At 42.0% G+C, this 69,454-nt stretch overlaps 1 protein-coding gene across 1 annotated transcript; it reads right to left on the reverse strand.

Annotated features, from left to right (window-relative positions):
• Positions 1-2,138: 2,138 nt before the first annotated feature.
• Positions 2,139-58,245, reverse strand: SI (sucrase-isomaltase). Its single transcript, XM_067302170.1, has 47 exons — positions 58,122-58,245; positions 56,536-56,609; positions 52,064-52,184; positions 51,867-51,976; positions 50,479-50,630; positions 47,024-47,195; positions 44,754-44,853; positions 44,284-44,396; positions 43,577-43,702; positions 42,713-42,844; positions 42,422-42,541; positions 40,799-40,912; positions 38,714-38,798; positions 37,227-37,344; positions 36,056-36,227; positions 35,062-35,178; positions 34,353-34,507; positions 33,675-33,759; positions 32,503-32,559; positions 31,757-31,881; positions 31,267-31,355; positions 27,443-27,492; positions 26,215-26,385; positions 25,160-25,309; positions 23,277-23,486; positions 22,125-22,279; positions 21,663-21,831; positions 20,535-20,631; positions 20,331-20,443; positions 20,113-20,238; positions 19,628-19,756; positions 19,401-19,508; positions 19,054-19,116; positions 18,668-18,802; positions 17,194-17,278; positions 16,115-16,253; positions 12,655-12,788; positions 12,281-12,315; positions 12,068-12,184; positions 10,616-10,764; positions 10,080-10,164; positions 9,919-9,975; positions 9,079-9,203; positions 8,566-8,654; positions 7,045-7,094; positions 3,832-4,002; positions 2,139-2,880 (listed from the first exon to the last, which is right to left on the reverse strand). Exons 1-47 carry the CDS (start codon positions 58,243-58,245, stop codon positions 2,818-2,820), a joined length of 5,436 nt encoding a protein of 1,811 aa, XP_067158271.1. The 3' UTR covers positions 2,139-2,817.
• Between the last annotated feature and the right edge of the window lie 11,209 nt (positions 58,246-69,454).

A 69,454-nucleotide genomic window follows, 5' to 3' on the forward strand; every position in this document is an offset into this window, starting at 1 on the left:
AGACCATGAACCCCTAAGCTGAAAATGTATGGGAAGTGGAAACATTTGAGGAAAGGATCATATGTGCTTGTTCTGTTCTGATAGTCGTGCCTTGGTTGAGACAGAGACAGGACATAGACTTGATAGACCTTTGGTGATCTCTCTGTATTCAGTCTTGAGTATGTAATCATTCGGAAGTCGATAATTTGGGGCTAAGAACATTAATTTTTCCTGGTGAAAAGAAACACGTTTCTGTTTAAACTGCATAAAGAAGTTGGTGACTAGTTTTTAAATCCTACAGTTTAAAAATGGAAGTGATCGCTTTTCACCCCGGTCATGCACATCCACGCGAGGTGGTCCACTCGAGGCATGTGCTTAGAAATGCTCTCTGGCATGGAGAGACGACCTGTTGCAAATTTGTTCAATTTTTGTTCTCATACCAAACCACAACAGCGACCTCAGAAATACTAACTCTACCAACATTATCTGTGCATGGATACAAGTCGTCACAGAAGTTCTGTTTGACAGCGCAGCTTTGGTAAAGCAGCAGTTTGTGCAGCCTTTCAGAGAGAAGTATAAACAAATACAGTGTTGTCTGCATGGCTTATTAGCCCTGCTATAGGGAGGACAAGATAACAAGAAACGCTAAAGACTTCCCCTTGGGAACTTGGAGCCACAAAGCTAGCACAAGGCCACCTTCTCCTTGTCCTGACTCTGAACCCACACTGGTCTCAGCTTGGCCAAACTTAAGAACTCGGACCAAGACATCATGTAACAGGAGTTCTATAGTGTGAAAGAAGAATCTTTGGGTATTGAAAAAAGATGTATTTTTTGCTGTGGATTTGAAATCTGGTCATTTTTTGGGTTATTCTGTGACTGAAATGGAGGAGGGAGAAAATGATGGCATGGAGCAGAGAAACAGCCTTCACCAAGAGCAGAAGTGCTCTTGCATGGTCCAGAGACAGATGTCTTCGATTTGGTTGAAGTAAGACTCTCACAAAATCATATCCTGAACACATGTAGTATGTTTTTTGCTGCTCATTTAATTCTGTTGAAAACTATCTCACTACTCAACAAGGCTCATTGAACTTTAATGGGACTTCCTGCAGAGTGAGATGTTACACAGCACATGTCAGGATCTGACCCAAAGAGAAGAACTGCATAAAGAGATATTACTCAACCTGAGAAAAATGTCAGCGAGTTCAGTATGCAGCTTCCTTTGTCTCCAGTTAAGGACAGTGATGCTCCATAAATATTTAAGGAGGAAGCTGTGGACTCTCTGCTCAACTCCATGTGCTTGTGCAAACTACAGGAAGGGATGCTCCTTTCCTGGGCCCTTTGGAAGAGACACAGAGGGAAGCATCTCCCCAGGGCAGCTGATGCATGCTTGAAGCTGTGATTTCTTACAGCCTGAACAAGTTCTTCATGAATTATTATACTGGGGATTCGGTAAAAACCTTCCTGTGTGGCTGATGCCTGTTGAAATGTGTCTAGTTCAGCTGACACGCTGAGCTTTGTGACAAGACCTCACAAAGCCGAGAAAATGGGATGATGAGGTCCCCCAAATAAAATTACTAATTAAAAAAAAAGATGAAAATAAGCTCTTGGAAGCCTTCGACTGTGCCAAATATTTCATACCTCAGTCAGGTGGGCGCAAAGGGGTAGGACGTAACATAAGGAAGGGTCAAACAGCTCAGTAATCTGCACGTCCCTTCTCTGCAGCAATGTGACACTTGCACTCAGCTCACTTAACACAGTCAGCCATCACTAGCACAAAAGGAAAAAGTGTCTTGTGTTCCTTTGGAGAAAAATATTTGTCAGCATGGTGAATTTTATCCTAAATGATCGATTTTTTCTGGCTTTCCAATTTCCCTACTTTATTGTGAAGTTTTAATAAATTCTACCCTATAATTACAGTGATCCATCTATGAGATGTTGGCTACTTAACTGTTTTACTATAAAATTTTAAAGCAGAGAGGAAGCATTTAAATGGTTTTTAAGCACAGTCACTAGAGATTACTACTACTTCTGACAGGAGTTTATTCCCATCAAATTTAATTGAAAATATGCTTTACCAATCTGTTTGGATCATATGCTGCTCTCTTGGGATACAAAAAATCTTTAACATGAATTACTATTATAGTAAACATACAACAGTATTTTCTTCAGTGAAATTAAAACATTTATTAGTTAACCTTGAACCTTCAAGTTTAATTTTACAACTTCAGATCAAAACATTGGAGAACACAAATGCCTGCCTAAGGTCATACAAAAAACTTCAAGTGACTTTTGCAGGTACCTTAGTGTTGTATAGATCATCAACAACAACAACAACATTTCATGCTAAATCAGTTATCTGAAAATATTTCCATTTGTCTCCCTTAAATACTTCTCAGTAGTAGTAGCAGCTTATATGGCACAATTAAAATTAAGATGGAAGCTAAATACGGGTAGAATTATGGCCCCAAACACATGCAGTTAATGCCAACTGTAACTTTTTTATAAAATTTAGTGAGCATGGAGGCAGCCAGAACTTCTACTTAGGGAAAACACAGCCTTTTACGTTCAGTTTTAAGTTTTGAAAGATGAAGTCATACTGAAGTGTCATAATGTTTAAGGCACAAATTCTGCATCCCATGGAGAGATTGCAGTTAGCCTTGAACCATACTGAAACGTGCCTTTTTTTACACAAAATACCTTAATATAAACTGACTATAGCTAACGTTTTTATAGTACAAAGTACTTTAGGATGTCAAAGAGGCAGTATGAAAATTGAAGGATGGTTTTAAAAACAATGAGAAAATTCAGAGATGTGGCTGGTGTTATTCCGCAGACCTCTTAGCTCCATTGCAGCGTGTAGTCTTTGCCTAATTCAAGTGTAAGATCGGTGATTAACAGGACCTTTGGAAAAAACAAACAAACAAACAAGCAGTGAGTACCTCCGCCCTTTCAGGATACACTGCTTTTCTGCACTCGATATCAAATGTAGTGGATTCTCATTTTAGATCACAAGAATTTATGCCTCTTTCCCTGGTGGTGGTATCTCTATGAACTTAAGTGACATAGATTTGGGATTTCAGATCATGAGGCTCTGGTCCCTTCCCTTCCCTTGCATTCAGAGGCCCTTTTAGAAGTGAGGTTCCTTTTATTCAAAAGAAATAATAATAATAAATTATGGAAAACATTTTAATTCAATTGCGCATTTGGAAAACTGACTTTTGTAGAAGGGGTCATAAGATACCAGAAGTAGGTGAGATGGGGCTGCCTCACTGCCGGAAAGCCGACAGCACTACCTGCCTCAGGACCCACACGTGGCGGAGCGCAGAGCGACGCGCGGGACGAGCACGGACCACGTGGATCGAGATGCTGGCGCCCCGACCTTAGCAGACGCTCTGCCAGTAAGCGCAGAAGACCTCAGATCTGACGGCTACATGTAGGAAGCCCGTGTGGAATTGCCTACAGCCCAAACCTGACACGGCAGGAGGAGGAATGGTGAAATGGTGATCGGCAACTGGGGCTGGGAAGCGAAACAGTTGTCAGACAAGACTGACAACACCAGGGTCATGTAGAGACTCGGAAAACACTTGTAGTGGCTTTTCCTTCCCTCACATCCCACTGGTTGCGAGTGAGCTATTAGGAGGAGTGAAAACCAAACAAGAAGCAAAATCCACCGATTTTTCACAGTCAGGGAAGGTCTGGGTTCCTCCACAGTCATTCCTACGCTGAAGCGCTGGGCTGCGCGTGCTGCACGCTGCTCCTGCCCGTTAAGCAATGTTCGCTAGAAGCGTTAGCTGCCCGTAGCTCACGTGTCTGGCTGCTCGCTGGTGCCCAGGGGCCGTGGAGCCCGCTCACCTGCTGCGTGCCGTTGTAGTTCACGTTGTGCCCGGAGGCAATCGCTTCCCCCTTCTGCATGACCGTCACCTGCTGAACGCTTGTGCTCACTCCCAGGATTTTGACGTCAGTAAACATTAGGTTGTTTGGGTCAGCGTAACCGTGGTGCACGACGCTGATCTCCAAAACGTTCTGAAAGGACAAGAAGAGAAGAGAAGAAAAGAAGTGGTCAGAGATTGTCATTAGGCTGCTACACGGCAGAGTAAGCTTTTTTCAGCCCGTTTGAGCGTTACACTTTTTTCCACTCATTCTAATTTATTTTAATTATCTGTGTGTTGTTATTTATTTGACAAATGCTGAAGGCTTTGATTCCCTTTCCGTTGGTAATCTGGCTGGATCCTGGGCTCTGCCATGTCTTTGCCTGACGCTTGGGTGATGCGTGGCCTCCATCGCTTCCCGGGGGAACAAATATATATACATATATGCATATATATGTGTGTGTGTGTGTATATATATACACGCGCGCACACACACCCTCGTATATCTTGCCTTGCCCTCGCAGGTCCCCTCTCATTTCTGTGCAGACTCCTCTGCTGCGGGCAGGGTGCTGAGTCCCTGCCCACATTTATCTGTTGTGAATTTTGCGGCATAGGAAAGGATTAACAGACAGGTTTCCATAATTCTGCAAACCTCCAGTTTTTCTGAACGGACCCTCATTCTGCATTGCTTCCAGAGCGGCCGGATCCAGGGGACAGATTCCTCTGCTCGTGCTCGAGCCCTGTAGGAGGGTCACTGATTCCTTAGTGGAGAAGTGTCTTCCGGGGTGGTTGGGCCCCGGGAGGGAAGGGGCAGGGAAGGGAAGAGGGCTGTGTGTCAGCAGGCACGAGATAACAGTGCCTTAGGCTTGCATTTCCGAGCTGGTCAGGTGTCTTTTTACTCAATTTTTGTCTAATTGTCTTTTACTGATGCAGAAAAATTTAGGCGGGACTGCAAACCTCTGCCTTTCAGACCTAACCAAATATAAGTGTGAACTGGGAGAAGCATTTCCTGGATGAGTAGTTGTGATTTGGGGTCGAACTGGTTGTACCCAATTCTACTAGGTCTCCAGAAGGACAATGTCATGCCAGGTGCCCCGAGAGGGTGTTTGCTGGTTCAGATCCCATATGGGCTTCTGTGGAAATGTGATACGATGTAATTATGCATATTTAATGCACTAGTAGAGAGGGTATTTATTTTAGTGTGCGCATTTTTCATTATTGGTTGATTCAGGACCTCTTTAATTAGGCTTTTCCTTACCAGCTTTCTGTAAGAGCAGAAAAATGTATATTTATTTTGTAATCTCCTTGCAACTGCTAATAGTGAATATTAGCAAAATATTCCTCAGCAATCCAATTATTTGACAAAGACAAAATTAAAAAAGAAGAAAGGAGATAACACATTATGGCACCCTGGAAAACTAAAGAAACAAAGTGTATTTTCTATTGCCATATAAAAAGCATCTCTTTTAAATTGATAGTCCATATAATTACAGTCTAATTTAATTCTGAATATTCAGCTGGTTCTACTAAAAATTAAAAAGTGATATCTTAGAAATGCCAACACTTGTAATAAACACTGCTGTTCATTGACTTCAATGTACACGTTCTAGACTGCCTGAAGAACAGGAATTCAGGTTTATAACCCGTAATCCTAAACTTAGTTTATAATCGATGCGAGCGTGTGAGTAGGACTCTCCAGGAGCAGGTACAGTTCCCTCCTCCTTGTAGTTTTAGAAAGTGCTTTCTTCTGCGTTTGCCAATGACCACGTATTCTCCTTCCTCCTCCCAAAACTAGTATTTTTGTTTTTAATTGAAAATAAAATAAACAAGCACTGCAGTGAACAGGGGCAAATGAGCTACGAACCCAAGTGCCTCTTATTTTGGCCCCGTGAGCTTTTCTTTTCCGAGCGGTGGCGTGGGGAGAAGAGCACGCTGGAGAGCGGCGAGGAGGACGGGGCCTGGCAGAGCGCCCGCGTGGGTATTTCCGTGCAAAGCTCGGTAGCTGACTAACTACTCTTTGCTTAAGCTTCTGCATTTTAAAAGAAGAATTTTAAGAGCCCCTCCTTGAGAAAAGGGGGGCATCTTTGCCGGATGTTAGCTGCCTGCGGCTGTAAGCCAGGGTCAAAAGCAGTCGTCCTGCACGTTCCCCCGAGCTTCCTCCTCGCTCAGCCGGGGCTGGCTCTCCCGGCGCGGCTCTTCTCGCCTACCTCTGCGCTCCCGGGGCGGGCAGCGCGGCTGCGAAGACAGCTTGCTCGCTTTTCTTTGGGAATTTAAAAGAGCTCTCCTGGATCTAGCTGTGGCGGTAGTCGCAGGCCAGATATATTTAATATATTTTTCTAGTCTGAAGCAGTAAACTTTGTGACATATATATGTGTTTAACTGCATAGCTTTAAAATATGCATGAGCTGATGATCTAGAATGTATTCATTTAAATAGATGCTAGCAAATTATCTGCAAAAGTGACACTGAATATGCAGCTGGCAAAATAATACCCTTAGTCTTATATTTATCTGATTTCTGCATTGATACGTGCTTTCATTTTATAAAAATCATTTCTGAAATAAACTTGTATTTTCAGAATTATATCAGAAATAATACCATAAATATATACCATATTTAACAATAGGCTAAAGTAGATATTTTCGGAATCATTTTTAAATTTGTTCTTAATGCAGTCTTATTAGTTATATTGTATTCAATCTTGAGCACAAAACACTCCTCAGTTTCTTCATATATACCAGAAAAAATTACAAATGTAAATGTCTACGATTCTTATCAGTCGGCCGTTAAGCTATAGACCTACTGTCGTATTAGAGGCCTACACCCACACAGAGAATCTGGACTAACATCTGCCTTGGAGGTTTTGGTCTGGGCCAGCCACTTAATGTGAACATGCATGGTTATGGAAGAACCCCACTGAAGTAAATTAAGTTGCCCTGGTATATACCAATATGAATAATGCAAAATGAGTTTGTTCTTCTAGTATATGCTAATATATGTGATTGCAATCCCAAAGAAATTTTTAAATCAAGTTATAGACCCACAACAGTCTTCACGCGCCTGGATAACTGCCTATTACCAAGAATTAATGTTATGGTGGGATTTCTAAACATTAAAAAATCCAAAATGAAAATACCTGTGGTTAAAAATATAACAATAATCATCCAAAGTCAAAAACGGAGTTAACATTGCATACCTGATTAGCAGTAAATGATGTTAGCAGATATGCACCATCTTCATAGGCATCTGTTAAAAAGAAAGAATAAAGTAAAATGTATTTGCTATCCACGTCAGTTAATATATTTTTAAAATTTCAGTCCATGAGTTGTGTTGATATACTATATACATGCATACAGTATGTCTGTATACAAACAGAGCACAGGTCTGTATTTTCATAAGCCCTGCTTTCAGCCGCGACACGCAGTCCTGTTGGACTGCGCGCTGTTCGTGTGGGAACAAAGGCTCTAAGGAAGGTTTAGAGGCAAGCTACAAAAGAAGGCGAGCAAACAGCATTAGGAAGATCAAGGATGCTAAGACCAGCAGGAGAAAAATGTTTCTCGCTGAAGAAGGCATGGGAGTGATTTCCCCCGTCCAGCTCTATTCATCAGCCAATTACACATTATCATGATAGATGATGATGATGCTTTGAAATCACTGTTGTATATTTTACCAATCCTATTATTCAGTCCTAAATGAACTCCAAGTAGTGCTGATAACCAGCAGCATTGTAGGCTCTTGCCTTTCTGCACTGTAGAAAACAGATCACGGAGATCCTGGTGAAGAGCACCTTGTAATCTATGCTAATTTCATTTATCATTGAACTGCCATAAACATAGCCGTCATTTCTAAATTCCAGTGATAACAGGCCATGATGTATGTGAAGCACCTCAAAATACGCTAATGGCATCCTGGAAGCTTCCCTACACGTCATTATGCTAAATAACACAATTTCATGCATTACTTCTAGTAATCTCAGGTGGCAGTTTATAGTCATTACAAGGATAATACGCTCTGGATATAAAGGATAAGAGACATCTAAGTATGTCTTATCTGAAGACAATTTAAATTTATTAATGCTGAGCAAATTAGTTAAAGCTTAAAGGGGACTTCTGAAGGAGAAGCAACAACCATCACTTGTTTTTCAAAGTGGTGGCTAAGTAATGTGGTTTCTTATAGTCTGGAGTTTCCACATTGACAAATGTGTTATTATAAGAAAGCGCAAAAACTGGAGCAACAGGACAGTTCCTTAATTAGCTATTTAGCATTATTTGTCTTTCATGAACTACTGTAATTTGTCTCATTTCTTACCAGCTCCTAGTCTTATTTTCTTTGTTTTAACCTGAAGGTTTTATAATTGGACTGTTTCTTTTGAGTGTCAATGTATACGTGCCACCACTGACTATAGGATAGCTGCAGGGCTTGGAGAACCCTCACAAGAACAGCAGTTGAATCCAGAAGAAGCAGATTGAAGCTCTTTGGATAAAAACACAGAATCGCAGAATCGCTGGGGTCAGAAGGGGCCTCTGGAGATTGCCTGGTCCAACCCCCCCCATTCAAGCGAGGTCACCTAGAGCAGGGCGCCCCAGACCATGTCCTGGGTGTTGAATATCTCCAAGAATGGACACTCCATGATCTCTCTGGGCAACCTGGACCGGGCTTAGCCACCATCACAGCAAGAAGGTTTTTTATGAAAGCAAGAAACATCCATGATACTTACTAATGCGAACCCCATCATCCCAATAAAGCTGTCCGTGTGCAAGCTGACTGTCGTTCAAAGCAACAGTAAGTCCCATTGGGTTTTTTCGGCTATAAAAAACATTAATTTTTCCTTAACTTCCTCAGGCAATTGCATTTTATCTTGCTCAGATATTACAATTTGTTTTACAAATATTGTTTGCAACTCAATTTATCTCTGACACTAGTCTTCCTGAGTCCATAATATTAAATTTAACGGGGTCCATAAGAAGGAAAACTAAGGTGCTATCATATGCATAGCTTTTCTCACGATTGCTAATTTATATAAAATGGGAGATACTTCTGAGCATGGTGTACGTTAAACCAGAAAATTATATTTTTCACAGGTTGAACCTAGGAATCCAGAACAATGCTGTCACTGTCTAATTAATATGCAGTTTATTCTCCATACCAGGAATTAAAGATCTACCTTAAAAAAAAAGAAAGAAAAAAAAAAAGAAAAACAATTTTAATTTTTCAGTTAATCTTATCATACCTGTAAAAAGTTGTATTAGCAGGCCTTTGCCAAGCGAGGACGTAACCTCCTCGGATATGAAGGTTGATGTGTTCCAAAGGAGCTGATAATGTTCTGAATTCTCCCCTGAAGCCAGTAAGTTCATCCTAATTATGAAAAAATAAAACAACAGATAGTCTTCTATTGAATTGCCCTCATTTTACACTTTTTAGAATGACATGCTCATCAAGTTATAAATATATTCACTATTTTCTGCAAGCCTAATTAATTCTTTTATAAAAAGATGTTATTGCAAATCCTTTTTTTGATTCAGGAGTAACTACCTAATACGTTTAAGATAAAATGTGAAATTCTGCCTCTGTAAAAGAATGACCTGACCCTAGCTGCGAGTGGCTGAACCAAAGGGATCGGCCAGGTGAAATACTAACTAGTGATAAATTAAGTGACTTTTGATGCCTGTTATTCCTTCTTCCAGGTCTTTTCGTAGTTTCTGTGAAAGGCTGATGCAGCTAAAAGTGTTTCATCGTTCTCCACTCCAGCATTCTTAGCAAAGAAATTACGCGTAACATTCGAGGGTGAAAAAAGTCAATGGAAGCACTTGGAATTAAAGGCGTTATTCCACCTTTTAATTTACCATCACTGTGGCCACGTTAAACATTATTACATTAAAAGGAACCGATGACTTTTGTAAGAAAGCAGCTAAGAAGATGCGATTGCTGCATCGCGAGCAGCTCATACTGCGCCTCTTTGTAAAACAGGGAAAGTGGGTTCTCGCTTCGCCACCGCTCCCGGCCCACCCTGCTGGCGTCTAGGCAGCGTTAGGAAGAACGCGTATAGTACATAATTTTTTAGATAACTTACTGTGTGGTAATCATACCAGCGGGCATTGGGAAAGTAAGCATTCACGGTTACAGCATTCTGGAATTAAACATAGACGTTTTAGGTATATTAAAGCAAAAAGTGGTGTTTAGCAAAAGTGACTTCTAATATTTTCATATACACTTAAGCATTTAAAGACTTACTTGCTCCAGTACAGGGCTGATGAGCAGTGCAGGTCCCCAGAGAAACTGTTTATATATTTCCCACGTTGTTCTGTCTTCCACAAACCTGCAAGGTAACAAAAACATTATTAGACGTTGGGTAGTGACCTTTTCCAAACTGGTCCTTACTTGAGACTTTTTGTCAGAAACTAAATCTACTATTTCCTCATTTTTATTTCTGCTACTTTTGCAACATTAGCTTTTTGATTCTGCATATCTCCCGCACCAGATAGCGCTTTGTTGTTGCTTACCTCCAAAGAGGCTAAAGATGAGCTTTAGAATTTATATATTAATCCTAGATAACGAGTGCTCAGTTTGGCATAGTATGAGATGGAGAACTAGTGCTGTGAAAGTGTGGCTTGGTAGTGAAAGCTCATATGCTGAATCATCTCATGCAAATTGGTATAAGTAATGGAAAACTTTATGAATATAATTTTTATAATTTTCCTAATTATGGAAATTTTATGAAGATTTAGTGGAAATTCATGAGGAACGGAGAAGCAAGGAATCACACTTACTCGTGGAGGACAGGGCGGATCACGGTGCTTCCGTGGGCATGGGCTTCATACATGAGTGTGTAGAAGTAGGGTAACAGGGTATATCTGATATTCAGTACATGCCTGGAAACCTGTTCAAATGTTGAGTTCCAGGAAACAGGGTCTTGCCTCTGAAAGAGAGGACACTGTTGTTATTCCAACTGGATTATTTTGTTTTGAAGAGCTGGAAAAAAAGGGTCAAAGAATTTGCTAATATTTATAATAAGTTAGTATCTTTTTTTTTCATTTTGTGTTTCGCTGATAAAATCACATACTCTGTTAGTAGCAGCGATTGTCAAATGTGCATCAAAATCGACATAGCAGAACATTGCTGAGGAAATCTCTGTAGGCTCTTGCAAACTCCACGTCCTCCAAGAGCACCTTTATTTATTGCTTAATTAACAACTGAGTGACAGTGAAAACAGTAGGTGTCACTGTCAGCTCTAAGCAGGGGAACTAGAAAGGAGGAAGGTGAGAAAAACCTAGGGGGAGTATTGTAAAAAATGTTTAATGCAAACTCTCCCGAAGGCGTGACACAGTTGGGTGTACATAATTTATTATCCTTCTTTTCTGCAGGGCAGCACTCAGGACTTGCAGAAAGAGAGCGAAGCACTAATGACTGATGTCAGGGAGCACTTCCAATCTTTATTAAATGTATTGAACAATACCTTGGCAAATTGGGTAAGACTGGAAGCACTATGATAACCCTGAATCTGCATTTTTAAAGGCTTTAAAAGTCCTATCGAAAAGTGTGCTGCTGCAAGATAAAGCACACTGTTTTTTAAAAGGAGACTTTAATCCATTAGATATATGCCATATAAATAGCTCTACTCTGCTAGACCTGAAGCTCTAACTGGAGTATAAGTGCTGTTTCAAATTTTTTTTTTTTCTAGTTATCTTGTTTTACAGCTTTCTATAATATAGTCCTTAGCCAGCACAGCCCTACATTTAGGTAATTATTTTCCTTTATTCTTAAAAGAAATACAATATCTGATGGTGGCAAATGTGCAAAGTGCAGAAGGTTCGGGTACTCACTCAAGAACCTTATTACACTGCCCCGTGTGCTCATTTGCCGTATAATTAGAAGCAATTAGGGATGCGAGCACTAAGGTCAGCCTTGCTCCTTTAAGCGCGCCTTGCCGCGGAAGGGGGCTATTTTAGTCTAGTGGGTGTCATGTGTTTAAGTAAAAACGGCACATAGGGGAAATACGTAGGAGCTTGCATCCATGCAAGCAAACAGAATATGCTTGCTCGAAGTGGTCTGTCACCAAGCAGGCTTGCAGGAGAGCTAGCCTGAAAAGGAAGACAGTTATTTATCCGGCCATAACCAAACGTGTTCGGTTTTGCTTGGACGGTGTGTTTTTGGTGCGGGGTGCTGGCTGCTCCCTACGCGTGCGCCGCGGGGGGCCCGAGCGCTGGCAGACCGCGTCTCACCCGTGTCCCCTTCTCGTTGTGGTTCCTGGAGTAGGGGTAGAACGCCCCCAGCTGCATCCAGCGAAGGCACAGCTCGTACTCCGAGTCCGTGAAGAAGCCGCAGATGTCTGCTCCTGTCTGAAAGTTCAAAAAAAAAAAAATCCAGCTGGAGTACTGTAAATTCCCGTACGCCGTAAGGGTAAGTAAATATAAGGTATAAACTCATTAGCTTACGTAGGATATTCCAAAGAGACTGAACTCCATCATGCCTGCAAGGAAAAAATAATTCGACATTAGCAACTTCTTTTTTTCCCTTTAGTATGCTTAATGGTTGCACAGATGATACGTATTACAATCCCGAATGAGAAGAAAGTTTCACGGTTTCTCCAATACGTCACGTGCTTCTGCTGCAGAAGGACCAGGGAGCCATGAAGCGAGTGGCAGCGGCGGCACCCCGGCTGCAAGGGGACCAGTCCCAGCGCCAACTCGAGCGCCAAACTAAATAGCCTCTTTCAGCTAAAACCACATGGCTACTAAAAGCGAGGAGATCAAGGAGAAGAGATTACTGCGCAGCATAAATTGATTACAGAGCCTTTCCTTTCACGTACCGATAATCGATTTAGTGAGCTGATCCCAAGCGGCGGTGTTATCCCCGAGCCAGTGTCCTGCCCAGCGGCCGCTGCTGGGGTAAGTCGACCGGCTGATGACGATGCCACGCTCCTTGGTGACGCTCTGCAGAGCCCTGGCGGTGAAAAGCGACCGAGAAACCAGTCACAGGAGAACGGAAATAGTTTAAAACATCGTTACATAGGAGTCTTCTCTGAACGCAAACATAGCGGCTTATATTTTGATAGCAAATGCAGTTGTGCTGCTGCTGTGAGCACCAGTAGGCACACCTGCAGTCGAGGTGTGTTTGGTGTTGCAATTCACCGTGATTCACATACGCAGCAACCAAGAATTAAGTGTAAGAATTGATAAAACAGGAGGTGCTAAAATAGAGATTTCCAGTTAAGGCTAATTACTGTGTGGGAAAATAGGAATGCAGACCAACTTGCACTTTTTTTTTTTTTAAGGGTAATGCAATGTGGTCTAGGCCATACCTGAAAATTTGCAGCAACAGTTGAAAATAGTCTTAACGAAACTCAGACCAAGAAGATAATACGGGGGAAAATAGAGGTACCAAGGATATGAGAGCTGTCAGCTTAACTTTAGTTGCCAAAAAGTTACTGGAACAAAAAATAAGCCATAGATTTCTAATTATCTCAAAAAAAACCCAGAACACGAGATGATATGAAATCAATATGAAATGGCCAATATGGATTTGTCTAGAAGTAATCATATCAAACCAGACATTTTTTGCTCTGAGCAGGTGAAGGGCCTCATAGCCAAGAAGAAAGCCATTGACGTGACATGTCCCGGCATTAGCTAACCTTTGGGCTGATCTCATTTGGCTTTCTCGGAAGCGAAAGGCATTGAGACCAGGGGTCAGCCACCTTTGCAGTGTACTGCGCCAGAGCCCTATTTCTCTTCCCCAAATTAGCGACCCAAGTGTGCGAACGGAAGAAAATAGTTCATTTTCTCAAGGAAAGCCTTAGTCATTGCCACAAAATACTTAAAAAGGTAACCAAAGAGTCTTTAAGCCAAAAAAAAGAAAAAGAAGAAGCGGAGGCAGGAGCAATTGCTGCTTCCTAATTGCTCAGCCGAAGGCTCGGCGCCTTTCTCGGAGGCATATGTTGCTGCTCGGTGTTATGCGACTGGAGTAGATGCATTACCGGGCTGATTTCCTAGAACTCCTCTGCAACTGTGCACACACACTGTGAATCATTACAGAAAAATACTAGACTGAAATACTAGTTAAAAAGCTACACTGATTAAATTGCGCTGCTCTCTAACGATATCTCCACAATAATTGCTTTAACAGCTGCTTCAATAAGGCACTATTTATTTATTTTTTCTACAGGATTTGCAGCTTAAGTGACACTATAATTACAGCAAAAATACACAAGTCACTTAAATTACCATAGTAATTAAACTAGACTAATGTACTGTAATTAGTTCTTCCAAGATAAACAGTAAGTTTTCTAGTATCTTTTATTTCTTGGTAATATATTATCAAGCATTTTCAGCCTTTGCTTGGTTTACCCTGCTTAAACAATGCTTTGGAAATTGCAACTAACGTTTGAAGTGTGAAGAAAGCGTAGGTCCTGCGCAGAGCTGCTCAAGGATGAGCGTGGCCTAAGCGTTTTGCTGACGCAGGGTCCCAGCGCTCTGCTGCAGGACTGAGCGTCCGGCAATAGCAGCTGCTTACATCCCAAAGCCCCGTTTTACCTCAAAACAGTTACTGTATTCACTTTTAAGGGTTCTGGCTTTCATGTCTGCGCAAAAGCCTCGTTGCCAAAGAGTGACGTGAAGCCAATATGAAGAAGCCGCCTCTAAGTAAGTGGCAGAGAACTGAAATGGTGTCAAGGTCTGTGAAACGTGGCTGTGCACACGCAGGGTACGTGCTCGTGCAGGTTTGCCTGCACATGCTCTTCCTACTCGGATGGTTTAGAATTAGAATAAATTATTATAACAACATTTCTTTAGGTACACAGTTACTCCCGCGCTTAGCACGGAAGAATAAATGGGGAGCTGATTTTTCTAAGAAGGGTTTTCTGCACGTGTCAAGTGTGACAATGTTTGCATGAAGTGCGGAATTTAGCGTAGTTCTTTCTGGCATGGTACCTCTTAAAACAGACGAAAATATTTCCCTACATTCGAGTTCACGCTTAATGCTCAGAAGAGGTGACACTATTCCTCGTAGCGTTGTATTCTTGTCTACTTACAAGCCCCAAATGGCCTTTGATTCGGCTGCTGGCGTAAGCACCAGGCAGGGGCTCCTGTGCCGTCAGCGGTTTCGCGAGCGCCCTGCCTGGCAGCGACGCAGGGGCACGCTGCCCAACGCGGCAGCCGCGCCGGCCGCAACGCAGTTCAAGCAGCCTTGGGATTTTCTTGCCTTATGGTAATATCAGAGTTACCAAGGGCTTTAAGGTCGTTAAGACCTATAAAGAAATACTGCTCCTTGCTTACTCATTGAATTGGAAATGAAACAACATCGATACGTTATCATTAGATCAGACGTTATCTGAAATAGGCTAGGATACTATTCAGTAAGGAACATATAATGAAGTTTGTCTTGGAACTGCGAAAATAAGTTCTTAAAGGGAAAACCATAAGGCCTGTGCGCATAAGCACACAACTTGCATGTAAAAAGTCACTGTTTTCCTTTTTCAGCACTGCTCAATTTAATTTAACCACAGTAATTTAAGAATGTCTGCATTGTATCCTATATTTAAATACTATATCCATTTTCCCTCACTTGATATGAGGCTAAAACAATGACAACACTGTAAATAAAACAGGTATCATAGCACTACCTAGAAACAAAAAGTATTTTATATTTTAATTACAGTAATTACTTGAGACTATCATTAAGTAATTTTCTTAACAGCCGATCAAGATGTTCAGAACTGTTCTCGCTCTCGTCGTGTAACTGCGTAGCAGAGTGCTTTCTTTTGATGGACTGATGCTGTTTACCAGGCGGAGCATTGCCCCGGGGTGGCCTCACTTGCTGTCTCATAACAGAAACCTCTGCTGAAAATCAGCACGTTGTGTTTGAATGTGTTGGGACAAGAAAACAGTCGATGGCAAGTAATTACATCCAAATTAAACTGTGTTAGAAATAGCGCTGTGACCATCTCATTTCATAAAACGGTCAGCAATTAAGCTTGCACAACATAGCATTTACACGGATGAAGCCATTCGAACGGGTAGATGAAGAACGGCTCCCCAGCTAGGTGAGAAATAAGTTCCCTCAACATCAGACTTGGGTCGACCGTCTTCCGCTCCGCTACCCTTTTAACAGCAAACTCCGCTCTCGACTCAACTGAAGAACTGAAGGTGTTAGGATGAGAATTTGTCACAAGTAAAGTGACGTGATGAAAGTTTTGGTCGTCAAGAATACGGACATGGGGTGTTCATTGGCAACGTATTTTGGAAATAGCGAGCAAGCGTAAAAATCCAACTTACTCAAGGGTAGGTTTTGTTTGGGACCATCCGTACAGACTGTGGACATCATAGTGTCTCACCGGGGTATCGTCCGGAAGATGCTGCTGCCCTTCCATGCATGGAGTTTTGACAGTTAACCCATCTGACCGATATCCTAAATCTAATGGAAAGGGAATGAAAATGCTTGTATTTTAATAATTAACATTCAATAATAATTTAAATGACTTACTTTTTGCTAGTTTTCATAATCTCTTTTGGCATTCACTTTCTTTTATGCATATATACAGCCATTTATTTATTATTATAAAAATAATATGTCAAGTTTTCTGAAATGGATTTTTCCTGATATTCCTGTGTAGGTATCTGGGTCTGCAAGTGCATTAATAGATCAGTTATAACTGCTCTTACTGAAGAGGCTCAAAGAGTGAACAGGGTATATCCCAATTCAGAAAACATTGCAGCGCTTTGTAAACACTGCCAAATCATCTGTATAAACAGAAAACTGGGAGAAAAGGTCTATCACTGAATATTAACTTTCTGACAAATCCTGAGAAACGATTCGTAGTAACTAAAGACAGAATTAAGCAACAGGAGTACTCTAATGAAACTTTAATGAAGCATTACCAGTTAGTACTACCACGCACCCGTACTTTAGCAAAGCCAAGCCAAGAAAGCTAAGTATTTCAAGGGCATTCCTCAAATTAGGCCTTATATTTTTACACATAGATAACTGCTAATGAGAGGAAGCACAAGGATATTTTGTGAATTTTTAATCATTGATTACATTATTTGAGAACGCTGAAAGCTACGTTCTTTACCATGCCTAAAGCCAAGTATCTAGATAGGCGTCAAAATCCATATGCAGGCAACTAGCCAAAGATGATCACTTTGTTTTTAAAAAATGCCATGTAGTTACTTTTGCTCCTGAAATAGATGGAAGTTAAGTGTGCTCATAATGTCCGAAAAGGGCCAGTTTTAGTTAGGAGTTCAGTTATTTATTCCTATACTTAACTTCAGGCATTTATGCCACGTACACCATGAAAGAAATGATTTATTAACCAGAACGACCAAAGACTGTTTTAAGCAGTGATCAGACTTACGAGGTATATATGGTGGGAAATTTAGGTGGTTATCTCTACAGCCGCCAATGGCACCATTCATAAAGGCAGCAGGTTCATTCATGTCCTAGAAATACAGAGCAAAAACTGACTGTATTTGTTTCAATCACACAAAACTCATTTAAATACTAAATTGCAAAAAAAGTAGCATAGTAAAAGTCCTCGGGAACGCTTGCAGCTGCAACTTGAGTCTGCCGGTCTGCGTTTCTCCTTATACGTTCACAGTTCGTACTTGGGGAAAAAGAAGAAAGGACAGAAGAGCGTTTTCTCCCAGGATAGCCAGCGCTAGGGCTTAATGGTTGCGCTGTTCAGTTCAGCTGAGTCTGGATGCTTCAGGGTCCCTGGCGCAGGGCGTACGCTAGCAGAAGCTGGCAGCTCTGGCGCGGGGCTGGGGGAGCTGCTCTCTAGCGTAAGGCTGTGGTTCTTTTTTTTTTCCAAGGAGCCTAAGGGAGCTGGATGAATAAATTCTATGGAAATCTGGTCAATTAGCTCCTTTCAGCTATTTCAGATTGTGCCCTAAATATTTAATTTTCTCTTTTAGCAGGCTGACTGAGTAAATTAACTGAACTGGAGAACTCTGATTTTCAGGGCTACGTACTGCATTTCTTTCTCGGTCAGTGTAAAACTACTGTTTAACAAGTAATTTTTCTGATGAGAAACTCCCTTAATAGGCAGATTCTGACTACCTCATTTCCTAGATAGCAGAGTGTCTCATCCCAGGAGATTATTTGAAGGTACTGGGCTTTAATTTTACAAACTCTGTCTTTATCAGTCATATTCACTAGAAAGGACAGCTTTTCCTATGCGTAAAATTGAAATCAATACAGAAGATGATGGAGCGAGATAGAGATGCACAAACTGCTAAAATCTCTGAGCTTTGTAATTATTACTTTTGACCTCAGTGCCTGTGGTCCTCCGATTGCAATAGCAAACCAGAGTTAGCATTACAGAAAATTATTAAACATTTTGCTGGATGTCTAGATGTTTCTGGGGTTTACATAGCAAAATATTAATATTTAGGAGCTTCTGCAGCTATTGCAAGTTCATTTTATTGAAGTAACAAGCTAAACCTCTTATCTAACTCCTTCTGTCTTGCAGAATTAGTAATTGTAAAAAAATTGTCTCGTGCTGTGAAAAAATCGTGCACTTAGCAGCTAACAGAAGAGTGACATCATTGCAAAACAAGTATTACGAAGGTCAAAAGTAAATAAGGAGGATTTCATAGACATAGAAAGTGAAACGTTTCAATTGAGAAAAAATGGTGCTAGTAACAAAAAAAAAATGGTATTTTACTCTTTGGTAGACCATTCATACTATATTAACCTGTATGCTTACTTCCTCAGAGGCATTACAATTGAAAGGGATTATATTTATTGGCTTTCAAGGTGTTTAGAAAATATCTTATGATAAAAAGATGCCAAAACCTCTCAGAAATGGAACACATTTTTACACTTACGATCCACAGGCCATCAAACTTCAGGCTTCTGGAGGCGTCGGTGGGGTTGTTGTAGCATTCTGCGATTTCCTGCTTCCACCATTCAGCTGTGGAATTGCGGAAGAAATCTGGGAAAGCGACGTGTGCTCCGTAGAGCTGTACGAGCAGTAGGAAAGTAAAACATAGATACAGCACTGAAAACACACCGATATTAAAATATTGGAATTTGTAAAATAAAAAAATAAATAAAATGCACTTGTTTGCTATCTGTGGTAGAAAGGCTATAGCCAATTTCTGCGTCTGATTCTTTAGAGTGCACTGTATCCACTGGTTTGCTACTGTTTTCCTTAATTAATGTGCTTCCCCCTCTATGTTTGTGTCAATAACCAAACCGTATCAACATTTACCGCTATTTGGGTTTGCTCAGGCAGCGACTCATTAATTTGTACGTTGGGAAGAAACGGCCAGACCTAATGGGACAAAAAAAAATTGAAATCATCAAACCAAATTAAATATCAAATGAGTACCAACAGCCGACAGATAAAACCATGCATCACTGCTGCATACACCAATGACACCACAAACTGAAAACAATTCAGTTTGTAGCAGTTATTTAATGTGTCGTCTACATTCAGGAATGAATATAATATTAGAAGTCTTTCCTCCTGTAGGTAGCACTGAAGTCTAGGCTGGCATCTTACTTACTTGTATAGAATATGCCTCTGCTGTTATCAACATTTTAAGAATGAATTACCTTTGAAAATATAATGTCATTGGTATTGGGCCATTTTATGAAGACATCCTTCTGCACACCTCTTGTGTAGGGGGGGTAATCGGTTTCGTTTCCAGAGATGGCTGGATCCTAAAATTAAAGGGGATGCAATTTTACCCTTATGCTCAAAAAAACCCAGAAATGCTATTAAATATGTTCTGCATTCAGCAATGATATATTTCAGTTTAAAACTGGAATTCAAAACTGACCAGGATAAGGATGAATCTCATTCCTTCTTGTTTTATTTTGTTAATTAGAGCCGGTAATCCAGCGAAGCGTGAGCCAATAGTGAAGTCCAATTGCCGTTCCATATAATCAATATCTGAGTATTGAACATCCTGCAATTAAAAAAAAAAAATTTTTTTTCTAAATATATGCTTATAGAACATATGCCAAATTAAGTAAGCTACTGAATTTTTGAAATGTGGAATTGCAGTCAGCTGTAGCTTTAAGCTAAGGTTATTATATCCTCACACAACCTATCAGCTAGTCCAGGATGAAATGAAGCTTTCACTACCATATTTATTTGGAGGGTAGAAATGTTACATGCTAGAGAAAAAAGTCCTGGATTTGTATGCGTGTGTATGTACATGTACGTAAATGTACACAGAAACTGCATACTTTTTTAATGTCAGTTAATACGCTGAAGCCAGAGGTTCAAGCGTCAGTGCAAGCGTGAGCTGCTACCGCGTACATAGGGAATGCCGGCTGCCTTCATCGCCGTCACCAGCTCGGCGATTTCCGAGTCGTTCCTGTACCCGTAGCGGCATAGCTGGAATCCCAAGGACCAGTAGGGTGGCATGACCGGTCGGCCAATCAGCTGGAAATAAGAAGGAATATTTGTAACAAATAGAAAACAAAATTAAAACAAAAAAAAACCAGCTTCAGTTTGTAATAGAACACGACGCCTACCGCAGTGTATTCCTGAACAACGCGCTCCGGTGTTGGGCCCAAAACCATGTAGAAGTCCAGGATCCCTCCGATTGTGCGGTACGTCAGAGCCGGAGTGGGCTGGAAGGTCACGTCTGAAAGGGGGCAAGCGAAGGGAGGGAATGAACGCCCGGAGCTGAACGTAAACTGAGACAGGCTGAGGAAGCGCGGGGAAGGGCGTCTTACCCATCGCATTGCTGTTCAGCAAGAGAACTCCGTGGGCATTGCCGTCTTCTTCAAGAGCCATATAAAACGGGTGAAAACCATAGGAATTCAACTTGTACTGCAACAGAAGTACATCGTGAGCATTCCCTTGCTTACATCTACTACTAAAGTTAGTAAATGATCAGAGACAACTGCCAAACAGCAAGAAGTTCAACGTCATACTGTGGGTAAATACTAACGTTCCCACCAAGAATCATTTTCAGCTTCACATTTTGAGGTCCGTCCTGTTCAGACTGCTCAAGGGGGCAGGAAAGCAAATGCACTACGGCCTTTGAGAACTGCTGATGTGAAAGAGCTTCCTCCGGACAAAGCTTTCCCTTCTCTTCAAACAGTAGCAGTGTCACTGCGACTGAGGCATGCTGGTGACATTCTGTTATTTTTCACTTACTCAAAGAGGTATCGAAACTTAAACTGGAAATTATAGCTGTAATAAACAACCACTATTTTGCTGGTAATCCCCTGCAAATCGCAAACGTTATCTTGTAGAAAATTACACAAGCATGCCCATAGACATGAGATGGCTGATTTACCTCCGTAAGTATTAATTTGATCCCAAAGTTGTGAGTTTTCCTGACTCACATCTAGCTTTCAGAATAATTGGCAGAGAAGCATAAAAAAGCAGCAATGAACTGTTTTTTCTGAGCCTTTTGTTGTCATCCAACATCCAACTTGAGCCCTGAGCTCCACACTGGCCTTGATGGTCACAAATTAAAAATAGGCTTAGAGAAGACCATTGCCACTGAGACACAGTGGACAATTTGGATAAATTGTAAGCGTCAATAAATATGACCAAAGCCAATAAATGTGCCCAGTGCCAGCTGACTTTAAACTCCTGCTGAACACCCATGTTGATTAGGTTCATTGATCACTAATATTGACCCCTGTACTCATAAGAGAGGACTAAAAAGCCCCAAGAGTCACGTGGGATCCTTAAGTAGGGAAACATTGATGGTGTCGAGGTCTGAGCTGTGGGCCACAGACACATTTTGCCTTGGACAACAGATCCCAATAGCCAGTCAACACAGGCTGATACGAAGCAAAAAGAAGCCAAATAGAGAAAAAACCAAGTCCAGCTCTGTTTCCACTTACGGTCGGAGGCTGGTCTCTCGTGAATAAGCCCCAGGTATGCCAGCTCATGTTACGCCGAAACATGGTATGTTCGGTCTCACCAAAGCCATATATATATTGCGATGCCAAGCGGGTGGAAATCTGAATGAACATGTCACTGAAGGTGAAGGTGGGTAGCTGAGAATCCCAGCTAAAGGGAAAGAGGAAAATGAAAACAAGCATATACCGCTTTTCATCACCATGTTTAGCTGATAGTCGCATTTTGAGGCTACTCTTTTTCTCTTTCAGTCCTTCCCCTGGGTCAATATTCTCATACACGTGTAATAGCCAAGCAAACCCCGCTGGCGCAGGGTCTAGTGCTTGCCAGGCATAGCTGTTATGTGGGCAGCATGCAAAAACTCGTCTTATGGCATTTAAACATAATTCACAAGCAAGTGGTTTGACCCGTAAATAGCTGACAAAAATCCATGGAATGGGGCTTACATAACTGTGCCCGTGCTTTTGCGCCGAATCTGTAACCCGAAGGGTTTACTGTGAACGGACACTTCGTAGAGTCGGTCCTCAGCGGTGCTCGTGGGGCTGCTGGGGAGGTTCAGCGGTACTGGAACCTCATATCGTTTGTTTTGGTAATCGTAAATCTGCGAATGGAAAATTAATTCATTTCAGTGTTCATCTATAAGCACATAGCTTACACTAGCAGCAGTTACGTTTTCAAGACTTGAAGATAATAGTTCCAGCACTGTTTCTTGCATTTGTCATAGACTGATAGAAATGCTCCTAGAGACTGGCAAACTCCCAGTCTGATACAGAGAATTGTTTGAAATCTTACCAATAATGACAGAAATCTGGTTTAGTTAAAACAAATACAGAAACTCATTGAATAAATTTGCTGTGATGAGCATTTTCTTTCAATATGCAGTTGTTCTCTAATTCCTTCAAAATATTTGGGTTGGAAAAAAGAAAAAAAAAACTTATGGATTTATTCTGGCTCAGGAATGGCTTGTTTAATTATTTAAGTATACTGATTTATATATATATATATATATATATATATATATATATAAATATAAATGTATGGTTCATCTTTTTGATTAATCTTTTAGCCAGCTTTCAGAGATTCTTTTTAAAGTTTTCTTTATTCACATTCACTCTGTTGTCACAAGTTAATTCAAGACTTGATGCCTGATCATTTTAATAATGCATCCAATTCATTATAATATTATTAAATACATAGTAAAAAATTATAGTATAAACAATAACTTATTAAAATTTTTATAACGTATGTAGAATGATTAACACAAAAAATAACATTATAATCATAATAACACTTACTGATAATTGCACCTTATAGTGATTAAAATGTTTTTAGTTCCAGAGTTTGTGACTGATGTTACCTGTATGCATTGACCTTTGATTCAGTAATTACATTGTAAAAGCTAGTACAAAATTCCAAAACAAGAAAGATATGGCCTGAGAACAATAACAACTATTTTGCTGGAAGAAGAAACCTGTTTAGGCAAGAGTGCTGCTATTCATATAGTACAAAATTGACTAAAAGCTATGTAATTTCCATAAATAAAACTATTTTGACCAGTAGGGCAAAACAAACTCCTAGAAATTCCAGGGTGACAGTACCTTAAATTGCAGCATGTTGTTGTCGTGATATTTCACCTCCAAGCGAAGAGTACCAATCGGTAAGGTTGAATTCTCGTAAGCTTTGGTATTGACGCTGTTGAGGACGAGGGTAGCTGCCAGACCGCCTGCGGTGTATTCGACTTGATCGACAGCGTAAGCGTTGTCGGCGCTGTAATAGCAGGACGGAACATCCGCGTCTGAGATGACTTCCTGCAAGGGGAGATATGTTGCAGGTCAGTGAACCGTGTCGGCCTGCTGTGTTTTCTTTAATCATCAGCAAGAATTCCAAAGTTTCCAATTTCTATTTTACAGCTATTTAAGGTAAAGTTTTGTGAAAAAAGCTTAACGCTATTTGTGAACAATAAAGAAGCAGTACTGAACCCACTGATCCCTGTACCGACTGCGGTATGATTAAACAGCTCAGTCAAGGCTATACAAATAGTCGGGCTGGGAAACTGGATCCTCACACTGGGCTGATTGATTGATTTCTGTTCAATATAGTTGTGATCTTCAGCTCAATGCCACACAAAAATCTTTAGGCCTGGTCTGCTGGCATCCTAAAACTTCTTCCCTCCTAATCTCATAGTTCTCTGGCCTTTTGGATGCCTTCACGAGGATGTGCCCAAAACTCATTAGATATTCAGGCAGTGTCGGATGAGAGCTTTTCATCAGCTTTTATATGTCTTTATTCATATGAATATGAATATACCCATTTAAAAATGGGTTTAAAATATCCATTGAGAATTACAGCCTATTTATCTAAGATCTCCTGACAGCAAGATCAAAATTACTTTCAGCTTCCTGCTGTAATTGAGCATAAACACTCGAACCAGTTGTTCTGAGGTTAGACGAGCTGATGCAGGTTAATGTGCTAGCCTTCCACCTCTGGATACTCACCATCAATCCTGTCTAGTTGTTCATATGGAACTATGCCTGCTAATCACATCTTAATTCCTAATGAATATTTATTCATCTGTTATGACCAAATTCAAAGCACCTTTCAGCTTGAGCAAGTGTTTAAAATACATCCAGTCCATAGCTTGACCAGTTTAATTTCACATGAAGAGGCATTTCCAAATATCCAAAATCACAAAAATATTTCTAATAGCGCAACAAATTTAGGAAAGTCCCGCAACCGTTTCAGCTATTGTCGTTTCAGGAGTGGCTAATAGAGGATTTTGGACTTCTAACCCACGTTCTGAACTTTGACATTTAGATTTCTATAATCATGAGGTAAGGCAATGTGGAGGGAGGGGCCCCCTGAAGTTCATGCCTTCCAGGGCTCTTTGCTGACATGTGCTTATAGCCCTAGGACGTCCAGAAATAAAAATATGTCATAAAGAACTTCATGTCAGGTCTGCTGATCTGGATATAGCTCGTAGACAGAGATACAAACAATTAAGTTCATATATGGGTGAAAACTTCCCTGGGGTTCAAGGATTTCTTCTCAAACTGTGATCCAGAGGAATCAGCTTTAATAAAAATGCGTTTGAGTGAACATGAATGTGAGAGGAAGCGGCAAAGCTTTGCAGGCCCCAGGTCCAGCGAAGCAGAAGAGTTGTTCGAAGACAGTGATCTCAAGGCTGTTCTACTTTTTATAACTCTGATATTATCTGTTACCGTCGTTCAAAAAATAACACACTATCCCTCTATTTTTAATGCACTGTGGAAGAACTTAAGCTGTCCCAAACTGCCCTAGTTTCAACGAAGTAAATAAAATCGGCTAATATAGGCCGGCTGGTGACTGTCCTCCTTTTTTTAAGGAGTCTGGCAGATGGACAAATCTGCCAGACTACCTTTTCCTCTGTAACAAATCCCAGAGAAAGCTACGACTCCTAAACTCCTCCTTTCTCCTTCGGTTCGGAGGCAGCGTTTTTGCTTACGTTCCAGACGCAGCCGAGCTGCTCACACTTTTCTTTCGTCGCGTTGGGGCTGGGGTAGCAATCATATCTTTCGTTGACGCCGGATTCTTGATTCCATTGTAGCCGGTATGATCTTCCCAGCTGAAGCTGAAGTCCTGTTATACGAGCAACCTGTAAATATCAAACAATAACCAGGTGTTAAATCCTGCCTCCCATCAGTCCTTCCTTCAGTCTGTAGGGATGCAGGTCCTCAGGAACGATAACGTTTTCCCACACGGCAACTCACAGAAAAGTGTCTTGGGACATTTAATGTATTCTCGTTTTTACAAATCCGTGAACTGAAATTCTTGCACAAAAGAGCTGAAAAATCAAGAACTTAAAATATGCAGCTGATCCCACGACTCCCTTGGAAGGACACAAGGAATGAAGATAAGTGCACACCTCCGTAGCCTTTTAACTTTAACTTAAATGTAAGTGGTCAGAAAAAGTTTAAATACTTTGATGCTGATTCAGTAACTGAGACAACAGGTAACTCAGGTGTTTACAATAATTAAAGATAGTGTATAATGCAAGTTCCAAGCACTATTTGTAGTGTGGTTTATGAAAATTTCCCACCTGCAGCAGCGTGTTTGCCTGCTTAGCACAACCGTGAGGTTGCTGCCACTCTGTATTCACCCTGAGAAATGCAGTATAAACTAAGAAATGAGGTTTAAAAACCCACACTCGATTTTGTTTTACAATCAATGCTCAAAGTATCATTTAAAATGTAAATATTATTTACTCTCTTTTTATCAAATAAAATCATAAAGCTCTTCCTCCCCTTGCAAGTCAAATGCAGCTACATGAACAAGTGCCTAAGAAAACATCGTGTTGCGCTGAGTATCCCGGAGCAAAACTGAGACGTGCGGTCTATACAGGGGAGGTGACTGCAACTGCACTTTTATTCTGTAATAAAATACATCGCGTATGCTGTGGGATCCACAATAGTGCTGAATATTATCCTTTGCAATATATAAAATAAAGGTGATGATACAACTCCAGAGATGTTCTGCTTCAGGTTTTCTATTTTTATGTACCTTGGCTGTAGGATCGTAGGTGATATTGTGGGAAGAACTTTGTACAACGTTGTCCTGAGTTACAGTGACTTGCGTTGGTTCCTGCAGCAACCCCAATATTTTGATTTCTTCAAACACCAAGTTGTTTGGATCAGTGTAACCGTTGTTTATAACATTCATTTGTAGAACATTCTGAAAAAATAATATAATAATCCCATTATATTGTCAAAAAAAAAACCCCTTTTTCTAATTAGCTCTTAATAGTGTTGTATAAAGTAAGGCAACACCCTTTCCTTGCCATGTTAATTATTGCCCTGTTTGTTGCTGTCACTTAAATGACAGAAGAATGCTCACTGCCTTATTTATAATATGCTTCAGACTTGTGTTTCGGGTTCCTTTTTCTTACTACTGTCCACATGAAAATTTACATTAACTTTCCTTCACAGGAAGCCAACATAGTTACAGTCAACTGATGAAGTGGCTACACTGCTTCCAAGCTCCGATATTAAGTGAGGTTTCACATCCAGAGTATTACCAGTTATATGCTTTAAGAAAATAAAAATCGTGACCTTCCCACTTCTATTCCCATGCTTCCCTTTCCCTGTCCCTGTGTTTTCTCCCTCAATGTTTGCCCTGGTATTTCATGGCAAGGGAAAAGAATACTTCTAGCAGATATTATTATTATACAAAAAATATGTATCTTCTTACTTGGAATCCTTATAATATAAAGTCTCCAGGCAATATTGAATAGAAAAGCTATCTGGACTTCACCCTGCTCTATATAGGCAACTTCAGTTAAAAACAAAAACAACAACAACAACAAAAACATGAAGCAGATTCAGACATTTTCTGGTCTAGATCTTCCTCTCACTCATTGGAGACTTTCAGGTCAATTTTTACAATATACAAGGAATTTTTCAATTTTTTGAGACTCATGAACATGATGTTCATCTCCTTTATTACTCTGTTTTAACTGCCGCTGTTGCTTTACAGCTCTCTTGCTCAGTAAACATTGCTGCTGAGTTTATGATGTGAAAGGAAACAGGGTTAATAAATTAATTAGGAGAAGAAAAGCCAAATGTAAGATTTACATCACAGTTGTTAAATGACAGTATTTTGAAAAAGACACTTCTTTGCCTTTGTCAAATACTTTGCTTCTCAGTAAATATTACAGGAGATTAAGGATGGAGAAGATGATATTGTCGATTAAAATTGGAAATGAAATAAGATCCTTTAAAAAAGTACTTACATTGGAAACTATAAACTCATAGTAAATGTAGACTTTGTTTTCAACAGTACCTAAAATGTGAAGAAAGAAATGACACTTGCAGTACAGAACCAAACAGCATTAAAAGCAAGACTGTGTCACTATCAAGACCAATAAATTGCTAATTATTATCATTATTACATTCAGAAGCTGCAATCAAGATTGCTCCTCTGCTGAACAGATGCTGTGCAAACTGCAAAAAAATATAAAATTCTAATTATCTTTCAACGAGGGAAAAAATGTCTTTCTATATTTAACATTCTGCCAACTCAAATATTTAGTTGATTTGATCCAGTTTTATTGGTGGTTTTACTTTGCTCTCAAGTCCTGACTTTTTTTTCTTTTTCTTCTTTCTAAAGCTCAGAATTTAAGATTCATCACCTAAACCTCGGGCGCAGAGGAAAAGTTTGCAGAGGCAGCGTGTGCGGGAAGCCGCCCCTTGCGGAGAACCGTTGCGTGCCCTCAGCTTCAGGGGTTTGGTGGTGCCGGTGACAAGTAGCATCCCGGAGAAGTTGCCCCAGAGCCGCGTGCCGCCGGGGTGCTGCGAGGGGCGCTGAGCCCACCCCGCGCGTGGGGACAAGCCTGGTCAAAAGCGGGTTGAGGGCTCTAGCTAAGACCCACCAAAGTTAAGACGAGTGATTATTCTGCGCTCATCCGCCACGAGCCTACAAACCGATTTTCTAGCCAGCAACGCCCCTTCCCCAGGGTGGTACAAAACCTTCGGTGATTTATTCCAATATTTTGCTAACTTCAGCTGCCTGCTCTGTATTTCCCAGCTCTTCTTTTGCTCTCGTTTCCACACAGGAGCCATCCTCAACCCGCTTCCGCATCCAGGACCTCATCCCATGCCGCTGGTGCTTCCCTCGCCCACCCCATCCCAGGCTGACCCGCGCGCTCCTGCCTCTGGAATAAATCACAGCATCCACTGGATTGCAGATGACTTTCCTAGTCCCTAAGGCCCCCCCTAGAAAAGTGAGGGACTGGATTTCCTACTCGGGTGACCAACCAATATTTTTCTATTCTAGTATTAATCATGTCCTTAGAAAACTATTTCTTTTTATTTTTGATAGCCTTTCCTGGTTCTCTCTCCTTTTTTCCTTCTAATTAGTTATCCCTTATACTTAGGACTCTTCCTTAAACTTCTTCTCTTAAACTTCTTTTTTTCCTTAGGCCTGTTTCCCCAGTCTAATTTTCCAATATTTTCCAAATTTATTGAAATTCCCCTTTCTAAAATGTATTAATTTTTATTTTATTGTTATTCTGTCTCATCATTTCTTAAATGTCAATGCACATGCAGTGAAATTAATCCTTTAAAACATATTAAGCAAATTTCTTAATGCAAAAATGAGTATAACTTTAATAAATTATGTCATGGAACTATAAAAGAGGAAATAAACTCACCACCTGGAAAAAGAAACATAAAAGTTGACTCATAAAGAGTCTGCTATTTTTTTCCAGGTAAAAAAAGAAAAATATTGCCATTGCAACACAAATTGTAAACTATTTCTTTGAGAAGACTACAACCTGTAAGTTTTGAGCAGGAAATAAAATCATAAGATGTTTTATTGTTTTGTTTCTCAACAGAAGTGAGTACAATAATGGCTTAGTTATTTTAGGTCTTGACAAAGGAGCACATATACCTGTCATATCAGCAACCACCCAAGGCCTTCAGTATTTATTGCTGCAATAATCAGCCAAATCACAACTCTATTTCTTTAAAGCATCCCAAAGTTTCACAAAATTTAAAAAGTAGAGGCTTGGAAGTTCTGGCCTGAGATATGATTGGTATAGGTAAAATGAGAAAAGGGATTACTACAGGTAGAATGCATACATTTTTCTAAGCTTTTTCTTTCCGATAAATCTAATAGTATCATCACATTACCTCTCGAGCACAAATAGTCTCACTTTTTGGCATTTTCTGTAGCTGTCCTCCTAACAGGCTGCCCAGTGACCACCACCAGCGTCTTGCTCTGCAGCGCCAGGGTGCAGAATCCCTTCAAACTCCAGAATTTTGAGCCGATATAAATGTCCTAGCAGGAGATATCTCACTAGGAGCTTGGCATCTCGAGGAGACCTACGAGGGAAGCTGAGGGCTTTGGCAGAGGCAGCAAAGTGGTGACACATATATACATGTTCCTCAGCTGGCGAGTGGCAAGGGCAGTGGCAAGGTTTGATATGCTACTAGCATTTCAATTTGTTCAAGGTTCTTTATCTGAAAAATGTGTTTTCAGCCAAAAGTTGTTGTGTTTCAGAAGCCAGAGGTATGAATGCACTAAATTCAGGTATCACTTAACCATGGACAGTGGTCAGATCAGTTCACATGGGAAAGTACCTGTCACCTTCTGAACCTCAATGTTAATATTATTTTGACTTCATTTTTTCCTGTATATTTTTACTGTTGCAGTTTTTCCTATTTTCTAACCTACATTTTATTCCAGTATAGCTAAATAAAGCTTAGATACTTTTCCGATTCCTAGCAGCCTATGGAGATGATAAGATATGAATTAGAGAAGATCGGGTCTACTTGAAATGCAATAGTACTAACAGGCACATGCCATAAACCAAAATCCTTAGCTCTTAAAGTTATGGTTGGTTGCAAATAAAACAATAAAATCTGTCAAATACAAGTCCTTAAATCATTTTTTAATACAAGCTTGAGTGTTTTATAAAAGTTCTTCAAAAAAAATCATTTCAGAATAAATGTTTAAACTACTTGCTGGCTTTTCTAAAAAATATAGATTAAAGGACAAAGGCTCCAAAAGCAGCCTAAAGGATTTAAGTACCTCAAATCCTTTTAATTTAATGGAACCTGGATGCCTAACTAATTCCTCAGATATACCTCAGAAAATCCCCCAGTTTAAGGTTCTTCATTTTCCAAAGTTTCCTTCATCTCAAGATTAAAATGATGAATTATACTATTTTTGTTTGCAAGTCTCTTCCATTGCTCTAGAACTAACTCTGCTTTTCTTAGACATGCATGCGTTCCAAAGGCATTAATTTTCCTCACAACCAAAAGGAATTTAACCTTAAATTAGTTTTTTTTTACTTGGGTTGAATTGTTACAGTCTTAATACTACACGCCCCATTAGAAAAGAGGTGTGAGTTTTGAAAAACGCTGGTGAGGGAAGCGGTATCAGTCCCAGCTCATCACAAGAGGTGAGGCTGAAAGGCTCTGGCATAATTACAGCGAATATGCCGGTGGGAAACAAGCTTTAATAAAAGGCAAGACTGGCAACGTAACGAGTATCGCCTGCACACGCCCACTCGTGTGCACAGGCAGGGATATGCTGTGGGGACCAGATGGCATAAAAAATTTAGGCTTCAATACCACACCTTTTGAGTAAATGCAATTGCTGCTGATTTCTCAAGAAATGTAACTAATTCCCGCAAGTTCATAAGCGGCATCAGATATACTTAATAAAAGGGCTGGTTTTTCATCTTCTGCTAAATCTTAGTGTCACACTATGATTATGTGCGTTCTTGCACCCACTGAAACAGGTCTGGATAGCTACAAGAATATACACCAAGCGCGACAGTCAGTGTGCTAATGTACCCAATTTACCTATTTAAGGCTATTGTGAAACCTGGACAAGCAAGAAAACCTCACCAAATTAAGAAGTTACCTTTTTCCACTTAAAAGTGATGAAAAAGCAATAGCATATGAACAAGTTTTAATAACTCGTTACAGATTAAAATCAGCATTCCCAAAGGCTTACTCTTCCTCCATTAAATCAGCAGGAAGGTTAAAATCTCTAAGCATTAATAGTTTGATTATCATACTTATCTCCCCATCGATAACTGCTCACCTGCGGATTCTCCATCATCCCAGAACAAGTCCCCGGATGCTCTGTTATTGTCATCCAGGGCAATGATAAGTCCCATAGGATTCTTGCGGCTGTGAAAAGAAAGATTATTTGTCCTGGGTGTATAAAAATATCTAGACAGTCTTAATGCATCTTTCATGTTCATATTAAAAATCTGAAGCTCAAATGAGTTGCAAGACTTGGAGAATTATCTTAGATTAGCCCTTGATTGTCTTTCATTTTCATGTAAACGGATTTAAGTACCTGGGGAGTTTAGAAAATGCTGTGCGAATAAACCTGTAGTTAATCATTAAGCATGTTATGTAATCAGTCGGGGAAGTGATTTGTGACTCACAGTTATTCCCAAATTTTCAAGTGTAAATGCTAAATGCAACAGCCTGCTACTGATTTGCAACCTGCGAGCCCGGAGCCCATTCCTGGAGTCACGTTTCGCCCTGATCTAACCAGAAGAGCACGCGGCCTTGAAGCTCACCTTGCGACTGTTGTGGTAGCTGGCTGTTGGAAAGGGAAAACGTAGCCTCCCCTCAAATGAAGTCCCAGTTTGTCTGCTGGCAGGTACATGCCAGTCCACTGTTTTCTCCAGGAGATTTTTGCCCCCTTGTTAACAGGAAGGTAACAGAGAGCAGGTACGTTGCGTTACTCACTGCGATGAGTGCGCTCTTAAAGCCAGGGTTTCTTCTTAACTCTTCCTTTTAAGTTAGGTAAATATCTATAATCCTGCCAGTGGTCACATGAAGACAAAGCACCCACAGGTCGATACCATACGATATCATGAATTGATGCCCACCAATGTTTAATTTCAGCTCCGTCAACGCAGAGAGCAAGGGATGTTGGCACATCTGGAGCGAGCACTGGCCTTTGCCACCCGTCAACAGGGTCATCCCAGCAGTGGGAAACTTATTTGCAGAAATGAGACTAGCGAAAGAGAGTTGGAAACTCTCACGCATTATTATTATCAATCATAATATTTTTTACTATTACAAACATGATCTTTGCTTAAGTTTCCAAGCAATCTGCCTCCCCACTGCCTGCGTCGCTCCAGCTCTTTGGGACCTCTCCTTGAGGCTGTGGTTCCTGCCCTCGCCCCCGCCCTGTCTCTCACCATTTCCTTTACGTTTAGCCTGGGGGCTAAATCTGCCCCTGAACAGGGCTGACAATCCTGTGTCTTCACAGAGACATGTGGAAAACCCCACCGCACTGTCCTTGGCGTTCACTTACGGTCTCGTACTCGTACCACACTGCGTCGGGGATGTACGCCTGGATCACGTCCACGCCCTGAAAGGGGAGCAAAGAAACAACTTTCGCACCTGAAGGCAGGTCAATGTAATAAACGAAAATGCCAAAAATCATCATAACATTCGTAATGAGAAGATTATCGATACTTCTCCTCATCCTTATTTTCTTTGCGGGCTTTCTGCCTTGTGTGCAGCCCAAAGTCACAGCGCTTCCCGGTCGCTCTCAGAGGATATTCACAAACATCACCGAATTGTCTTTACTTTTACATTTTCTGGACGGGCTTGTTTCACATACTTGCTTTCCATTCAAGTGCTTAACAAAGGTTTTGTGTTTCTGCATAGCATATGTGTTACTGGAATTAACTATCGTTATTTACAAGATTTTGCAACAAGAAAAGCTGTGATTTATTTGTTTTTCTTGCTGCACTAGAGATAAAGTGAAATGAAGTGAGAGAAGCTGCTTCTGAATGAAATTTGGAGATGATACAAAGTAGAGTGAATCAGAATATCCTGCCAGAAGAATTAGATTCCCTAGAGGAAGCAAAAATAGAAATGGGATTTAATAGCACAAAGTGCAAGATCTTCCATTTAGACAGCGATAAAAATATGTTGTGGGCTCCCTCACTGGAAGCAACAAATGAAGAGGAAAAAAAAGATAGGCTTATTAGGAACCCCAAGACAACTGTAAGTCATGAGTGTGATGCAGTCATGAAAAATAAATATAATCGAAGGACATATCAAGGGAAAAATTTCCACTGGAGATAGAGCTATGTTAATGCTAATGAGCAAGATCTCTAGGACCAGGGAGAATTTACTAGGCTCATCAGGGAAATGGAACATCCTATTTTTGCCGTTCGGCTCGTTCAGCATAGAAAAGGAGACGGAGCACAATTTCCAGAGGAAATATATGTATAGCAGGTAGAGGAGCTATAGCCTTTAAGCTGAATAACGCAATTGTCACAAGACCGAACAACAGAGGCTGAAAATCAGGTGCGTTTTAATCATAGGAATAAAGGAATGGCAGGAACAGGGACCAAGAAATGCAGCTTGTTAGGGACATTACGCTGCAGTCCCCCGACGGAGGAAAGATCACGGTGTCCCTGTTCCCCGAGAATTCGTTATGAGAGAGAGAAATATCGAGACGGCGATAGCTACCGGGTCGAGCACGGGAGTGATGAGCAGTCCGGGACCCCACAGGAACTGCCTGTCAACGCTCCACGTTGCTTCGTCGGAATAAAACCTAGACGAATGGGAGAGAAGCAGCACTGGTTGTTTTTATTAACTGTGCTGTCATGAGTAATCCTAATATTTCAAGGTTGTGATGGTCTAGAATGACTGCTGGCAAGCGTCATAGCCCAACCGCGCAGGTTTATTTTTATCTGAGGCAACCTGCAGCTGAGAGTGCAAGTTCGCAGGCTCATTAGTTTAGTTAGTATTGATTATGCATGTATGTAAGTGTGCCTGCGTTTGCCTGTGATTGTGTGTGCGTGGTTTTAACGTAGCTTTATTCAAGAGTTTCCAGGCAAAGAAGCAGAAACTCTAAAATGCATGTCGTGATAGGGAATAATTTCATTAACTGACAAAGACGCTTCACAGCAGCTCTTGGGGTAACTGACAGTAATATATGCATATATGCAGAAATTACAGATGATTTCTGATTACTCTTCTGATTACTTCAAAATGGTATTTCATGATTTTAGAAGTTGTGTATATATATTCCAGTGTGCACTGTCATAAATTATATATGTGTTTGGATAGTCCCTAACAACATTTAACCAGTCTGAATTTGTTTTTCCTGATAAAAGAATTATGAAGCCTGATCAGTAAACTTACTCATGCAAAACCGGCCGTGTGACTGTGTCTCCTTGAGTATGAGCTTTGTAAAAGAGCGTATACAGGTAGGGCAGCAGAGTATAGCGAATGTTCAAGTAATGCTTTGAGGTTTTCACCAAAACTGAATCAGCCCCAAACGCAGCTGGATCCTGAGGCTGAAAATAAATATTAGATTATTATTGTCATCATGCAGAGGGAGTTTGGATGGTGCTATATATATCAAGTATGTAAAAAGTGGCTGCAGTCTCCAAGGATGCACATCTGCGTGGCATCTGCCTGGCGTGGGGTGGCCTGAGGTCTGGCCCACCAGAGCCACGGACCAGGTGGGTTGCTTTGAGGTGCAAGTCCTTCCCTGCCCACATGCAGGATGGGAGGTCAAGGCTTCTCCCAGGTTTCATCCTAACGTGCATTCAGGATACCACGAAAGGGTGCTCCCAAGGATCGGTCTGGTGGGTCACGCAGCAGCGAGCGCTCGCCCTTTGCTGCAGACACAACCGATGGGCACGAAACTGTTCTCAAAAAACGTACTCTCAAGTACTTACAATCAACTCCGCTGAAGCTAAAACTTTCAGAGCTAGGATTTTGGAAAGAGAGCCTAAGTTTTTACCAATTTCCAACTAGTCAACTATGTAATTATTAGTAATACAGTGATAAAGGGAACGTGGTAGTGCAACACAAGACAAATTTTGTAAGAGAAGGTACAACTTACTATGTATAGCTCAGCGTTGTGATTCCTGGAAAATGGATAAAATGCTCCTACTTGCATCCACCGTCTGCAAAGTTCTTCTGTGGTGTCATCAAAGAAACCGCAAATATCTGCTCCGATCTTAAAGTAAAACCAGAATGTGTTGGATGGACAGTATATTGCTCCTCTAAGCTCTACACAGATCTTCAGGTATTGATTTCCAGAGATTTCCTAATTCATCCTTAATTGCTAGCCAGGGTAATAGAGTCATTCAACACATTTCTGCCTTTCTTCTTTCCAATTTCTTGTCCATAAGTAAATTTGCCTGTTGTATTTTTCTTTGATTGAACCTCTACCAGAATTACTGAAGTTTCTAAGCTATTATTTGAAGCAGAAGTAGCCAGGCAGATACCTATTTTTCCATAATGTCAAAGGTCTGTGAACACTTTTACAGTCCACCATCCGCACTATACAATTAAGTTAATTCAAGTATCGGTTGCACAGAAAATTTAACTAACTACTAGCTAACATTGCCTGTCGCTCTCTTTCTTCTGAACCTTTACTCTCCTATTTGGTGCTCATGAACATATATTAGGAAAACACTTAAAAAGTCATACAAATGCAAATCATGAAAAGGAACCCGGCTCTTTCATTTATACATGGGTGCTCCTATTCTATCTGAAATGCAAAGGAAAACACCAAAGTGTTCCACATCGATCACTGAAGAATAAAAAATACTAGTAGTAACAGGCAGCCTGGAATACACAAAATAGTACGGTTGATGCACATGCATATCCCACCATACACACACCCCCACACCCACAGAAATCAAAGTAAGAAAGTGGCCTAAACCAAAAATCAATAATTACTGGGGAGAAAAATGTGAAAACTAGATTCTTAAAGGGTATTAATTTACAGCTAAAAAGACAATACGGTTATATAGATAGCATTTAATTAGATAATCAGATGCTTATCCGTTTGTTTTGAAAGGCTGCTACAAATGAGTATTATTTCTTACGTAAGGAATCCCAAAGAGGTTAAACTCCAGCATCCCAGGTATTGACCATCTCAGGTGATCCCATATGGCCGCGTTGTCTCCCAGCCAGTGTCCCGTGTACTTTCCCGACCCAGCGAAGGTAGACCGCGAGAGAAGGAAGCCCCGCTTTCCTGGAAACACGTTTTCGATGGCTCTGAAAATGAAGCAAGGCTGGAATTATGCAAAGGAAAAAAGAAGCCTCAGACACCACTGGTTTTATATAAGGCAAATTTATATCGACTAATTTACAATAATAGACAATCCAAGGGACAGGGACTCCTTTACGGTGATCCAGATGTCTTTTAGCTAAGTTCGTAATATTAATCCTATTTAACCTTTCTAAACATTTTTGACTACCGGTGTTTGGCCTGGGACTGTAGTTAGTATATTTTGCCATAGCTGCATTGGCTTAAATGAATTAATAGAGATTTATGTTCATTCCACCTAACCTCTTGTGCCAGTCTGAACTATAAGAATGCATAACGATATGCCTTTAAAAAAAATGAAAAAAAACAAAGAAAAAAATCAGCCTAGGGAAAGAGTTATTCCTAAAGAAGTGAGTTATTCCTTCTCCATCAATGCAGAAAACAGGACATGCAATGGGGGAGATGTGTAACTTAGCCGAAACCTGAGACGCAAAATGAGATGAAGACATTTTAAATGTTATGATAGTGGTCCCTAGCGCTGTGCTAGCAGAGCTCTGATTCATTGCTTTATTTGTTCTTCAATTTGCAGTAAAATTGATTTACACAGGTTTTCAAGTAGTTCGACTAGTTCAAAATTATTAAAACATAGCTGGCAGTTCACCACACTTTTAGACATATTTTTTGTATTAATTTTCTAATGAAAAACTTACTATCCTTACTAGCTGAAATTTAAATAATAAAGCTTGGTACTGCTTTGAACTTTGCTTGTAATAGGGTCGCAGGCATTCCTGTATGACTAGAGTTTTCTGCCTTGTTTGGTTATTTTGGATGCCCAGCTTCAGTGAATTTTGGAATTGCGGAGAGATTGGATTTTTTCAGGGGCGTGATAATTCCTGTCGTCCAGGAATCAGGGTCCTTTACAAGTGAAGTCTCTTGCTGTTTTTGAAAATGCACCTGTACCCTCTGCTGTGCATTTTTTTGTAAGGATATTGGGGAGCACTACTTACTTTTGGGTTGAGAGGATCATGGAATAGCCGAAAAGGCTGTGGACGTCATACTGTCTCCCCCACTTGTGCACTGCATCCATACAGAGCGTCTTGGAGAACATGAGCCTATCAAGAATACCTTCAATAAACGGAGACAGATATCAGTTTTCAAGTACATCTTGATTCCAAATATTTGCAATCTTTTGCTTAAGGCACGTTCATGAAATTCAGGCCCTTTTTGATCTCCAGTATTTGCATGAAGCCCAGTATGACTAGAACAAGGACAAAATACCGTTCACATAACGCTGCTGCTGGTTGCTGAGTTTTTTTGTCTTTACTCTAACTGAGAAGTTTTCTGCTTTGGAGCTTTCTCTACCTCATGACAATCAGCACATAAATAGCAGAAGAATTCCCCATTCCCGCTACCGCGTCCAGAAATGCAGCTTTTCTAGCAGAGTGGAATTTAGCACACTGACGTCTAATGTGCTGCAATTTGTTCAGAGCATAAAGTGATTAGCTCACATGATATATCTTTGTCTAGGTGCAATTAAATGGTAACCACAGGCTGCCTTCGATGCCAGCGCTTTCTGGCACCACTCTGAGTAAATCTTAGCTCGCTGCCGGCTTCGTCACGAGTCTGGGCATCTGCCTGGAAGCGAAGACGCGGCGCAAGCAGACCCTAATTTCTCTGCCTTGGCTATTTGCTTTGCTGTAAAGTGGGAGACCAAGGCTGCAAGGTCACCACTGAAGGACTCTTCCCTCCGTGGAGCTCCTTGGTGGGCACGTGAACGCCGAGAGAGCTCCCAAATGCTTTTTATTATTTTTATTTTTTATTTTATTATTTTTCATTATTTAAAGTTGTACCTTTCAGTCAACCAATAGGTAATCCTTTTCTAATTTTTTATCTTAAATACGGAACTGGAGACACTATAGCTGCAGTCTAGGACAGATGGGAACTTCTTTAATTCGAATCATAGCTGTATGTCTGAGGTCAGAGGAAATTACATTCTTACATCCAAATTTGACCCTAATGTGACTGAATTCAACTTCATGCCAGCTGGATTTCTCACACAAACAACCGCTCACCCATGCAAGGAGGGTGAACGTATAGCACCACCCTAGATTTCTGAATCATTTGATCTGACAATTTATTGGCAATGGTTACTTAAAGCTATTACTTAATAAAAAATCTGAATTCCATTTTATCTCTGCATACATCTCTGAAGCTATTGATGGTGAAAGAAGATCAATACATTATTAGACATAATTAAGGCAATGATAACATTCAGTAACAATCTGAAAGGGAAAGAACAAGCCATTTTTTCTCATGAGTTATACAACCCGCGCCTTTGACCAGGGTCAAGGCATACTTGTATTTTCCGTCAATAGGAATGATCAGACCCCATCCATAAGAGCTATACTAAAATCACTTCGTATCCTTGTAGCTGACTGCACAGCAGTTCACAAACTTTTTTCCTATTTTGCTTCGTGGTTAGAGATGGACTTACTGGGCGTGAAGGGAGGGTAGTTCAAGTCGTTCTGCTCACAGCCCTTTCTTGAGCCCTGAACAAAGTTGGATACTTCATTCATATCCTGAAAAACACAAGAAACAGTATATAATAAAGTTTCCTCAAGTACATTTTCCCAACAGAACCTTATGTTTTATTCCTCGGATCCTTAAGGAATGATTAATTAGAATTGCTACAGCACCCAATGAGGCCAAGCGATATGAGGCCGCGGCTGAGCTGCTCCATCCCCACCAGGGTGCAGGGTTTTGCCCCCAGCCGAGGGGCAAAATTCCTATTTTCTTTCCCAAAAGGTATTCATTTTTAAGTAGAAGGAAGAGGGAAAACAGGGGGGAGGAAAAAAGGAAGGAAGATGATCTTCAGCCTTTTTTAAAGTACCCTAACGCTGAGAGATGCTGGGATTCATTCGTGACGCTGCAGATGATAGAAATAATTGGTCTACAGGACACCAACGCGCCTGTTCGCAGAACAGAAACTTGCAAATAAAAGCACCTCTTCTCGTCCGCTTTATCACGGTAACAGCGGATTCCCTGATGCACCCTAGCAACTGCCAGCTACACGCTGCAATTCCCTCATCAGACACAAAGTACCGTGATGGTTAAGGGTCAAAAAGAAAAAGAAAAATCTGAATAAACTAACTGAAGTAGGTGATAAACTTAAAATATGTTTGCAACCTTCCTGTGCAAGGTTGTATTTGCATCCTGGAAGTATGAAAGTCAGTGAGCACTTTTGCTCCTACTAGCAAATAAGTGGTAAATAAAATTCCAGTGTTCCTTTTTTTTTTTTTCTCCTGAGCTCTCTGGCTTCAACTTTTATTAAACAAAAAATGACATTTTACCCTGGTATTTCACTGCAGGGGTTAAGAGCAATAAGGCCAAACTATGCAATATGGTTACACAGAATCCTGCCCCAAGGCTCAAAATTGTATCAGCATAAATCAGACAGAATTTGCTGAAATGCAGCAATATTCTGGGCTATTTGAAGCATATACCTGTGCTTTGCTTTGTGAGATTAACACCATTCCCCGAATTTAAAATTGCACATGTAAATCTGGAGCTCGTTGTGATGAAACAACCGGTTTCTTAGGGGATCAGAAACTATTATGTAGCAGACAAGAATAAAAATAGTCTAAAAATCTCTTTTCTACCTAAGGAGAATGTACACATCTGGATTTTGCGAGTCTAAGGACATTCCATACTTTCAGCCACAGCATAAGGAAAAAAATTAAGATATTGTACTTAAAAATTGTACGGTCCTTCAAAGCTAGGATTCACCAGTGCCTCTGATATGAGTTCGGTGCAAAGGCAGAATGCTATAGAAACATACGTTAGGACCTTTAATAAATGTCAATGTAGGCAGGCATTTCCAGGGTGGGCGCTGATGTTTGGTTTCTGGATCCACATTTAGATGCCTCAATATAATCATCTGAGCTTTTTCTCAGAACAGTTGAGTATCTATAAATCTTTCTGAGTCAAAATGAGTTTTAGGTGCTCTGTATCTTTGAAAAAGAAATTAAATCCCTGCTCAGGTGCTTAAACAGGGATTAAGAAGTTTAAATACAGATTTCCTTCAGGCCCCCACCTTTAAAAGCTTTACTACAGCATATTTTTGTGAGACTAATCTGAGTGAGTCAAAATGCTCCATAATCTTACCTGATTTCCATGAACTAAGCCTAAAAATAACTGTGCCACATTCCCTATTAATCCTTTGGCGGGAGAACCTGTTTAAGAGAGCCTGATTTTTCCAAATCCTCATCTGGAGCAGCAATTGCAGATTTACTAACCGGAAACTCTGTGAGCTACCTGGAGAACAGCTGTATCGATTTTGTGCATTATAACCCGTATTTAGGATCTGTTCAAGATGCATTTACTCAGCATGCATGCAGGTTTCAAATTCAAATTCAGATTTAAAATTCACATCCAAATTTTGATTGCAAATTCAACAGCGAAAGACACACAAGTCCTACACTGATATCCAGGTTAGTAGCAGTGAGCATCCCCTTTCGAACTCAATGCAACATCGAGCCATGCCTATTTTTTTTAAAAACGGCAGTTCTGCATTACTTACAATCCAGATCCCATCGTACGGCACTGTATCGTGAAATAACCTGCATTCCTCCACCCACCAGCTGGTGCAGTCGGGATTGGTGAAGTCCGGGAACACGGTTACTCCTGGCCACACCTGCAATATTCGAAGGAAAATAATTGATTAAACTGCTAATTATGTTGGTGTCGTTAATATTTACATGTTACTACCGTTCCTTTAGCTTCTACTTATTTTTTCCAAAACACAATTGAAATGAAGCCTAGGCCTGACTTCATAAGACTCTGCGAAACCGGTGGGAAATTGCCTTCGCCAAGCGCAGCCAAGGAAAACTTCCTTGCGAGTTGCAGAGGACTTTCACGCACTGGAACACGGGTCAGTCTCTCCCCTCTCACGGCCTCCCCCTGCTTTGCTGTGCAGAGATTTACGCCAGGTGACAGCCCAGGGGAAATGGGCATCCCTCTGCTTTCTCTAGCATTCACAGTAACTGGCGTGGATGATAACAGAGGAACAAGAAAATGTGTTTTGTGCTTATTATCGTGAGAAGCCTCCTAAAACGCGAGCGTCCGGAGGAAGGCGCCGTGGCGGAGTAGCGTCTTTCTTGCGGCAGCTGCGAGGGTGAAGGGCTCTTCCTTCCCTACTAGGAAGCGTATCTACCTTTACTTTTCCACAAAACCCACGTTAACATCAAAGGGAGTGTTTTACGGGGGGAAAAAAAAATGCTGTGTGTGTGTGTGTGTGTGTGTGTGTGTGTGTGTGTGTGTGCGCGTGTGTACATATGGCAGATTTGCAAGGCATTTAGAAGCAGGTAAAATCCTAACTTAAAAAATTCAGAAAGCGTGCAGCTTTCCCTCCTTAGGTGCCTACACTCCTTTGTAGCCTCACCTTTTCTACGAGAGCCAAAACCAGCTGGGTTTACGAGTGGACGCAGATAGTCTCATAATGTTTTCAACAACATCACTTCAAAACCCCCTAATCTCTGCTGAGAAATGTCTGTGTGCGTTTCTAATAGAGTATATTGACATTAATAAGTCTGCAAGAGGAAAAAAAATACTCAAGTTTCTTTCGGGCGTATTTGAATTACACTCTCGGATAAGCGTTTGGAGCTCGGAAATTCAAGTTAAGTGTTCAGGGCAGTGCTAGCAAAACGATCTGGAGAAGACTTTCGGGTGATAAACTGCAAGAGTGACAATAACGTGTGCTCAAAAAGAAGGCAGGAAGAATACAACTTCATTAACTCTGGAGTTTTCAGTTGCTTTTAAGTCAAAATTATTTTTAAGTTATACAAGTTACAATACTCAGCTTAATTCATAAACTATTATAGAGAAATTTTCCAAAGCATAAGGTGGAAGTTGGCTCATCAGTCACTACTGGAAATAAATAGGAGCTGGCTAACAAACTGGACCTTGAGCCTTCAAAATATCGTAGTTTTCCTTTTTACTGAATGTAAAAAATTTCTAAGAAAAAAGTCAAGAAAAGTGGAAACATACCATACACTAAGTGAGCCCTTATAAGCCTAGTTCTCACTGGAAGAATTTTACTAAAAGGAGGAGCTTAGCGAATGAAGTTTACAACCAACCCCTTGCCCCAAATTAAACCACGGCAGTGCCAAGCGCCCGCGTTTCGTCGTCACAAAAGCGTGCTTACCTCTCCGATTAACGGTGTTACTCCGTCTGATTCGTTAACCCAAACCTTTTTGCTCTCTCCCCTGGCATAGCTTCCGTACGTGCTACCGTCCACTAGATTAGATGTGCTAATGGCAGGATCCTAAAAGAAGGGAAAACAAAGAGTGGAAAGAAGCCGTGATACGCTCCACCAATTACTATCCAGCGCTACAGTGTTAGGCAATAAATAATCACATTAAAATACGCAAAGTATAATAATAAATAATTGTAATGGCAGTATTTAAAATGGAAAAAGAAATAGTAAAGTGCTTACCAAGATGATAATATATTTTTGTCCATAGTCATGCATATAAGCCGCGAAACTGGGGAGATCTTTAAATTTCACTTTGTCGTAAGTAAAATCTTTCTTTTCCTCCATATAGTCAATGTCGGTGTACTGAACCTCCTGAAGGAAAAGGCAATTCAGTCTCAACGTCAGAGATGATAGTTAAAGGTTCTCTACGTTAACCACCCCAATACACTTTTCTTCTGATAATTCCCATTCATCCTGGAGGGAATTTATGGTTGCGACTCTACTTCATCCTGGCAGACAGTGTGCCGCTAGCACCATATATAAATGATGGGCAGCACTTGTCACAGTTATACCGAGTTGCCCAGCTTCTAGAGCTAGCCCCTTAAAACCAAACCTTTCTTCTTAAAGTCCGGCTTAAAATTAGTTTGTTTGTTTTTTCTCATTTGACGCCATTGGGCTAATTTAACTTGAAATCCAGTTTTAAGATTTAACTGCAAATTAAGAAGTAATCGACAGTTCCACAATCCCCTTGTCCTCAGAACGATGACAAAGAAAATCTAGCGGATTAGGTAACAGATCAGGAAACAAACGGCTACAATTGGAAAGGATTACTGAAAAATCGTTGCGCTAAAACGGGCAAATAGAAACTACTGCGGTTAAGCGTCTCCCTCAGTCTGGCAACTGGTCTGCCATTAAAAGTCGCAAAAACTTTTAACCGCGGCTGTCCGCGCACACTTCATTAGAAGTCCACTGACTCGGACGGACGCGAAAGGCGCCCGGCGAGGAGGAGCAAAGCTCTCGAGATGTCTCGGCAGCCCCCGCGCAGCGACGCGCCCCCGCGGGCTCTGCCCCAGCCCCTGGCCCCCGGCCCCCGGCCCCACTTACGTAGGGCAGGCCGATGGCCCGGTTCCTCTCGATGACGGCTTTGACCTGGTCCAGCGAGCCGTAGTTCCAGCGGCTGAGCTGGAAGCCCAGGCTCCAGTAGGCGGGGAACAGCGGCAGCCCCACCAGCTGCGGGGCGAGAGCCGCGAGAAACGCGGGTGTCGGGGGACGGCGAAGCTCGGCCCGCCGCCACCCGTAAAGTTCCCGTCCTGTCCTTACAACCGCCCCTTCGCTTTATGTTCCCACTTTGCACCCATTCATTCGCCCTGCCCCTGAAGCGCAATACCCTCCGAAACCTTACACATGCTTTCAGATATCACTAAAACGTCATCCAGCTGCAAGAAGTGCATAGGGGGAATAGCTGTGCTGGCTTTCTCCCATAAATTACGACGTATCATAAGCACTCTATAACCTGCACCCGCCCTACGGTATTGCCGTACGAACAAGAACTTGCCCTTACTGCAAGGGTTAGCTCCAGCAGGCAAGTGCAAGCCCGGCTGACCACATCCACACCCCACCTTGACTCCTGCTAGCGATCCCTGATGGCAGCAGTCACCTTGGGGACACACCAAGAGTTATACGACTGCGTCATACCATCCGTTAACAAATCGCATGGTGAAGCCGCATTGTCGTATAAAGAAGGGAAAGAAATAAAAAAAACCCTAAGCACTTTTAAAAATCCTGCGTGCCATTTCCCTAGGTAGCCGTACCTTCAAGTACTCCTGCACCACTTGCTCCGGCGTGTCCCCCAAGAAGACGTAGAAATCAAGGATTCCCCCGATGGTTCTGTAGGTCACCGCCGGGGCAGGCTGCACCACAAACTCTGCCGGACAAGAACAGCCGCTAAATCTACAGTAACTCTGTCATGCTGAAGTTGAACATCAGAAAACTTGCTTAGGGAAAAATACAACACCGAAATGCCCAAGGGGCCCAAAACCGTGACTTGCACTTGCAATGGAGGGGACGTGTATTCAGCTGACTCTTAAATGTCCACATTTGCATAGGTCCCACAAAGAGAAGAGAATCACTAGAAACCCAAAGGCAGAGTCTTTTCTCACTAAATTTTTGAATGTCCTTAATAAAGGACATCTACATCAGCTCAGTTTTGATCACCATCCCACCGATCATTTTAAAAGAAATTTAATTGCAATACTTGAAGCGACAGAGAAAGCTTTCTTACCCATGGCATTGCTGTTCATTAAGAAAACACCAAGAGAGGCTCCAGTGCTGTCTTCCAAGCACAGGAAGAAAGTTTGAACTCCATATAAGTTATGCATGTTCTTAAAAAAAAAGAAAAAGGTGATTAAAATCTAATAAATGTCTGTATTCTGGGATATTTCAAAAGATATCCACTTGAAGCTTCTCAAAATACAACAATCAACAAAAATAAAAACACTGACACTTTCCTACAGCTTTGTTTTTTACTTCCCGGCATTTTTCTCCTTTATGTGAATGTTTTCCATTAAACAAAAGGTTTCTGGAATTATATAGATAACATAAGCAAACAGATACATTGCAATTTAGAGCAAGTCTGCATATATTGCAATGCTATTTCTGGGTAATATATATGCACATCGGGTGAACAATATGCCCTAAAAGGTGGTACAAGATTTTACATCTGATCTATGTTACTATTATTCCTACAAGGCAATCATTTTTACATCTAATCTATGTAAATAAGAGAGTGTCTGGTTTCTTTTTTTGTCTCATTTCTATTGCTTTTTCCTCGTATTATTAGCAACAAAAACCTTATAAATGATAACAGCTGTTGTCATAGTGGTTTGTTTTCCCTGAAAAACAAAACTTAGAACAAATTAATGAAGAACATAACCTCAGCTATTTGAAATTAGCCTAACTTAATTTTGTTCACTGTTAGTTTAACTTAATTAGTCTACATTCAATGGAACCACTCAGATAAGAGCTATCTTCAAACCTCCCCACGCTAATTATTAAAAAGAGGAGGTTTATAAGCTGAAAATTTAGTAGAGATGGAAAATCAATGCGATGATTTCTACAATAGAGCTTGTTTATAGTGAGACAAATGTGAGCTAATTTAGATTTCGGTTCTGAAAACAAAACTGAGCTTCACAACCTTTCACTGGGCCAAAACACACCCTGCGTTGCCATCTCTAGCAGTCAGACTGGAGGGGGTATTAGTTAGTTATTGTTATTAGTTTCTCCTATCAAATTTCCATGTGGCAAGCAAGTTTCTTTTCTGGAAGCCTCCAGAAAAGGGGTGCTAATTTCCAATTATTAATTAATTATATAGAGGGATCCTGCTAGTATAGCTTCTACTTCAGCGAAACGCTTAAGCGCTCTCTTGAAATAAAGCGTACGGATTGTTGCTTTACTAAACTGAGGTAATAGGGACAAATTGTGTTCATCAGAGGTTCACGAGCTAGTTATAAATAAATTAGTTTAGTTTAACTCCAATAAAAATGAAACCAAAAATATTATTAGCAAACATTCCTTCATTCATAGTGTACATTGGTTTCTTTCTCCATAATGTCCTTAAAGTTGATTACATGCCATCAGACACATAGGGCTTTCGATGCTTTTTTTTTTTCGTAACATGAGTTCAATTGAGCGCTTACAAGCTCTAGCGAAAATTTCCCGTGTTTGAAAGCTTCTAGCCAAAGGAAAAGATATTAATAAACATAGCAATGAGATTTGATTGCTTACACCCCCAACGTACCCAAAAAGGTTGCGTGGGGGAATGCAGAATCAGAAAAAGCAACAAGCAGAAAATGAGCGTCGTCGTTTCAATCAGCGCCTCACCTTCGGCACAAGCGGTTTGAAACCGCCTGCGCTCGGCATCTCTGCTAACAAGTCCCCGGAGCGGGGCACGGACGGAGCGATACGGTGCATCGCTGCGCGCCGGCGTTAAAGCAGCCTGGATCAAAGCCTAAAGAAGGCTCCGCGCGCATATAAGATTCTTCTCTTGTAATCATTGGCAAGTGGGTGCCCCAGTAATCATTTTGGAAGAAGACAGCCATAAAGGCTTGAAACAAATAACTGCTGACAGACATATTTTATCTTGTACGGAAACAGCTGTTAAATGGAATTGTGCCATTATTTGCCAAGCTACAGAGCCATTATCTGAAAACGCACGTACTGGGTTTTGCACACAGCGATGCATTTGGACGTATTGTTATTTATTTTGCGTATCGGTGGGAACTGAAGACTCTCATATATTAATGTTTATCAAGCGATTTTCAAGACGTCACACAAACACACACACACAAAATAAAAAAAAAATCAAAATATTTATAAAAAGCTATTCCTCAGGGAACTTTCATCACTAACATCCAGCTTTTAGCAGTAACATGCGGTGCCTGACGAGTCTTCGGGGAGAAACTCAATGGATATTATTAACGCGTCTGCTGCATAATAGGTCTGGATTCCCGAACTGATGTGCAAGGAACGAGGCGTGATGACAGGAGCCCTTACCCCGGAGGTGCCAACGTCCCTGCTGAATATGGGCCAGGTTTTCCAGTTGACGTCGTGCCGGTACTGCTTGTGCACGTGCTCTCCCACGCCGTAGATGTTGCTGCTGGGCAGTTTGATGGACAGCTGCAAGTACTGGTCGGCGTACTGCAGCGGCCCAATGGTGGTATCGAACCTGATCAAGAAAAAAATAAGTAAAAAAAAAGTATTTTAGCAATAATTACTCCTTTTTGTTAGAGCAGAGGGGGGGGGGTCTCGATAGAGCCGGGGCTGGGCAGAAGGTGGCCAGAAACATCTCAGCCAAGCGGCCAAGCTATTTTAGGGGCTGTGTCCCCACAACTCCCGGCACAATAGCCAGGCAGATGGAAAATTTCCGTGGGTGGAAAGAAACACAGAAATAATCCACTTTTTACCAGATTTTTCAGCTCAATGGCGGCTTGTGCCTGCCAGGGAAAACCATGACCACGTGCTGGCCCTTCTCTCTGCACTGCAGAGAGCAAACCAGAGCGGGAGGCAAGAGCCTCCCTGAGGATGGATTAGGGCAATAATTTAATCCTTAGCATGGTTCAATCCCAGCTGATGGCTACCACATTCCCCATAGTAAACTTTGCATAAAGCAGCTGCTAAGGTTTTTAACCTTAGGAACAGGAAGCTGGTGGTGTTGAAGATAGATATGGAGCCTTTTTTTATATATGCTTGCCCAAACTGGGCTGGAGAAGAAGCTGGAGATCAGTATTTCTCCTTTACATCTCTTAGCAAAACACACAGTAAAAGCCAATTTCATTAATAAAGTATCATCTTTTCTAATTTAATTTTGCACCTTTCGCCAATCCCTTTCATTACTGACAAACTCCTAATCTTCCGGCCGAGGATTAGGAGAGCTTTATATACTTAAGAAAAAAACTAATTTCCTTCCTTGTTCCTACGGGCAGGACCGGAGACCCGGCGGGGACATTTGCGCGGAGCCAAAGCGGCGCGGGAGCGGGCGCCCTCCTTACTTGGCTCTTCCTCGTTTAGCCCCGCTGCCGAGGGCCGAGTCTCCCGCGCCACCGAGCGGCTTCGGCGCCCGTCCGGGCACCTTCGCTCCCTGCCCGACCCGGGGGACCTGGGCGCGGGTCTGGCTGCCTAGCCAGGGTGCCCCCAACGCAGCCGAAACATGGGCAATTCCTATCGAATTGATAGGAATCAATTCGAAATACTGAATACTGATCTCCACTCTGTCTCCTGGAGCTTTCCTTTTCTTTCTTTTCTTTTTTTTTTTAACTCCCCAAATAGAAACAAGTTTGAAATATTTACTTTTCTTCTTTATGAAATGACAAACTAGAGAAAGAGAGAAAGAGAAAAAAAAAAGAAAGAAAGAGTTCCAATCAATCCAAACATTTAATTTCATTAATTTTGAACTTATCAGTGTCGGTTTTCCTGTTTTCCTCTAAGATTTTTAGCATTGCCCATTGAGAAATGCATTAAAATTGACTCCTACCCAGAAGTAGTTTTATTTTCCCTCAATAATCATTTTTTAAATGAAACAATCGTAAATAGAACGTAATTACGAGTTAAACCAGATTTAAAGCTCAAAGCAATTGGAATGAAGCTGATCCTCTGGTTTGAAGGTTATCTTCAGCCTTATAAAGCTAAGAGCTTAAGGGGATCTACAGAAACACAGTCTTTCACCAAAAGCAGAGAAAATGACTGACTTTGAGATGGCAAACTGCTACCTAGCTGTGTTTCAATGTCATGCACCATTTCAAAGTGATATGCTTTTGTCTACTCACTTTATGCATTTTTAATTAAACTTCTTTTTACAATCTGCCTTTTGTGTAATATTTGTGACAAATTTAACAATCCAGAAGACATAACATGTTAGTCATATAAAGGAGAGTAATATAACTTTCTCGTAACTTTACACAAACACACCTACATTAATTTTAATGAGAATTTATCACTCTGGATGGATTAATGCACTTTAACTGTATTATATATGATATGGCTGTATTTCTCACTATAATATATTATTATTACTAGAATAAGAGGTCCTTAAACTAAGTAAATACATAGTACATTAGCAATTACAAACGTTGTACAAACAAGTTACAATAACAGGGGAGTCTGGGCTTTCAACAATTATCATCCACTCATATTACCTCTTTTCTTTTTTTAAAAAATTCAAGTAAAAAATACTGATACTTTAAAGAGGTTTCGTGGGTCAAATCCTCACCTGATGTACTTTTGCCCAGTTTTAATGATTCCAAGGACTGTCTTGCCCAGCTGCTCACAAATTGTACTGAGACTTTTTTTTGGTGGAAAAAAGATCTATATTTTCTATGAAATTATGACAATTTTTGATGTTGTCTTGCAAATGATGATGGTGATTGGTCTATCGGAGTGCTAACTTTTGGGGAGGGGTTATAGTGTAGCAGATGATGATGGAAGTTAGTAGGCTATATAACTATTTGGATAATTAAGACTTTTGTAATGAATTGCAATAAAATATTGATTCTCACTCTTCCTTATCCAAGGGGCTTCCCTTTTCTTTGGATGTTTAGTTGTTGGGGAAGGGCACTTATCCTGTGTAAACAAATTTATCAAGGATTTGCACCCAAGGGGCTACTTTTATCCCATTTTAACATTGGCTTACTTTTAGATACTCACAAAGTCACAGTCAAGCATAACTGTAAATTTTTTTTTCCTTTAAAGACAGAAAATGCAAATGCTTTTATTAAATTAAATAAATGTCTAAAGACAATATAAGCAGTCTTCCAGAGCCCTGCATCAAACTGGTCCTATTGAACTAGATTGCTTATTCTCCCCTCCATACACCGATTTAATCGGTCACAGACTACTGAATACCAAGCCCATCCATAGTGCACTCTATAATTGCAAATCAATCACTACAGAGGATTTTAAGTAAGTAAACAATACTAATAACCATGCAAAAGTAACTGTTCATTAATTAAACTTGAAGAGTTGACAGCGCTCCCACTCATGCTAGCGGTCTGACGGGGAATCATTCTTCGACTGATTGAACGAGCACGTTACTTCGGACACTTCCCCCTTTAAATGGGTCTGAAAGCTGGGCAGTGAGCTGCGAGGTAGGCTTGCTCTATTCATCTATTTTAAGGAAAGGAAGGGCATGAAAGCATTCAATATATAAGGATTCCCTGAATCGGTCAAAGAAAGTAGCTGTGAAGATTTTCCCTGGTATTAAGAGGAAAGAGGACAAAGAGCCAGCACGGCCAGACCTAAAACCGCTTACACAGAGCTCTCCACATCACAGGAGTTATTCTGAGGGCCCTCAACGGAGTCCTTTCAAAACGTTCCTCACTCAGAAGAAGAAAAGAGGCAGATTACATGCCCCACGCGCGTGCCGTCTTGGGCTTGTGTCGTTTATGTTCAACACGGACTTTCAGGGAAAACAAATCACGTCAGTGTTATTCGCCAAAAGCACCCAAGTTACTCACAGGACTTTTCCATTGCTTATTCTGGTCACCGTGATGCCAAAGGGATTGTGCTTAACGTCAACTTTATACTTTAAGCCGGAGGCCGCGGAACCGCTGAAGGGTCCCACGTGCTCATGGGGGACTTCAAATCTTTGTGCGTTAGGATCAGTGATCTGCACACGTTAAAACAACAGAAGTATTAGGCTTTTGGAAATTAATGTCTAATTCTTATGTCTTCCAGCATGAACAGACATTTCTGACTTAGCAAAAACAGTCGTTGTCAAAACAGCACTAAAGCAGTAAAGGGTTGAAGTCAATAAATGGCAGAATTAAGACTGTGTAAATCTATGCAGCCCCTTTGTTTTTATATATATTAGGATATTCCCTTTATTACTTGATCTGAGAGGATTTTTCCCATGGAGTTCTGCATTATCCAGAATTTGCACAACCGTATTCCCAGCGGTTTCCCAGCCCTTGAGCTCCTCGGTTTTAATCTTTCCCCACACCTAGATGCTGGCTGAGCACAGACTAACCCAGCCTGCCTTCCAGATGTCCCACTTGGTGGTCCTACTTTCAGCAAACCCCCTTCCAGCCCTGGTCCCAGTCCACCACGTCTTTCCATCCCTGTCCTGGTCTTCCACTTCTGCCTTCATTAGTTCTCTCTTCCCACTTTCATTGCCCAGTTTCAGCTATTTCCCTATTTATCCTTGACCCTGCCTTTTCCTTGCTCAGTAGGAACACACAAAAAGAGGAAGTTTTCCTGCAGAAAAAGTCCAGCTCGCCCCCAGAATCCAGGGATATTGCATATTCACAGACTGCTGAATTTTCCATAAAGAACAGAAAGCTTTGGAAGTGCTAAAGCTTTCTGACAAAATGACTGTGAGATATGGCCAGGTCGTAAATAAAAAGTAAATAAATACATTTGGCCCCAGAATGTTTTCCTGTGATGAGGAAGAAAAGGTAAAGAATAAAAAAGTTCATCTTTTCAAAGGTACTGGAAAATTTTTTCATTTAAAAAAATTGTCATTTTTCATTTTCCTCATTAGGCCCATGCATTGCAATAGCAGCAAGGACAAAAAAAGGAGGGTTTCGGCTCAGCTTTACCCCTCGGTGCTGCGGCCCGGGAAGCTGTGCCAGCATCCCAAGGGATGTGCCCTGTGCCATGAACGGATCAGGAAGCAAGACAGCAAGGTCCGGAGGCTGACCGTGTGTTTTGAGTCCAGACCTTTCTAAAAAGCTTTAAAAATGGTTGTCAACACCTTTGCTTAATTTGGGTTTGCGTGGCTGGATGAAAGGTTCTCCTGGTCAAAATCATAACCGCACTATGCCGTGTTTCTCCACGACAACAGCCAGCCCAAAATATTGCACATAGCCTGAACCTTAAAAACAAATATATGAAAAAAATTAACCTTGAACCGGAAGCGGTTTTGTGTCTGATACTCTCTGGTGAGGAGGACGGTGTTGATATCGTTTCCGAAGAGCGAAGGCGACGACAGCCTCGTCAGCGTAGCCTGGAACCCTTCGGGAAAAAATGCGCGGGGCAACGTTAGCGTGCTGAACGGGACGCGGGGGCGCGCGAAGCCTCGGAGCCGCCCCGGCAGCTCACCCGCCTGCGTTGCTCGCACGGATCCCTCCACTCGGTAGCCGTGGCTCGCGGAGAAGTAGCACCAGGGCACGCTGGTGTCGCTCTGGGGGCTCCAGCAGCAGCCGCGCAGGTTGCACAGGTTCTGCGGCAGGAGCGGCACAAACGAGCGGAGTTTACACAAATAAATCCCCTCTACCACAACAGCAATCAGAAGGCACAAGAACTGTATTTTACCCCAGACACCAGAAGCCCGTATAATATTTACAGCCAGACTGACTCCTTCTGTGAAAAATCTATCAATATCAGGTGAATTCGTTGGCACAGAATGAATAGAAAGTTATTTTCTGGATTTAGAGTAGAAACTTGCTTATTGGTGCTGGAAAAAATAAGGATTTTGGACATTCGTTCTTTCTCAAAGCCACAAGATCTGCAGGCAAAATTCACCTTTTAAAAAAAACTATCATCGAATCATTTGAGCTATGACAGATACAGTATAGTCTGACCAAAAGTCACACAGCACAGAGTGGATAAAAACTATGGCAGTTACGCTTGAAGAGTAGTTTAACATAGTTTAAATAGTTCAATAGTAATAAAATAATAATGTGTGTATAAAAAACGAAACAATGACTTCCTGCACTGCCCTAGGAACACCTACATTGATCAGCTGGTATAATATGCATTTTAATCTGATATTTCAATATCATAAAGGCTGAGAGAACTTCTGTACAGCCTCAACCTGAGATAAATCAACTTTTTTTTTTTTTTCCAACCCCCCCCAAGCAATTAACCCTATTGTTTAAAATAAATATCTCAGCGTAGTGGGACTAACCTTTATACCACATCTCAGCAGGCCGGTAAACCAGAGCGCCTTCGCTTTGCAGTTAGAAATTAACTTGTTCACGCATTCTTCGCGTGGGTTTTATATTCGAGGGAAAGATTTGGGTAATATATCACTCTAAGCGTCCTCACGTTGTCTCTCATTACAGAAATAACTCATGACTGGGGTCAACGAGCAGCAGCGATGTAAGAGGCTTCACCGGGAGCAAAGGGCTATCTCTGTCCATGAATGACCTCAGGTGCCCAAGTCCAACCTGAACATCTCCAGGACCTCATCCACCCTGCACATCTCCAGGACCTCTGCCTGCACCCACCAGCTCACAGAAGCTCTTGAAGCTGCCTTTGCCTTTGTCTGTCTGTGGTCACATATTTTTGGCGTTTGTGCCATGTTTATTTTTAAATATACCGCAGCACGTTACAGCTGGAGCTGGCCCAGGCTCTCTGCTGCCACTGGCCTTAGCCTTGGTGGCACTCACTCCTGGGCTGTGGGGCACAGTGCGGCCGGTGTGGTGCACACGCTTTCCGCAGCCTCCGAGCAGAGCCAGGACAAGCAGCGTGGTTGGAGGAGAGATACCGGTGACTCATTTTCCCCCCAATCATCCACAAATCGGTACACTTAATAGGGCTGTGAAACACCTGTGTTCACTCCCCACCTTTCCAGCTTCCACTAGAAGAGACCTACTATAGCTTATAACTTAAGATATAAGTTAATATCTGAGATATAAGCTATCTCAGATAGCTTAAGAAGCACCTATCCCCTCTGTCCGAAGTTCTTTTTTTGTTTTAACGACTAAATCTTGCAGAACTCAGATCTTTGTTCCCTTTCCTTCATATATCGGGGAATATCCTAACTACAAAGCACCACGGTTACTCCCACACTCTTATTACCTCTTCCTAGACCAATGACTGTTTAAATATCCCATGCAGAGTACAACAGGTTGAAGAACAGATGATATCCCAAAGCCTGATAGTTGAAGTATCTCCTTCCTCCAGTTTCATAGACACACTTTTCTGTTTTCCAGCTACTTCTAGTGAACACTCCATGAATATTTTTCAGCAGTTACTTTACAATGCAGTGATATTTTTCTAGTTAGGTCTGTTTCTAGCAGACTTGCGAGCCACAGCAGCATAGTTTCATGAAGCATTAAGCTTGCTGCAGAAGGACGTACGTGCGTAGGGTGCGAGACCCTTCACACCGAATGCCAAGGAAGGAGCAGAGTTCATCCAAAGAGTACTGGAGAGGCCACTATAAAAGCTATCATTTAACGTAAGTAAAGATGAAAGCTGGCCACAGCCTCTGGGCTATAACAACAGCGTAATAGATACCAATACCCAATAAAGTCGGGGAGAGAAAGTCAAGGCATGATTAGAGATAGTGTCGGATACAAGGAAGCAGTTTATGACAGCGTACGCTGTGAGACAGCTTCTGAACATTGACCTTGGCGCCCAGAGTTAAAAGAATAGCTCATCTATGGGCTTAACCACATTATTTCTTTTATGCAAACCAAACAGACTAGCCTGTGCAAGCAGAGTATTGCTGAAAAAAAGGAAAAAAAAAAAGCTTCAGAGGTATCAGAGCAATGCTGAACAACCCTAGCACTAGTCATGGTGGCTCATTTCTTATTGGCATGTTCCTCTTGTCTAATCAAAGATCGCTGTAGTTTGCCACTGTAGGGAGTAGTTAATAAATATCTGCTTTCTCTCAGAGTTTCTATCTTCGGCAATCCTGTGAATGGTTAATAAATATTTATTTTCTTTCCATACTTCTACCCTGTGCAATCCTACTTATAAAAGCTCATTTTTTGGCTTATTTTAGGATGTCTTGGATGAATAAAAAAATCAAGACAAATGCTAACCTACCTACTATAAGAGCTTAGGTAAATCATAATTTTCCCAACTGTTGTTTATCCTGCAAGCCTGTTATGGAAACCACTACAGAAGAGTTATCTTCTTTCCTGAGTAGGTATCTGGTGTTTTACAGCTCTGCCTCTGGCAGTACTAAAAACAAGCCTAAAGACAGACAACCAAAATGTTTGCAGGAGAAAATGTGCAAGGGAATGAGTGCCAAAACGGGTGGGATTCTGGGCTATGTCAGGCATGCACCTAGCAGAGCTCATCGGGGCACTGATTAAAGGCAATATTGATCTCGGGAATCCCGTGAATTCAGCTCCCCAGCGTTCACTAGGGAAAGAACAGGTTCAAGAATCATTTTTTAGCCCTCACTGTCCAATCCACACCAAAAGAGTTTGAAAACACATTGCGGAATGAAAGAGTGCCAAAATATCTCATTTTTGAATAGCCCCCGCCGCTGTTTTTCCCAGCCGGCGCTGGGCAGCAGTAGACGCACACAGGCCAATAATCTGGGGTGCAAAAGGTGAAGGCACGAGCAGCATTGCCTCCTCCAGAGCGGTTTTCGCTCCAGACAGGTGATGCATGGCCACGCTCTAAACCGCGGTCTCCCGTATCCCCGGCACAGGTCGGTTCCCACTTTCTCAGACGTGCAAGCAAAATTGCATGGCGGGGGGGGGGAAAGGAGCAAAGCTGGGAAGGCGAGACCCCCAAAACCAAGCTTTCACACGGCACGGAGCCGGGCTGGTCCCGGGGGCTCCGGCTGGGCAAGGCTCGGAGGTTTCAGGGACCAGCGAAGGAGCCGGCTCCTTCCAACGAAAGAGAAGAGGTTCAGCCTCCAATAATATCTTCACCTGCAGGTTTTTATTAAACTACATAGCATAACACAACCTGCAGCACGACTGTAGCATTAACAACCACCAGTTCTGCAATTAGCCGGGGGATTCGCTCAGAGATCGAGACAGCCGGTTAATCATTTTTGTAGCTCTGTGGATGATGTAAGCACCACGCACCATGATAGAGTGACTGTTTTTTCCTGCTGAACTTCCCCCCGAAATCAAGGAAAGATGCTAGGCACCCATCAGCTTCCATCAGAAAATGAGAACGTATTTTTAAAGATGAAAAATAATAACGATAATAATGTTTCAATAACAACCACTATACAAATGTTCTGAACTGATGTGAGAGCTTTGAAAAATTAGGATAGTTCTTTCCACTGGAAAAAGTAAGTAACTCACAGCTTCTTAAGCAAGGTCATTTCTAAATTCTGCGCTCCATCAGAAGCCAAACGTCAGCCGAGCAAGAAAGAGACTGAGACTGAAATTGCTTCTGAAAGGAAACTGTGACAATGTCTATCATAGTCGAAAAATCTTGTGCAGCTTGGTAAAGTGCATCCTGACATGCTAATTCTAAAATATGCCTTATTATAAACGTTAATGCCATCCCACAAAAAAGAACTGTTTCTGCAAAGTTGTTAAAAATAAGGAGTGATTTTTTCAAACTGCCTGATGTGGGCCTAATGTTGTTCCCACTGGTCTCAAGGAAAGATTGATGGGCTGGATTCTGGCGGTGGCCTTCAACCTTTGACAGCAACCTGCTACAGTGGCTGGAAAAATCAAACCTCCTGTCAATGGGCTGAAACGGGTAATAACGGGGCTATACTTCACTGCAAAGTGTTCAGGCATTCACAGATCAAAAAAAAGGTTAAGAAAACACTGATCTAGTAAGGACAGGTTAAGTTTTTGTAATTAAATACAAGGCTTTTATGGGATAACGCCTATTTTCTAATTTCCTCTCTGTTTCCAGACCTTTGTTGCTACTTGATCCGGGATGCAGTCAATCCTCTCTGACGACTCTATGGCTGGACACTGTGGAGTAAATTCTGTTGGGGAAATAAATTCATGGGTTAGCATCAGTATTCCCAAATTACAGGAATATCCTGATTATCTTTTAAGTCATTAACTATTTCTGCAGCCTGTTTCTCACAATCTTGAAACTGTGTAACCATTAATACCAATTCAAATGAGCCTAAACTATTGCTACTGTGATTTCTCTTACCTTTAAAAAACTGCACATAACTATTCCAGATAACGATAGGAGAGCTTCACTTTTCAGTTTTTAAGCGTATGGGTGACGCTTTTAATTTTATTTTTGAAGATATACAAGAACCCAGTTTTAAATAAGTCCTCTAACTCAAATTACATTACTTCCTGTAAAGTACATATGCCAAATGAAAACTGGAAGCTCTTTCTCTTTCTTATATGGTATTGTGCTATTGCTCTTATCTGTGTCCCTTCTCCTGAAATACTGTTCACCCACCGGCGCTTGAACTGGAGCATTAGATAAAAGCACTCGAAGGCCAACAAGATGCTCCATTATATTTCTGGTTTGTGGGACCAAATTTAAGGCGACCTCCTGGCAGCTTCAGCTGACCAAAGCATACCTGAGGGCTGTTTCTCCCAACACGGAAAATTATTTTACGCATAGTTGGGAACATATCTTTGGAATGACAACTATGACGCTTAGAAATCCTATCGCAGGCTGAGACACACACACATACAGGCACTCGTCCGTTCGCATTTTAAGCAATATAGGCACATCCGCCTTTTGCTCAGCCACACTCGCACTCGTGCCGAGATTGGAACAGGCAGCAAATACGCAGATCTTAGCCCGCATGAGCAGTTCTGCTAATATATCAAAGTGCTTGTTTGGTATTAACAGGGGTTTTTTTGATTTTACTGCCATTTTCACCTGCGAGCTGTTTGCTCCCATCTCCATATGCAAATGGTTACTCATAGAAAATGGGATGTAAAGCAGGATGCTCTGTATTAGCATCACTATAAGAGAAATGGTTTCTAATATACCAATACATTAGCAGGAAATGTTGCCAGTTTTTATATCTACAGGGTTTTTTTCCATGCAATATGGCTATTTCCGAATACTTTCCCTCCTTCCTTCTCTTTCTTTCAGCCATGCCTTATAGTCAAAAATACTGAAATCATACCAGCTCTACGTTTCGAAAACAGACTGAAACGAAGAGAAGCGCAGGCTTGGGAGGAAGGGATAGAAGTTTTTTATGACCCTGAATTATGAATCACTCTGTTTATTTCTTATGTTTATACCAGATAACACCATTCACGTTATCTGTAAGAAGGAGTGACTACGGCTCATCCTTGGTTAATGGTAAAAATAGAATAGCGACACCGGTAGCCGCGATAAAACCCCTGGTTTTGCAAAGGGCAGCAGAGAAACGCTTATGCACTTTTTCGCCTGAACATCCAGGTCGCTGCGAAGCCCGATCCCGGCAGCGGCAGGAGCGAGTCCTCGCTATTTCATCGGGCCGCCGCGAGCCGCCGGAGCCGAGGGCTGGCGCGCGGGCGCCGTCAGGACTTACGGGTCGTTTTGACTCCCGGCTGCCCGGTGGCTAACAGGGCGATGAGGATGCAGGCCACGACGACCAGCAGGCAGAAGAGGACGATGAGCGTGACTTCCAGGCTGCTGAACTTCCTCTTCCCCATCTAGGCACAGAGAGGCGGCGGGCACCGCCGGCGCTTTTGGAAACCCGACAAACGATTTGTGCTTTCAACCATACCCCCGAATCCGGGCTTTGAAATGAAACAGCTCCTTAAGGATGATAATTCTCGTATTCAGAATAATTCCCATAGCATAAATGACTGCGTTATTAAACATCTGGGCAATCACTGAGACATTTATTTTGCTCCCTGCAAACTTATTTTAGACATACACAAAAAATTTCCCATCCAAGTTTAATTATGGCGATTCTTACATTTTACTGAAACTGAAAAGAAGCAAATCTCTCATTTTTTTGATTTTTGCAAGCTTTCTTTCCTTCTTCAGGACAAACAAAACCTAACTCCTGTTTTATAAAGGAGGATGTTGATTTATTTAAAAAAAAAAAAAAAAAGGAGAGATTTGACAAGACCCTGCAGCGGACGCTGAGAGCACGTCGCGCTCGTGACGCTTGGGAAGGGCCCGGCGCGGGTGACAGGGCGAGTCACTCATTCGCAAAGCAGGAGCAAACGGCGCGAGCGCAGTTCAGCGCCGCAGTTCAGCGAGGGCAGAAGTAACCACGCTGACAGCAGCAGTAGCGCGCTGACGGCGGCTTAAATCACAGCTAAGACAAGGCAGAGTAAGTCGGTGCCTTAAAATGCCGTGTGAAACTCATGTTTTTTCCCCTTTTTGTGGCTGAACTGCTGCATTCCGGTTCTGCTCGTCTTCGAGGCAGCGCGGAGCGAGGCGCGCTCCGTCGGCACGGACGTAAGAAATACGCCCCACGGCCACTTTTAGCGCTCCCGGTAACGCCTTGGCACGCATGCCTGGGCTTTCGGTACCCCGTTGGTAGGGACGTCTGTGCCCGGAGCTCCTGCCGGAGCAGCCGCGGGGACGCGGGAGCGGGAGTGGGAGCGGGAACGGGGCCGTCCCGGCGAGCGCGCCCCGCTCCGCCGCTTGGGCCGCTCGCTCTCGGGCGACGAACAGCACGGCACCGTTAATGTTTAACTGCACACCGGCGGTAAAACTAATTAAAAGTAAACTCCGGCGTCCAGATCAATATATACCGGCAGCAATAACTGTGTTTTTCATTCGGTTAAGAACACTTAACCTCGTGAAACAGCCTTAGACACAGCTAACTTACCGCTGTTTAGTTAAAATAAGAAAAAGTGGGAATCTGTACACGTTACGCTGGCATATCAAAACACTCTTACATGTTGTGGTGATAATCCAAAAAGGGAAAAACACCTTTGAAAAAGCTTTGTTTTTCGAAATCCCACGGCCACAGGAGTCAATGAATGAATGGTTGCAGAGTAAAAGCAATAATAATAAAAAAATCAACAGACCCCAGAGGAGTAAAGCTAGTACTTAGGCAAAAGCACTCCTCAGTATGGTGATTAATAAAGAAACTTTGATAAATAACATAATACTATTCATATTTCCTCATTAATATCAAGATTTGTAGCCCCTTTTTAACATTACGACTATTGTTACTCCCCCAGGGAATACTGTGCTTAAAATCTGCAACCGCAGTGCTATACTGAAAAGCATGCACTTTAAACACTGCTCTTTGCAATGGGGAAACGATGCTCCAGCTGTTCCTCCCTGGGGTTCCCATCAACGTTGAATACACGTTCACCGGGATCCCTAAAGAGTAACATTCATTTCTGGGAAAACTAGAATATTACCAAAGTTTCTGTTGTCAAAGCAAGCCCCAAAACAACCATAACAGAAAATTTCAGTTCTTTGATTCTCAAAGTCTCCCCAAGTACTGAGACTCTGAAGACCAGGATTTAGAACTGCAAATTCTCCTGTGTGACATATACTCAGCGGCGAGGTAAAATTTGGATGCAACAAACGACATTACATACCTTAAAGCCCCTTGGTGTCCTTCATCCGCGGCTCCTGGTTGTAAGGCTCAACTTCAAAACCCATGCTTTATCCTGTGCGCTTATCAGCTCGTTGCATCGGTTGTTAGCTAATCTACCAATGGCAGGTACAGCCATAATTACAGGCGGATTGCAAAGACACTTTGAGCTAAATAGAGTTGCTATGGTTATTGCAGCCCAGGAATGGCTAGTTAATAAATAATATTTTGGTTCAGTATCACACATCGGGTTCTGTAAGCAAGAGAAAAGCAGCAACGCCGTTGCAATTCGTTTGGCCCGCACTGCACAGCTAAACGTTTTTATTCTGCTCTTTTTCCGTATCGTTGTTAACAGAAGCTTTGTGGAATCTCCATATCTGTTGTCTCTCCTTCCCGCTTTAACCACCAAAGAAATCATTAAATGCTCCCAAATGTGGAACAGAGCTATTAAAATAGTTGTAAGAGGGAATCAAACGCATGATGATTACAACTTTTTTAGGACTTAAGTATAAGTTATTAATTTAAATATCAGTATGTGCAGATCTCATAAGATTCTAGCAATAAATGTCAAAGGCATAAGAAAAATATAAAAGATTAGTATGGAGGAGGTTTTACAGGGGCCTGTTTCTCATAATATGAAAAGTAATTGGGTTTTGCATTTTCCTCATAATAAATCTAACCTTAAAATTAAATCTTTATTTTCTGAAGGAAAACCTTCAATCCATACTGTTAAAAAAAAGTCTGTACAAGTTCTGTTGCAACAATTCAGAGATGGCTGGGAAGTGCCACTTGTATTTGTTGAATTGTTCACAAATTTACTCAACTTCCCAAATATCTCACCTCCCACTCCTCTCTGAGCACGAAGAGAATGGTTCTTTTTTCCCCAGTCAACTCTTAAAGGAAAGAAAATCAATCATACGTATATAGCTCCGTGGCTCTCCTGCGACCATCCATCTCTATACAGCTGAATGTCACCACTCTCAAGGACTCTGTTTTGGAAATGAAACCCGATATTTGATGATCTCACCCTCTCCATTTCATTGCAACAGCATTAGGCATTTGCATAGGTGTGCAAGCAAGCTCTGGAAACGTAACACTAACATCCCTCTCTTAATATTGCTAAATACACTGCTTTATGGCTGCATACTGAGACACAACAGTTTCACGGGGATTATGAAGGTGTCGGTGGTTGAGGATGCCTGGATTTTTTTTCATGCGTATCTATTTTCCAAGATTTATATTTTCACTGAGCTGATTCTGCAAAATACTCAATGCAGCAAAGCATATGAGCGCGCCAGCAATCATACCGCCGTCAATATAACCATTTGCTAAAGTGCTTTCCTGAACTCGCAGCGCTACGCTCTTGTGTTATCAATCACCTAATGAACATTTTCCATGCAACTGGAGAGGCTAAAAATACAAAACAAAAAGGTCTCACAAGAGGGTTAACCAGCAGGTTTCCTCGCTGAGTGTATTTTCATTAGTCTACAAAGGATCTCAACAGCAGTGCTTTCGGGTCGAGATGCGATATTGAACTAGAAGAAGCAGGAATGGACAATGCTGCACTCGGGGACACCGAGAGACTGCAAAGACAACCGGGAGCTCAATTAAATCGAGAGCCTGAACAACATGGCCTCTGCTGAGTCCTGATCTGGTTTCCGGGAATTAAGAGCCAATTCTTTTCTGACAATCAGCAAGAGGAACGGTGAAAAGCCCGTGAGTTTAGACTAGACTGTAGAGAATAGTCTAGAAAAATAAGCTGGGAAATGAGGTACTGTTAAAAACGTAGACATTAAAAAAAGGCATTTATCTCTTAGTTTTTAACAGGCCCATTTTTAATTAAATCGTATACGAGGCTGAACGACTTTTAAAACTCATTAGCTGGTCATGGTTGCATTTGTTCAGGGAGTTGCGCTAATAATTGAGCTTTCAGTTAAGGGGCCACATCAGAAAAAAGGATCGCTTAGGCTTTTCCTACAGTTTCACAAGATTTGTTATTTCACTGTATCGGTATCAAACATTTACTTTCAATTACACCTTGGAGCCTTTAATTTCTGCAAGAAGCAGCAACCAGTTCATGCAGGGAAATAATGATTAACCGAGGTGGAGGGACGCATGTCAGAGATCCGACGGGAAGGCACGGATTGTCCCATGCACAGTTTGGTGGCTTCAGGGCTTTCCTGTATGGATAACGACGGCAATAATACTTCTGTGAAGGCTTCTGAAATCCTTAAGCAAAGGAAGTTGCATGAGGGCAGAATAACACTGTTAGCGCTGAGTCACAGCCCGAGCCAAAACAGGAGCAAGCGGAGGACGTTTCAGCGAGGGCTGCCAGGATATTCAGGGTGGGTCAAATTTGCTCTAACCACCGGTATAGTGCAAAGCTGGATGTATTTTCATTACTTTGGTGGGAATGGAATATTGCAGAGTCTTCACAAAACATATATTTCACTGTGAGGTTATATTAAGTGAATTGCTTTGATTAGATATTAGAGTTTGATATTAGATACTAGAGTTTGATATTAGAGCTTTCTATCCTGAGATGGTGCAGTTTTCCTAAGGGGAAGATGGGTCACATCCAGGAAGGTATTAGAGGCTTCTGGCAGCGATGTCTCCTTGACCACTGTGGCCATGCCCCCAAGTCCTACCCTTGATGGGACACTGGTGGGAGGCCCTCCGGCTGCCCTGACCTCTTTCCCAGGAAGCCCAGGCGTGGGGACAGGAGGTACACGTGCTGGTCATGTCCCAACAGCGTGACTGTCCCATCCTGCACTGGCATTTACTTCGGATTGGGTTTGGAGTTTCTGAATCGAATCAGACTTTTTTTTTTTTTTTAGTTTGGACGAGATCTTTGAGTGGAAGGATGTGTAGCAAATTGGGCAAGCATCTCCACTTTTTATAAAATTACCACAAAGAAATGGATTTCTGTTTGGCACAGGCATGCTCTTGAATGCGAAGGGTTAAGTCACTGACTGCAAGTTGTCTGGGAACTCCCCCCCACCACCACCACCCCCAGCATCAGACACCACACAGTTGGCATAATTCTTGAGATGCGACTTCACTTCATAACCAACACTAGCAGGGTTTAGAGACGACTGAGATCCCAAGATATTTGCTTCTGAGATCAAGGAGGCCAGGGACAGGACGGTGGCTGACGCAGAGACTGTCCAAGAGAGGAAAGCGTGATCAAACTGAGACCTTTCCGGCTCACGCCACCCATCGCCCTCTGAAGAGCAGCTCCGGCAGGTGAGCCCTGCCACCGGCAAAAGCAGTCCCACCTTGCCCTGCCTGCTGTCCTGCTCCACAAGGTCCTACGGTTTTCTGAGCATCAAAGCAGCTTGCATCTCCCTGAATCATAAAGGCCCTGCATACGCTGGGTAATAAGTTACCTTTCCTGAGATAAAACAGATATCCTAGTTGGGCAAAAGTTGTCTAATTGGGTCAGATTTTGGTCAGAGTCGCAGTTCTACGTTATATGATTGAATAGGTTGTTAAAACCCAATCTGTTCCTGCCGTAGCTCTGCTGTCCTAAGTTAGTTTATACCAGTGATGAATTTGGTCCCCGGAATTTCAGGACATGCTGCAAGAGAATAAGGCAGAGGCATGCAAGCAGAAAACGGGTCCAAATTCAGCACAGCTCTTAAACTTCTCCTGGGAACCCCTTGGTAGAAGTCCACCATCAAACAGCAAGCAGACCACATGGATGATATTCCTGTCCCCAAAACTTTCCTCTTTGACACTGAAATCACGGAAGACTTATCCCAGTGATCAGCTAAAAGAAAACCTTGCAAAGAATCAAAGCGCAGCTCCTCCTCATACTGCAAAGACTGTGTTTTGGGAACTCCACTGGAACAATCCCAGCGCACACAGAGAGCAAAGAGAAACTAAGGCTGCGCTTTCACCATTATAATATTCATCCGGAGCACTGGGTGAAGACGGGGTGCTTTCAGGATTGTTCTTCTATTTACATAAGCAGTGAATAAAATACAGAGTCCTGAGGCAGAGGACTCCTTGTTTTGGAAAGGCTCTTAGCCTGTGAGCTGAAGTCATTGCATGTTCTCCCTGGCTCGATCAGCACCGAATTATTAATCTGTCATGGCACTGTTTTAACAGCGGCAAAGGAAAATTTAAGTTGGTCCCTCTTCCCCTTTATTTTTACAGACGGTACTTTATTTTGGTTATTTATCACACGAATAAAGGGAAGCCTCAATAAATCCACCAGACCTTGGCAGAACAGCATGAAGCAATGCAACGTCTGATGAACTGGGTAGAATCCAACCTGAAGAGGGCTTAGCACATGCCTTAAAAAAGCAGGTTTTTTGCACTTTGCTAAGACCGGACTGGACAGTGGGGAACAGCGACATGGTTCAGCTGTGAAACCGTCGCCCTCCCCAGCTGTGTTTGCCCTTGTGGCTGGGTAAGGAGATGCACTGCAAAGGCAACGGCTTCAGCAAGTTCACCGGCGGCCAGGTAAAAAGCCAATGCTTGCTACACCGTGGGCGCCCGTGCGCTTTTGCCAGGGCTCGGTTAGCACCACGTTCAGCAGAGAGCTTTGCCAGCCGGCGCGAGGCAGCTCTTTTAGGAACATTTCCAAACAGAGAGCTCGGCAGAGCACTGGGGAAGTTCTTACGGTGGCTCCCGACGCAAGGGTGAGACGCGCTGCTGCTGCTGCGCTTTGCAGCTTGTCGTCAGCTGCTGAAGACCACGCAGAAGAAACGGAAAACTCCTACGCTTAGGACAAGAACTGTGAAGCCATTTCGAGGAAGAACTGAGCCAGAAAGCTCCCGACGAAGCGGAAAAACGTTCACCTGCGCTGGAGCTTCCTTCAGACTCCGCACGGGGATCGGTGTGAACCTGGCCCAGCAAGGCTGAGCGCTGGCAACGACCCACAAGCGTCTTGCAAAGGTTCAAGCCCAAAGGAGCCTCCCAAAGAAGGAATCCGAATTCTCTCTCCTGAAAGTCATCTCGTTTTCCCACAGCACCTCACCGTTCAAGATCAGTTCCCCTGAGCTCACTCTCAGACAAAAACAGTTTTCGTTATGCAGCAACTGCCAGCCAAAAGAGTTTGCTTTTGCTTGCTAACTAGATATAGAAGTAACTTCAACTGAATGATTTCATTGTCACGGAAAAGCTGCACGTTTGAAATTTATTATTTTCAACATACTTACAGTTCCCCTAAGAGAAATGCAATTAGACATTGTATAAACTCTATTTTTTGATAACTAAATGGATAGTTACCTGTTTATCCAAAACATGGGCCTTTATCCTTGTGCAAACAGCACTTCTGAGCCAATAACGAACCGCAGCAAAGGTAACGAACATAGTCCAAAATTGAATGTAAGTGTTATTTACGAATTTTTATTGCTTTGAGTTATAGCCCTGTACAAGCCCTGCGAGTGGCTGTCGTGATAACCTTCCCAACCAAACATGCACCGTGTGAAAGAGGAAGAAATTTTGCAGCTTTTAGTGCAAATGAGGAACCGACTTGTCGTGAGTCCACAAAGATAGCAATCATCGCTGAAAGTCTCACGGCAGTGAATACAGCAGACATCTCTCAGGGGCTGGTGATGGTCTGATAGTTGTAAGACATAGTATCAGAGCAAAAATGCTGTAATAAAGCTTCTAAGAAAAAAAATGGTGATTTTTTTTTTCCTCCCTAGTGAACATAAAAAGCGGGAACTGAGAAGGTGTCTGACGCAGAAGGAACAAGTGTTACTATAGTTTGAACCATAATCATGACTATAAATCACTTGGTTATGTCTGTAAATTAATAACTGCTGTTTTTCAAGATAACCAAACGATATGTCTTAGCAGACCCAAACCTTATGTATTGCCAAAAATTTATTATCTACTCTTTCAGCTGAAAAAAAACAATTAAAAACTTGCTTGAAAAAAGCATATTTTCTCTGTGGCCATTCATGCTTAAAACCATGGAAATATCAAAGTGTGTTTGACAGTGCTACGTGATCAAAATCTACTGTTTGCTTTTTTATTTTTAAAGCTGTAACGAGATTGCAATCGGAATATTTGAAAATGTAAGAAGTGTCCTACCAGCAAATTCTTTGAACCCGTCATTTGTGGCTGATGATGTTAGTGTTAACTTCAGGATACACGTCTCTGCCTATAAAGGGGGGGGGGGGGGAAAGAATTAATATTTGCCTCCAGCTAATTGCTAGCTCACGATATGTAACACTCAAGAAAACGCTACCAGCAACTCACAGCTACGTCCTCACAGCTCTGCTCTGTCACTCCCAAGGATGCTCCATATGGGACAGCGTTATCCACACCTGTGCCAAATCCTTTGGGAAGCCTTTGGGCTGCTCCAACACGTTCACACTGAAGCCTACTGAGGGTGTCTGCAGGCATGTAAGGCCCAAGAGCCACTGTGCCAGGTCCCGGAAAGAAGCTTGACTCGACAGTATTTATTCCTTCTCCCATGTCTGAATTCACAGTCTGGGTCAGCAAACAAAACTATTTTAACTCAGTTCAGAGGCTTTTTCTAAAAAAAATGCTGACTTTTCAGGAAATGTAAGCATTATTGAAGAGCTGAAACTTGGCAAAATGTTGGATATTAATTGTTTGCACGAGGACTATCATAAGGTGACAGACTGAGTCCACGGTGGGTGCCATTTCGGGAGTCTTATTGGCAACTGGTGTTTTGTCGTACTCTCAAATCTTAATTCTCTCAAGATCTTAAACCTCGTGTGATTTATTGTGTTCCTTCCCATGTGAAACGTACCGGTGGAGAGAAAACGTCACTTCTGCTAAGAGATCTGCAGACATCAGAGACATTTGCTGAACATGGACATGTCAAGGGTACCATTCGATTAAAGCTTTTTTCCTGGGGAAAAAAAAGTGCATTTCTTTACACGAAACCCAATCGGTGAGAGATTCGAGAACTGACTACAGAAGTACCAAAAGCACCGTTTGAACGAGGAGGCGAAACGTAACGATGAGCTGGGGTGTCTGAGGTGACACACACACACACACGAAGGAAAAAAAACCACGACGTGCCGAGGGAGGTGTAAGAGGCGGTTTTCCCCGCAGCGTTGTCCCGTGATTTTCACGCAGGTCAGAGGAGATAACTCAGCCTTGGATGTGGCAGGTGAAGGGGGAGGTGGGTCGCAACTCAATGATACGGCGTTCAAACCACCACTAACCACGTATACAATCTAATAATTCAAATATAGGCAGAACAGAGCCTGGGATTTAAGAGCCTAAATCAGCCCGTTCTGTATTCTGGCAGTCAAAATGCACATCATTAGCGTAAAATAAACACCCGTATGACTGCCCGCTTGGGCCAGTTTGAAGACACCTACGCACGGAGCGCCAGGAAGCCCGCGAGTCTGCCAGCTCTGAAGATCTGAAGTCATGGGTCAGGCAGGTCCAAAATTATGATTAATGCTTGCTATTTCCAAAATGCTTCCAATTTTGGAAACGCTATTTCCAAAAACAAAGGGAACAAAGAAGCTGGGGGCTCTTTCCAACTCGCTTGGCTTGTGAAATTGCGTATGCGCATTTTTTATTCTTTTCTGCAACCAGGAAGACCAGAAACTTTAGTTATTCTTTTAAAATGAAGGTTGATATTTTCACTTAATTGGAAGAATAAAAATAATACCAAATATTTTAAGGTTAAATTAGGAAGCTGAAAGTAACCTAAAAGCAGTAAAAACCTCCAGTCAGTAAATAACGCTCAAAGCATGCCTTACTAAGCCTTAATTTCATGATCCATAATTTCTAACCTATTGCATTTTTGCAGGTCATTATCGACCAAGAGCTGAAATGACAGATTGTCTCCCTGCTTTTGGAGCAACGAGGAGATATTTCTGAAAGGAGCTGCTTAATGAAATCGCTGCGTTGACCCTTCGCGTTTTTTGTCAAGGCGGGTGTGCTGACTGTTTCCGTGACTTTCCTTGTCCTTGCTGCAGATGGTCCTCGCGTCAGCGCCGGTGCTTCTTGCTGCTCCTGAGCAGGAAACAAAGCAAAGCCACCGTTGTCACACGCTGATTCCTAGCCAGCTTTTCATTTAGTTAGTTGGACATTTAGGTATTGCATATTGCCCAGCTTTCCAATTCTTTCAGTAAAAATAATATACGTTCATGGTAAGAAAACAAAGACCAAAGGCTTGGGGGTTCTTTTTTCGAAACAGGTGAATATTTAATATTCCCGCATTGTAAAACACCGGGAAGATGTGAATAGCGTCAGTGCCAGGAATCTCATTTGCTTGCCCCTCCGTTTCCGCAGGGCCCTTCGCGGCTCTCGGCAGAGGCGGCGCGAGCGCTCGCGCGGTCACCGCACATCAGCTCCTCCTTAAAGATTCTGTTCAAAATAGCTTCCTGAAGAAAAATATGAAATATTGCCAGACGTTGAACAAAACGTTGGGGGCTGGCAACGCTGCCAGCGTTACTACAGAGGTGCTGCGTATCACACCTTAGACGAGCGATGGTGCAGAGGGCATTTTATTTGCACTCAAACCGAAAAAGACTCTTGCACAACTCTGCATGTATCTGTTGACTTAACTGAATGACTTATTTTAGCTGAGGACCTGATGCGTTTGGCAGAAGGTTCAAAACGTGTGTTTTCCCTCTCCCAGGTGTCTGGATTAGGAAGTTATGCGCCGTCTCTTTGGCCCAGGGGATCTTCCTCTGCAAGCCCTACAGGGTCTATCCAGCTTGCATCCATCGGGAGCTCAGAGACCGAAGCAGCAGACAATATAAATAACACACACAGTAAACAGTGCTGAGCTTTGCTGGGAGGCTGGGCTGCCGTTCTTTCCTGCTTCTGTTTTTATCTTGATGCTCTGGTCACAGCCTTGCTCATTAACCAGAAGCCTCCTATATCTTGCAGCTCATTTGAGGTTCTCCACTATTACTGTCACCCCGGGGTTTAGTGCCATAAATTTCTGCATCGCTCTACCCCATTGCTGTAACTTGCTTTTTTTACCTCGTTCTTAAGATTTGTCTCTCCACGTGACAAATCTCTCAGCATGAGCGTATTATCTGGTGGCCGCTTAATTTTCATTTGAAGACCCTCTCTCATACGAAGTATTCTCCATTGAACACCACCATGGTACCTTGAGCCCAGACTACCTCATTAGCATAGCAAATCATTTTAACATTAAATTCCTCAACCGAAGCCATTGCCATTAAAATTATGAAATAGGGAGGCAGATGTTCTGGTGCCTCAGACTGGGATGACCGGAGCTCGGACGCCAAGCGGCCAGCTCAGCGCTCTGGCACCGTCAGGGACTTCGTGCTGCACCGGAGGTCCTGATCGGAGTCCCAAACTGCGGAGAATCAGACACCGACATGTCCCACAAGATCAGCAGCAAACGGGGTCTCTTGAAATAG

The sequence above is a fragment of the Apteryx mantelli genome, chromosome 9 (assembly GCF_036417845.1).
Source record: "Apteryx mantelli isolate bAptMan1 chromosome 9, bAptMan1.hap1, whole genome shotgun sequence".
Classification (NCBI taxonomy): domain Eukaryota; kingdom Metazoa; phylum Chordata; class Aves; order Apterygiformes; family Apterygidae; genus Apteryx; species Apteryx mantelli.

Excerpts from the sequence above, each read along its gene's own strand:
- SI (XM_067302170.1), bottom strand. The coding sequence starts at position 58,245 with ATGGGGAAGAGGAAGTTCAGCAGCCTGGAAGTCACGCTCATCGTCCTC. Across the intron at positions 56,610-58,121 it reads GCCGGGAGTCAAAACGACCC|AATTTACTCCACAGTGTCCA; the intron begins GTAAGTCCTGAC and ends TTTCCCCAACAG. Across the intron at positions 33,760-34,352 it reads ACACGGCCGGTTTTGCATGA|GTTTTATTCCGACGAAGCAA; the intron begins GTAAGTTTACTG and ends CCATTCGTCTAG.